Below are 72,089 nucleotides of genomic sequence, written 5' to 3' on the forward strand. Positions count from 1 at the left end.
ATAGGGCCCACTAATTTTTACTGTGCTTGCAGTAAAACAGACCACACAGGACTTCTCTTGTGGAATCTGGAAGTAATGCTTTAAAATCCTTACATGGCTCTGGCACCTGTAATGACTGAGGATGTTCAGGGATGTCTAAAGGAAAAGGTACTCAGCATTTTCTTATATACACAGTTAAAAATAATTTCTTGACTCTTAGCTACTGTGACCCAAAGGACAGCTTCAGGCCCAAACACCAGGGGTATTATTCTCTACTCACTTATTATCTACATTAGTTTTTTTTTTTTAATGTGACTCATCAATTACCCCTATATTAATACATCCTCCAGCCCTGATGATTGATATAAATGTTCCCCATCCATGATAACATAATTTACAGTACTAACTTCCTTTCATCTACAATTCTGCATAGGTTTTTTGACTCATAATAAGATCCCACATCACTTTAATTTTTCATATTGAATTCATTTCAAGAGCTGCACCCCGGGATCCCCTCACATGACATCTCATTTTCAGGACAATCTGTAAACACTATAGCAATCTGTAAGCCAACCTGATAGGAGGTTATGTTTGTAGAGACCCCAAGGAACTGCTACTGCTAAAGGGAGAATCTCTCTCACTGTGTTGCTGCCCCCACATTTGTGACAGCTCCTGCTAATGGCTGTGTTCTGACTGATGCTGGTACAAAGCTAACTCATATACAGTGGAAATCTTTCTTGGGTAGAGGCTTGGATAGTTGTACAACCTTTAATTCCCCAGGTACAAAGCAGGGATTGGGATGGGTATACAGAAGCAGAAACACCCCATTTTCCCCCTTCCCAGACCCCAAATCCCCACTGTCATTGGACTACCCAGCTGTGTCCCATGTTATGATGGAAATTTGACGGTAAAAAATTTACTGTGAGAGTCCCACAGATTCTGTGCATTTGCTACTTTTTTTCCTATAGCTCAACTCAAAACCTCCTAGTTTTAAAAACAGCCATGTCTTTACAGATTTTAATCCAGACCTAGGACCTATGTCATGGGAAACCCACTGAAATCACTGGGAAGCATGTATATATGACATATTTAAGTAGCCATGAAACAGTTAAACAGCAAAAGCCTGTGAAGGCAGCCAGTGAACAGCTTTTAATCAAAGGCTGCTGATGTCATGGGGCAGGGGGGGGGGTGGTGGGGAATGGGGGGAGGGAGGGTGGTGGTCGTTGATAGCAAAACACAAGAAGCAACAATAAAGTAAATGACTTCTAAGTGGTGGTGGAGACGATTTTTTAACTAGTGCTCATCCTGCAGCTTGTTCTATTTCCCACCCCTCAAAACCTCTTCCTTGCTATTACGAAGGTTAGATATTTTTGCCCAGGCAGCTATGAAATAACTAAACAAGTACCAAACCAGAAGATAATCACATTTCCAGCATTAGCATGAATCCATATAGTAAGAGATAGGAAGTAATTAGCTAAAGTCATGAAAATCAGTACACAAGGAGTTTGCACTTCAAATACTAAAACAAATAGTAATACAAAACTTCGTCGTGGCAGATTGAGAGACTAAGAATTTTCTATAATTTGTATATCAGCCCTGACACATATATATTGTGTCTATATTGGCAACTATAAAATGGAATACATCACCGAGAATCAATGGGACAGCAGGTGATTAAAAAAATAAAACAAAACAAAACACAAAAACAAAAACAAAAACAAAATAATGGCTGGACCTAAACCAGGTCAGAGATGTTTTCCTAGCATGTCTGCTGCTTCTCATGGATTTGGTGAGAAGAAATTGAGAGATAACACAAAAGTACAATATCTTTCCAAATATAACAGAGTTTGTTTTTATCTACAGGTCATATTTATATTCATGACTTAGTAAACACATCTATTTCATTCTATTATGAGCATTGAATTGCCTTAATTATTATAATCCTTACAAACAATCTTTATAAATACTTTGAATAGGGGTGCCAGGATGGCTTAGTCCGTCAAGTGTCCAACCTTGGCTCAGGTCATGATCTCACTGTTCGTGAGTTCGAGCCCCGCATCAGGCTCTGTGCTGACAGTTCAGAGCCTGGAGCCTGCTTCAGATTCTGTCTCTGCCTCTCTGCCCCTCCCTGCTCACTCTCTGTCTCTCTGTCCCTCTTTCTCTCTCAAATATAAAAAATAAAACATAAAATATTTTAAAATACTTTAACTCCATTTGATCATATTTAATTTTTTTAATTTTATTTAAATCCAAGTTAGCTAACATATAGTGTAATAATGGTTTCAGGAGTAGAATCTAGTGATTCATCAGTTACATATGACACCCAGTGCTCATCCCAACCAGTGCCCTCCTTAATGCGCATCACCCATTTAGCCCATCCCCACACCCAACTCCCCTCCAGCAACCCTCAGTTTGTTCTCTGTATTTAAGAGTCTCTTATGGTTTGCCTCGCTCTCTGTGTTTATCTTTTTTTTCCTTCCCTTCTCCTATGTTCATCTGTTTTGTTTCTTAAATGCGACATATGAGTGAAATCATATGATATTTATCTTTATCTGACTTATTTTGCTTAGTATAGTACACTCTAGTTCCATCCATGTTGTTGCAAATGGCAAGATTTCATGCTTTTTGATTGCTGAGTAATATTCCATTATATTACCACATCTTCTTTTTTTTTTTTAATTTTTTTTCAACATTTATTTATTTTTGGGACAGAGAGAGACAGAGCATGAACGGGGGAGGGGCAGAGAGAGAGGGAGACACGGAATCGGAAACAGGCTCCAGGCTCTGAGCCATCAGCCCAGAGCCCGACGCGGGGCTCGAACTCCCGGACCGCGAGATCGTGACCTGGCTGAAGTCGGACGCTTAACCGACTGCGCCACCCAGGTGCCCCCACATCTTCTTTATTCATCTGTCAGTCAATGGACATTTGGGCTTTTTCCATAATTTGACTATTGTAGATAGTGTTGCTATAAACATTGCATCATTTTAAAGAGAGTAAACTCTACTAAAATATCCCAAATTAGGTTTTCAATCAAGCTCTTTATATCCAGGTAACCATTTTAAACAAAATGATGTCTGATCCAGGTCTAGCTCTGTGTGAATATATCTTATAACTTTATGCAGAGGACATACTATTAGTTAACATATTACAAATGTGTGAGCTATGTTGTCTGACCAACCTGAATCTTCAAAATTGTCTATTTGAATTTAACGTGAAGAAATATGACATTATCTGCAGTCAAATGCTGTACCACTGAGCTTTGCCCCCAGAAATATGACAATATCTAAGTGTGTTGCTCTTATTGAGTGAGAGCTGCTAAGTTGTTAGTTGTAGAAACACAGCCCAAATGCAAAAGTTAATTTCCTCACCAACAGAAGGAGCCTTCTCTGAAAAGAAAATGCCTTCTCTACTTTAAAAAATTTTATGTAGAAATACTATCAAACTTACACTAATATTGCAAAAGTAGAACAAAGAACTTCTGTATTCACCTAGATTCAGTTTTACTGCATTTGCTACTTCCTCCCTCCCTCTCTCCTTCTCTCTTTCTCTCCTGAACTATTCGAGAATGAGTTGCACATACCACAACCCAATCTCATAGTACAATTACAAAGTCACAAAACTTAACATTGATGCAATACTATTTTCTAATACAGTAACCATGTTTATATTTCATCAGTTTCCTCAATAAATCCTTGTAGCAAATTTTTCTTTGATCCACATCCTAATATGGGATCATAATTTGCATTTGGTTGCATGTCTCTTTAGTCTGCTCCAATCTGAAAGAGGTCCTTGGCCATTCCTTATCTTTCCTGACACTGATACTTTTGAAGAGCACATACCACTTCTTATATGCATGACCCCTACATTTGGATTTATATGATGTTTCCTTGTTATCAAATTCAGATTGTGCACATTTTTTTTGCTGGATGTCAAAAGGCATAGTGACAATGTAAGTGACATTTCTAAGTGTATCACATTAGGAGGCACATAGCACTGGTTTAAGATGGTGCTAACCAGGTTTCTCCACTGATATGTGATGAGTCTCCACTGACTTTCTCCATTTATTTTTCAGTTCAACAACAGCTCTATCTCATTGTCCAAGGCACAAAGAATATATTATTAAGAATACTTCTCCTAGGGGCATCTGGGTGGCTCAGTAGTTTAAGTGTCCGACTTCAGTTCAGGTCATGATCTTGTAGTTCCTGAGTTAGAGGCCCACATCAGGCTCTTGGCTCTCAGCATAGAGCTGCTTCAAATCCTCTGTCTCTCTGTCTCTGTCTCTGTCTCTGTCTCTGTCTCTCTCTCTCTCCCTGACCCTCCCTCGCTCACACACTCTCTCTTTCTCCCCCAAAATAAATAAACATAAACAAAGAGAATACTCCTGTATCCAAACAGTAAAAAAGTTGAAATCATCCTTTATACTTTAATTAAAAACCATTCATGCTATGAACTGTTTTACCGGTGTATTTGTTTTTTTGTTTTTTTTTTTTAATTTTTTTTTTCAACGTTTATTTATTTTTGGGACAGAGAGAGACAGAGCATGAATGGGGGAGGGGCAGAGAGAGAGGGAGACACAGAATCGGAAACAGGCTCCAGGCTCTGAGCCATCAGCCCAGAGCCCGACGCGGGGCTCGAACTCCCGGACCGCGAGATCGTGACCTGGCTGAAGTCGGACGCTTAACCGACTGCGCCACCCAGGCGCCCCCCCGTGTATTTGTTTTAAAATATTTAATTTATAATAGAGAATTGAAAAACTTTGTTAAGAAAATTTCTGGCAGGGGCGCCTGGGTGGCGCAGTCGGTTAAGCGGCAGACTTCAGCTCAGGTCATGATCTCGTGATCTGTGAGTTCGAGCCCCGCGTCGGGCTCTGCGCTGACGGCTCAGAGCCTGGAGCCTGTTTCAGATTCTGTGTCTCTCTCTCTTTGACCCTCCCCTGTTCATGCTCTGTCTCTCTCTGTCTCAAAAATAAATAAACGTTAAAAAAATTTAAAAAAAAAAAGAAAAAAGAACATTTCTGGCATCAAAAATCAAGTAGAAGACGTAGGAAGAAGGGAGGAAGGAAGAAGGAAGAAGGAAGACTTCTCTCATGTCAGTCGTAATAAATGTCTGACTAATTCTAATGTACACATAACATTTTAGGGTCTTAAATATCCAGACTTTTGGTAAGAAAGAACAATGGCATTAGTAGCCATTTCACTTGCCCATTCCTTAATCCATTCTTTATTTCTTCTTTCTTTCTATCTTGCTTTCCTTTCTACCCATCATTCACTCCTTCCCTGGATAATCATTTAATCTACTCTTGTCTTCCTATGCTCCAAACTTGTAATGGTTACATGCCAAAAAGCAAAGATATTTCTCAAAAATCAGTGCCTCTCTTTCTCCTGTACTTCTACTCTTGACCCGACATACAATGACCGCCTTAGGAACTAGATAACTGCAAACACACACACACACACACACACACACACACACACACACACACTTACAAGTCATCTAATTCATTATTTCACTATTCACCTAAATTATTATAGTCAAATTTATGTGTGTATTTTCTGTTACAATTTAGAGGACTCTAGTGTAGCAGGATATCTGTTGCCAGTTAGAAGACTTCCAAAGAATCAGCTGAGAATCTCTTCATTCCTTGTTACTGGACAAACCTATTAACTTTCCAACCTCCCTTTATTCAACCAAGTCTATGAGTTCCATAATATTTCAGAGAAATTGGGTGAGATTGAGTAAAACATAATATGTGAAGGCCCACTATAAAGTGTAAAAAGCTAAACAAACATGACTATTGTTTTCATTATTCTTTTTAACACAAGATTTGTCTTCGAGTTTGTTTAAAGTCCCAATCTAATAGCCATGGTTATGCATTGGTTCTGAAGGTTAGAAGAAAAAGTGTCTCAACTGGAATAATAAAATTTCAAGATACTAAGAGTACATTGGGTTTCCTCTATGTATATCTTGGGATCCCTACAACTGAAAATGAAGATTTAGTTAGCTCAGTGATTCTATTTAAAGGAGAAGAGGAAGAATGAAATGGAGAAGAGCATTTTATATACCTGTGTCTATGTATCTATTTTCATGTATATTTATATCTATATATAAAGTTGGGGAGGAAGGGAAAGAAAGGGAGAGGGGGAGCACATCTTGGCTTTATTTACTAAGTCTCTCTCAAAGAAGAAGGAGGAGCAGGAGAGGGAGAAAAGAGGAGGAAGAGAAGGAGAAGGAGGAAGAGGAAGAAGAGGAAGAACTATAATATAGAATACCCCTTGGTCACACAGTTCTGACTAAAAACTCTGAGGACTTCTTATACAATGGACTCAACTCTTCAATAGTATACATGATGACCCAGTGTCTTTCAATGAATGTTAAGTGTTAAGTTGCTTGTTTTTCTTCCCAAAGAAAGAGCCAAATGCATTGCCTGTGCTTTGCTTTCCTTAATGCCACTATTGTGCAGGGATTCGCTCAGCAAGCTAGAGGAATAGCATGTGGATATTGAATACAAAGAGGCAGCAGGTTCCAAATGCAGCCTCTAAAAGATGAGGCTATCCCTGTACCCTGCATGGGACAGAATGAAACTGTGTTTTGTCCAAAATTAAAAAGCCTGACCTGCGGGTCCTTAGAGCAGAAAAAGATTTCCTATGAAGGTGACATCTGGATTCTCTCCCTGCTTCTGCTACTACTGCTGTTTTTACCACCATTTTCTATATTCTCATTTTTTTTTTGCTGCAAAATTTAAGTTTGAAGCTATTTTATCCAATCCTCTTGTACTAAATAGTTTGGATGAGGGAGAAGCTTATGATTTCCCAAGCAGATATATTTTTAAAGAGTTAAAAGGCACCACCATTTCTTCCAGAAATTTTAATAAGCATATAGAAATAGCCAGCTGGCTAATCCTGGGAATATCCCTCCTCCCTGTTCATTTTATAGAAAGATCCTGTGGTCAGGAAATATAAAGCTTTCAACACATTGACCACAGCTAGGATTATAGCCTCATATGGTAGAGCTTTTTCCCACTGTCTTTTTCTGGGTGTTGGCAACATCCCGCCAACTTCTCACAGGGTGTTGAAGTCACCTTCACCCCTCACTCACCGGGGAGAACTTCAAGATTGACTGCACTAATGAGGGCGTCTGGAATTGAGACATTACATGTAAATCCATCAGTATGATTAAACTTAGCATGCACACTGTGTGTGCTTGGTACTTTCAAAGAGGCTGGCTATTAAATGGCTTCATATTTTTATACCTTTTGGCACCCTCATAAAAGGACTTAAGGAAACAGAATTTTTCCTCCACTACTACAGATGGACTAAGGCAAATCTATACTAAGAAGCGATGAAATAATTTGAAACATCTCAGGTTCATTGATAAATCAAGTCATTAACTCTGAGAATATTTTTAAATGTATAAAAACATATTAATAAGGTTATACATGTATGTAAAGGCAGATACGCGGTAGAAAACTTATTACATTGCAAATAAAGTAAAACCTCATTAATTCAGACTCGCTTAAATCAGAATTTCTGATCTAACAAAGATCTGGCTGAGTGAAGTTTGTCTTTATCATATCAATAGAGAAAAGACTTGCTGAACAAATTGCTAGTGTAAATAAAGATTACAGAGAGAGTATATAAACTGTTTAAGAGAATACACTGTTTTCAGTATCCTCAAGCACTCGGGGAGCACCCATTTACATACAAATAATTGAGAGTATAATTACAAAGCAATCTTATATATTAATCAAAGTTAGCACTCTAAGGACTTCTAAAAGGAAGATTTAATTATTGCGGGTCCACTTCTATATACTTGAAAGAGGTAATACTGCATCCTTTTAAAATATTCTGTAGTTCAAACTTCTTACAAATGTATGCACATTTTTGTCCAGTTGATGTAAATTAGTAAGCTATTAAAATATATATCATGCTATTATACATATATGCTAGCTTTATTGATTTTGCATTTTAAATACTATGAAAAAGTATTTGTGCACTTCTGTTGCATGTATGGATACATGCTTACCTTAAGTATGGCAGTATGGAATGATAGAAAGAGCATGGAACTTACACTCTGCCACATTCCTGCAAGGTGAGCTTGGTTTCTCAACCTGAGCTTAAGTTTCCTACCTGTAAAACAAAGAGAGGTGTTTTAGTACCTATCTTACATCTCAGACTTGTTGCAAACCCAAATTAAATGTTGTTACTTAAATTAATGAAAATACCTCATAAATGAATCATTTGCATAAATGCAAATACAAATATTTTATCTACATAATTATACTTATCTTTGATTTAGAAGGAAATGTTGATGAGGCATACCATATTAAGGTATCCAGATATAAAGTTCAAATTCATTATTATCTGAAAAATATACTATGTCCTGGCTTGGAGCAAAACTACAGTAAAGGAAATTGACGCAAACACCTACTCATTCTATTTACCACCTACAGTGCAGCATTAGGGATTGAAACCATAGGTATTTTAGCAATTTGTAGAATTCTTTTAGATTTTAAAAATCTGAGGTTCATTATATAGGTAAGTGAAAATCTTACAGGTATACAGAGTTTAGGACACACAAGACGGGCCAATATAAAGAGAATATACAACAGTGTGCCTAAACTAAGAGCCTCTGCAGCCTGGCTCATCTACTGTAATGTAGCCAGGACCTAGCATAATGGCTAGCACATAGGAGGCACCCAACAATAACCTGCTGTACTAAGATGTCTCTTGGCCAGCTATCAGCTAATCCTAGAGAGATTCACAAATGTGGAATCAACATACTTGCCTTCAAGAACAAAAGACTGTAAATTTCACAAAGTAAAAGACCAGATCTATCTTGTTACTGATTTATCCTCAAATCCTACAACTTAATAACTGCCTAATAAAATCTATTGGATGATTTAGCAACTACTGTATACCATGTTTTATGTAAGTTGATTACATGGTCTTTACACTTAAAAACTATAATATAAGGTGGGCAGAGAGAAACTTTTATAATAAGACAATGTGGTAGGTGCCATATTTTGAGGAAAGTTCTCTGAGAACATAAAGCATTGATTTGTTATCCTAGTTGAACATTAGAATCACCTGGAGATCTTCTGAAGCAATGCCAGTATCTCAGATCAAATACATCAGGGGGTGGAGCTTGGACGTCAGTATTTTTAAAAACTCTCTCTAGGTGACTTTAATGTGCAGCCAGGGTCAACAACCATGGGAAGAGAAGCTGAAGACTATAACAGGAGGTAAAGGAGTTAGGAAAGAAATTTTTCTTAGATAAGGTGATATTTATACCAGGCCTGTTTATCCCTATGATCCATTGAGCCCAGAAAAACGCTAAGATTTCTTCTGTTTCCAAATTTCAAACAGGGTCTCCTCTTCAGGGACTATGAAGACCAGCTCCTCCCATACACTGCTTTTCCAGACCCTCTGAAGTTCTAAATGCCAAGGACCTAAAGGGGCATCAGTGAGTCTTAAGTGTCCTAAACACAATTCACTAGAGAGTAAGATTCAATATCTCAAGAAAGAAAAGGGAGAGGGGCGCCTGGGTGGCTTGGTCGGTTAAGCGACCGACTTCGGCTCAGGTCATGATCTCATGGTCGTGAGTTTGAGCCCCACGTCGGGCTCTGTGCTGACAGCTCAGAGCCTGGAGCCTGTTTCAGATTCTGTGTCTCCCTCTCTCTCTGCCCCTCCCCTGTTCATGCTCTGTCTCTCTCTGTCTCAAAAATAAATAAACAAAAAAAAAAAAAAAAAAGGGAGAACAGGAAACTTGTGATTCTCAAGTGGATGAATTGCCTGATATTGCCTAATTTGTTCACTTGGGGAGGCCTTTATATGTGGTCATACTCAAGGGTGTGTGGTTTTATGATTTAACAAGAGCTGGTATGATCTGAGAAGTCAAGGCATTAACTTTGTCATAAGTTTCAATCATGTTCACACTTACGTCACTTTCATTTAAAAGTGAACAACCGGTCCACCACATTAGGAAGGAAAACAATGTCTTCTTTATCTTATTATCCTGACCCTCCAATCCCAACTAAGTTGGAAGAACAATTTTCACCCTCTTCTTATAAATAATGGCAAAAATTGCAATACCAAAAGAACATCCATTGTAAGAGATGTGTTCTTCAAAATACCATATCTCAGTTGTATGGGATCAGAATGTTTTTAAGGCCTCTTCTTCAAAAGTACTAGAATACATGTAGAAAAAATTCAACAATCTCATCTAGAAAAAAAAAAAACAACAAAGTCCTAAGACCTCCTATACCAGAAAAATACTTTGGAACTAATTGTGGTTCCACCAGGAGCTACATACATAAGATTGGATGAGTCATTCTCTAAACATCTGTAAAATGAATTGTTCAGGTTGATGATGTTAAAAGAACTTTTTCCATGTTAACATCCTGTCCTACTTTAAATCCAACATATTAACAACAGTTCCCAAATGCATCCCAGGCAGGCAAGAGAATATCCTGAGGAAAGAAAAAGCCAAGCCTCCCCCTGGTGTTTTCAAACTTTGTTTACTGATTCTAATATTAAGAAAAAAAATCACTCGAAGTTTGACTCACCATCAACATCTTTGGATAGTCTTTTACGTGTCATCTTAGCACCATGGACTTTATGCATCTCAAGAAACTTTTTCCTACACAGCTATTGCTCATCTAAATGGAAAAGCCACACCCCCTGTGCTCTATTTCACTGCATAAGAATGGCTGTGTGTGGGTGAAGTGAAGGGGTTACTAGTCTACTATACCATACAAAAGTTACTATAATCATGACTGTTTTAGATCTCATCATGCTTTTCCAAAGACTATAAATCAATGAGTAAAGAGGATTACATGTATGACAGGACAGGTAGTAAGAAAGGCAGTCATACTTTTAAGCCACCACCAATGGATCCAACAAGTGCATTCAACTGTGCATTTACAGACCTAACAGAGCCTGAAAGAATTCTTGACCACTACTGCCTCTATAAGCTCAAAAAGGGTGCTTTTGAGGGAGCATAAACTCTTCCTTTCATCCCTATATATTTCATAGGCCCTTCTCCCATATGAACAAGAATTTAGATATCACCTATAGGATCTCTAAAACCCTTGCTATGTGATCTTCGTGGCCAGGTACTCATGGAACCAAAGTCTTGTCAAGGAACCAGTTGGACAGAAAAGGAATTTAATATGTGTTTGATCAGCATCACGAATTATATTATTAAACTAACCAGGGTATGAATCATGGCAGGTCCAAAGGAGAATTAAAATCACCCAAATCTTCCCCATAGCTGGGAAAGGCCACAAAGGACTTAACTGATTATAAGGTTAGAAATTACATTTTCAAGTTCCCATCTGGAGGCATGTTTGTTTCTTGCTGTGTAAGTTTGCTCCTGAGTTCTTCAATGGTCTGTTTTGAAAGGGTGAGGCTGACTGAAACCAATGCCTCTGTCTTAAGGACTTTAAAAAAAAAAAAAATCACTGAAAACAATGTAGGGATATAAATGTCTGTGCCCACAGCCAAGATAAAAAATGCAAAGTCTGGGCCACCTTGCCTTTAATTTTCTAACTGCTGTTTTGTAAGGCTGTGTCATGCTTCTCAGTTCAAACACGCTTTGGCTCTTTATTATTCATGGACCTTTTTCTCAGTCAGTGGTGTTGAATAATAAAACAGCCCAGGATCAAATGGGCCAATTCTCCACGCCTGACACCAACTGCTACTGTTCGCTGGGCTCTGCCAAGCGTTGCCTCTGATAATGAGTGGGATTTGGTTAAACAGTAAATTAATGAATAATGAAATATCCAGGTTGATCAGTTAGAGAGCACGCTTGCTTTGCCCTGGGCTAAATGCTTGGGGCAGAAATTACTCTCAAACGGCACTTGCCTGGCTGCTGGTCTGGATAACTATTTTACAGCCTATTGCTTGACAGAATGCTGGGGAGGGGTGAAACCAGTGGGGGAGAGAAAAGGAAGAAGGACGGAGTTATTAACAGCAAAAAAAAGAGAGAGGAAGAATAACCTAGTTATCACCTTGTAGGTTTCTAAACTGCATGTGTAAGAACAAAGTCACAAATACGATCTAGAGAAGCCAGAGTTCCAAAATTCCCAACACATGTTTAACATCAAGGAGAAATGGTGAATGAAAACAGTCTTCTGTGTGTGCCTATGCACATATGTGATTAAATGTAGAACAATTCAACCACAAACTCATGTTTCTGCGTACACATCAGAGTGATGATATGCAGAGAAGCCATGCAGGAAAACTCTACCCTCATTTTAAAGTTCCATGTTCCGGTTCTTAAATACACACCCTTTTACAAATTTTAGAACATTAAAAATGTTTCCAAATGATCTCCATTTAAAAAAAGTTTCACTGCAACTGAGCTTCCAGGAGACACGTATATGACATATAATATATAATAGTCTATATATAATATACTCTATAATATAGTCACTTTTGAACTTCAACTTCACCCAAGAGTTTTAAACTGTGATGTAGTTTCACGCATGGATGCTATAAAAGGTTTGCTCCTTCAAGATCAGATATATGTCTTTCATAGGAAGCAACCTTTAGATCATCAAAAACCCACAGCAGAATGCCAAGAGGACAGCTCATACAAAGAAAACCAACACCTGCTTTCACCGCTGACATCTGTTTGGAGATAAATTTCTCTAACTGATTATCTCTAGAATACCTTATTCTTTCAGAACTTTCTGACCCTGTCTAATGGCCTCAAGATTGGTGGATTTCACAGTTTTACACACCAAAAGCTAAAATGCTTTTCAACTAATTAACATGTGGCGGGTGTTTGTGTTCTGTCCAGTTGTTTGGGTTTGGCTTTATGCTAGTTTGTTCGTAGGTGGAAGAGAGAGAAGAGCCTTCACAAAAGGGGTGGGAGAGGGAGCATGTATACATTCAGGAACCTAACTGAACTGTGCTCACAACTGGAAGTAAACTCAGAACAAGGCTAGAGACAGGTGGACATTATTTTCTTTTCATGCTAAGTTGACAAACGATAGGATTATCTTTAAAAATTGCCCACAGGGGCACCTGGGTGCCTCAGTCAGTTAAGTGTCTAATTCTTGGTTTCGGCTCAGGTCATGATCTCTTGGCTTGTGGGTTCGAGCCCCGCATCGGGCCCTGCGCTGGCATTGTGGAGCCTGCTTGAGATTCTCTCTTTTCTCTCTCTCTGCCCCTCCCTGACTCACACTGTTTCTGTCTCTCTCAAAATAAATAAATAAACTTTAAAAATTTTTAAAAATAAAAAATAAATTGCCCACAGACTGAGAAACAAAGGAGAAATATTAATTACCTATAACTTCAGTTTCGGTAATTACTATGCTCACTTCCTCAGGGCCTATCGAGCAGTAAGGCCTAGTGGCTGATATTTCCCCTTGTTTTATCCTGCAAAACAGTGTCATAGACAAGGTTTTTACCTCTTCACACTGACAACCAAACCCCTCTCCCCCAAGAAAAAATAAAATGTTCTAATTGTCTTTATTACTTTCAGACATTGGCCGCCAAACACAGATGTTCACTATTGAGGATTAGAAGAAGGGTAAAAGGTCACAGAGACCCAGATCAGCTTGACCCTTCTTTGTATTAATTGGCCCCATTGTCTTGAAGGGGCCTTATTTTTTCTATTTTTTTTTTATTTTTGAGAGAGAGATCCCAAGTAGGGGAGTGGTAGAGAGACGGGGACAGAGGATCAGAAGCAGTCTCTGCTCTGACAGGAGAGAGTCCAATGCAAGGCTCAAACTGTGAGATCATGACCTGAGCTGAAGTCGGAGACTCAACTGACTGAGCCACCCAGGTGCCCCAAAGGCCCTTATTTTTTGAAAAAGAAAAGAATATTTACATTTAACATAAAAGTGAATGAATCACTCAGTGGGCCCATTTTGGTGATGGGGCTTGGGCCTGTGCCCCCTGCTTCTTAAAGACAACAAAAGGGTAAGTGTGTGAAGCAACACATTGAAAATAAATTGGCTTCTGCCTTAACTTTTGGAAGTGTCCTATCTTTAGGAATCTCTGACCAAAAAATTCTATCTTGAAAACAACATCCCTAAAACCTAAGACATGAGATTAAATCTTTCCAACACATGGGACTCTCATGGCAAAGAAAATTCACATTGGTAAATGTTGTTTTGTTTAGGCTGTTTTCTTTAGTCCAGTTCTTGGGAAATTCCCATATTGTAATAGTGTGTGTGTCTATAAATAGTCTTAACTGTAACCCACCCTACCCTCCCCCCACCCAAGAAAGGTCTCTCACCTAGTTTCCTTGCAGAATCATTTATAAAGTTAGCTAACATTTACACAAAATCCATCCTGGTCCAAGATTAATACTTTGACCTCAAAGCGCTGGCTGCTGATGATTCTTCTTCTGTTTCTCCTTCTCCTTCATTTTGGGGGTGGGGGGTTGTGGTAGTGGTGCTGATAGAACACTGAGGTTTGGATGAGTTTTATGCTTGTTTTCTTTGTCTTGACTGTGATTTTCCCAGCCATTTTGTATAACCCCTCCTGGCCCCTCTCCAAACCTAGAATGGTCGACATTTCAGCAGTAAAAACCACCGCTGTGTAGAAACTCTCTAAAATCCTATCCTTGGAAACTCAGATTAGGGTCGCACTTGCTTTTCCCACTTGAACAGCCACCAGCCCTTCTGTAATCAGGTGTTCCCAAGCTGCCCAGGCTCTAACTGAGCAGCTGGATGCCAGGTTCTAGCGCTCAGGACTCGATGGTTCACATAGTGAGCACTAGAACTCATTAGGTTGACTTGATCCTCCTTCACTTCAGTCTACATAGTATACAGGTCTGACCTGGGTCAAGTTTCCACCCCAGAAAGATTCTCAGGCCCAGTCTCCTTCCCAAAGAAGCTCCCCTTCCCATGTCTCTATACCCCACTGTTTTTGTGCCAGCTTTTCTCTGGTCATTTGATAAATTTCCCTACAAGAAGCAACATTTGACTGTTACAGAGGGCATACTGATCTCCCAAAAGTTTTCTACACTTATAAGCCGTGGCCATGCACACCCCCCCCCCCTTCCAGCTAAGTGCATTGGCTAATGACATCCGACAGCCACATCCTAGAAATGTTGGCTAATATCTCCACTAACAGGCACGTCCAGGACGTTAGCTGGTGGGTGAGTCACAGATGACTGCTGGAGCTGCCCTCCGTGCGGTCTGGGCAAGTCACGCTTTGCTAAGTCCATTGGCTATTGTACTGCTTTTTAAAATTTTTAAAGAGCATTTTTATGCAGAGGCCTCTCCCAGCAGCAGGTGTGACCCCTACTCGGGTCTGGACGCCTCTCGCCTGAATCAGTTCCAGAAGGATGCAGCCCTTCAGACAGCAGAGAAAAAGCGAAAAGAAGCAGGGTGGTGAGAACCAATAAGTTTCAAACAGGTGGGCAAAAATCGCCGCCTGACCTTGATAGCTTGTGACCAACGTGGAACGTATTGAACTTCTGTGACAAAACTGCTCCCTCCATATGAACGTAAACACACACACACACACACCGTTGCCCACACTGCAGCCGATTTTGGAAACTCGGTGCCTCGGTTCCAAAGGCTCACAGCAAAAACCTTTTCAAGCTTGTGCCCTGTCCCGGGCAGAAGCTGGGGCTGGAGTCGCACCCTGGGGCGCCGCGGCGCGTGCGCGTGCAACCGCGCGTGCGCGCTTCTTGACGCGCTGCCCTGCCACCGGGAGAGCGTGCCTAGACTCGGCCAGCCGCTCTGTGTGCGTGGGCTCGGCGGAGGCAGGAGAGGCGCACGCGTGGTACAGGCTTACGCAGACACCTTGCTGGGGTGTCAGTGTCACCGCGCTGGTGGTGCCCAGCCTCCACGTAGCTGTGCGCGGCTGCGTTCTGCAAACGTGCCTGAAAGGCGGTGGGAGTGTGCCAACTAGAGTGAGCTGGGGGAGGGCACGGAGGGATCCAAGCAAGAAAGTGGACCGGAGGAGACGTTTGACTGACCTCATCCTAAAGAAGCGACGGGGTTATTTATGAGCCCTGATTTAAAAGTAGTGGCTGCTAGGGAAGTGAAAAAGGAGCTCACCCCAAGCTATAAAAGAAGCTATAGTCTCAAGAATGCTGTTTATGACGATATAAATCAACGTGGAGCTTGTGATGGGAAATATGGAGAGCGTGAATTTGGGATAGAAACAAGGAAACAAAGTCAAGAAGGAAAAATGAGTTTTCGCCGTCCTTTTTCCACCCCACCCCCTCCGTCTCCATGCATTTCCTTCCTTCCCCGGGAGCCCACAATTCCAGCGAGGAAGCTGGGGCGGGCGGAGAAGCACACCCCATCGCGGGTCAAGTCAGCCTGAATCTTCCCCCAGTTTAAACGAGGCTCGTTAGATGGCGAGGGAATACATGTAAATAAACAACTTGGAAGATTTATGGGAAGGAGTTCAATTTTATAGGACTGTATTTATAGAGCCAGCGCTGGCTCACTTATAAATAGATTAATGGGAAGCTAAAATTAATGGACTTGTGAGCTGCGCGTTTAATTTCTGAGGCTTCTACATGACAGACAACCGCCCTCAAAGTCCAAGCATGGAAGGCAGCTTGCGTCGGGAGTCGTGAGCGGCCTCGGGAAGGGACACGTCCCTTCGGGCCAGCATCTCTCTAGTGGCTCTAAGCTCTGGCTGCCCCCGGGTCCCGGGGCAGGGACCCCACGGGGCTGTTATTTACAAACGAAGGAAAAGAATGTGGCCTCATAAAAAAGTAATCGTCTTCCTCCTAGCATTATTTTTAATCAGGGCCCTTAAGCCTCTAATACCGGCGGGCAGGTGGGCTTCTGGGGCACTCTAAGCCGCTCAAATGGGCTGGCTGCCTCCTGGCAGGCAGGGAGGAGTGGGGTGGACAGGGACACTTTCTCCAAGTTACCTAGGGTCCCCGTACTGGGCTTGTGGTCAGGATCCAGGACCTAGCGGTTCCAGCTGCGGCTTTCCATACTCCCTCCGCAGCTTGGTAAAACAGTAACAAAGGGAGTGGGAAGCTGTGACAAGGCCATTTTGTTAGACAAGGCCGTCTCAGGCTTCCTACTCCTTTCCTTCTCTTTCCAGTTCTTCCTTCCATGCCTTCTAATTCTTTTCTTGCATTTGAGACATTCAAGATCCTGGGTTTTACCTAGCAAAGATGATTGTCTGGGATACATACTCTCCTTGTCAAATGGTGGTAGGAAGGGGGGGCGGGGTTTGGAATTTACCTATAGGATAATAGATGGCAGGCAGGTCTGTTTCTCCAGAGTTGGAGGTAACACTTCTGTAGGAAAATTTGCTATAGGAAAGGGAAATTACTCACCACCCACTTTGTATAATCCCAGTGGCAACCAAGCTCTCGCTCTCCAAAAAGCAAATGAAAAGGAAACTCTGTAATATAGTTCGCCAGAGACAAATACATACACCTATTTTCATTATAGATAAATGGATTGCATGCCCTCTTAATCACATTTCCCTTGCAATTCTTTCCATCCTTCTACTTCCCTTCCTTTTTTTTTGGGGGGGGGTGGGGTCTTGATTTAGTCATTTATAGTTCTAGCCATGATACCCTCCCCACCTTTCTTTAGTTAATAAGGAAGGCAAGAAGTGGAAAATCTCACATAAAGCAGATCCATTGTCCCTTCTGTCTTTCCCTATAGGGAAGTCCAACTGGGAATGATTCACCTGAAAAACAGAAAATTGATATGGGAGGCATATTATTAATTAATTAACTGAGCACCAACTATATGCTAAGTACTCTTATAATCTGGAGTTACCAAGATTTGACTTTGCTGATTATCCTTAAATGTATATACACATTACTGTTTCTGCTTTTTGTAATTAAACTAGGCAATATTGATGTTGGAAAGGACCCTAGGAGACCCACATTTTTCAGATAAAGACCTTGAGGTCCAAAGAGAAACAGTGACTTGTCCAGACTGTGTAACATCTTGGATGACTTTACGTTCCTTGCCTGAGGGAAGACACCCTAGCCTTGGGATGAAATACAGATTGAGAAGATGTTTGATCACTGCAGCCCATTAGGGCTGGGCTGCAGCCCATTAACCCAAATGAGAAAAACTCTGGCTTCTCTAGGCAGCCTCTGAGCCCAAGGTAAGAACTAACTTCCTAAGACAACTATGCCTTTTTCCTCCTCTGGGTCAAAGGAGCTGTTCCTCATTTGTTTATGGAGGGCTTTGCACAGCTGGTGAGGTCAGGGTTGGGTTCAATCCTGAAATAAGACAGTTAACTCCTCCAAATCCCAAGGTGTCGGGTGCAGGAGCCCATACCTGGCCCTGTGGGCATCTCCTGCGCCATTTCCTCCAAGGAACACCATGCCAGAATGCTATCCCATTAGCAGTGGGAGGGGAGCATCATCTTTGACTTGTAACCAGAGCCCTTTAGTTACTGGGACACAGAGTGTTTTAGTTGCCTGGGAAGTAAATTTGACGCCTCATTTTTTAAAGGGCAAAATAAACCAAGAGATGCAGTTAACATGAGCTTTTATTGCAAATCTAGTTCGAAATAAGAGAGAAGAGTGTCAACTTGGAATTAAGAAAATAAAAAACACCTCCTAGTGAAAACAAAGTGTCAGTTTTTCTAAGAAGCAAAATTTATTGTATTTATGCTGTAACGAAAACATTGCCTGTGTTTCAAGTGAGAGGGGACAAAAAGAAAAAAAAATTCTTGGCTATACTTTTTCTGTCTGTAGAATTAAACAATGTCCATATTCAAGAAACTGAAGATGAAAACACAACAAAAACACAACAGTCTTTTTATTTGTGTAAATCAGATCAACACTGGACAATAAACCAATTTCTACCCATTACCATAACAGCTCGTCTATAAAGAACAGAAAAATTCAGATAGGATTCTACCTAGGGGCAAGCTATTTTTTTGGGTTTTTTTTTTTACTTTTTTTTTTAACCACCCATTCACAGAGGTATAGATTCACAGATAAATAATCCCAAACTACTTGCCATATTTACACATTCCCATTAAATTAAGCATAAATAAATATATACAAACTTAACATGGATACCCTCCAGAGCTCTTCTTCTGAAGAGCCAATAGATTGATATTTCTCGATTGTGTGGCAAAAACAATGTTAGTGAATTAGAGACCAACTCAACAGTGGAGTCAATTTTGGCGTTTAAAGAATAGTGTTCATTCCACCTTTTGAAAGAAAACAAAAATGAAATTTGATATTTCTTCTTACTCTTCTTTCTTTCTTTCTTTCTTTCTTTCTCTTTTTTACCCCGATAATTTAACATATATTGGCACAGGAGGGGAAACACTGTTTGGGCTCTTGAAGCAACATCAGATGGTTTAAGGTTATTATTTCCTTTCCACATAATGTATTACGCATACAGGATATCAGATGTGATGACAAATTCTCTATAAACACTCTAAGTAAGAAGGAGTTGCCCTTTTAAGTAAGGCTTTGTACCAGAGGAACAGTGTGTAGATAAGTCCGAGGCTTCAGGTTTTCCATTCAACCAAAGTTTTCATAGGATATGAAATAATTGCTTGAGAGAAAGTGGTTTCCTTGGCCAAAGAAAATAAAACAGCCAGGTCTTTGAAAGCCTCTTCGGTTCTTTATGTGGGGGTGGAGAAAGCTAAGGATGTGTGTGTGGAGCCAGAGAGAAGGAAAGAAAATGGAAGATAATTTTGGGGGTGGGGGTGGTGAGAGAAAGTTACTTTCCCAGTTTAGGGGAAAAATTAAAGATCGTTTTGATGGTGGAATACTTTCCTGGACAGCTCCCCCGCCGTTTTTTTGTTTTGTTTTGTTTTGTTTCTCCCCTGAGACCCATAATACCTGTAAGGGGAGGCCGGGTCGGACAGAGAATGGTCAGGCGACCTCTGGAACCTCCAAAGGAACTTTCAGAGTGGAAAGTGTGAAGGCAACGCTGCCACATCCTGACTCCTTTTTTCTATCTTTAGCTATGTTGGTTTGGGACTGAGCCTTTGGGAGGGGGGCACGCGGCTGTCTAAAGAGTGCAGGGGTGGAGGAAGAGCTGCAACTCACCTGTTTGGTTTGAAAACAAAGCTCAGAAGAGCTTGTTTTAAACGTTTCCCTTGACTTAAAAGACAAACTCTTGCGTTAATCCTACTGTTTATTGATTTATGGGCCCAAGGAAACCAAATCTTTTAATAACTCAATTATCAGATAAACGTAGCGGGCCTGGCTAACGAAAGCAAAGGGGTGGGGGTCGTACCTAAAAAGGAGAAGGGAGGGAGGGAGAGGGGGCGGTGAGCTCTCTCCACGCGGGGAGGTGGGCAGGGGAGGCGCGCAAGGGGCTCTACTTAGCGGGGGCGCGGAGGAACACACGAATGAGGGTGAAGGGTGTTGAAGGGGGCCTGCATAGCCAAATAGCACAATTCCTATCCCATCACCCGCCTTTAGAAGCCTGAGGAGGGGGAGAGTTTTCATCCTGGCAAAGGCGGGGGAAGCTTCCGATTCCCTGGACATTTCTAGGCCACTTGCCTCCGGGGAGCAAGTGCCCGGAGCGGCCGCTGGTAGCAAAGGGCAAAGGCAGCGCTGAGACCCCTCCCCGCCTGCTGCCCGCGTGGCGCCGCCCCATTACCTACTGGAGAATGGGGCTTTCTCGGTCGCCTTAGCCCTTAGGGTGAGACCGAGAGCGAAAAGGGCCCGCGCGGCCCGCGGCCCCTCCAGCGGCTGATTCTATGTCCTCAACACGACTGGGCGTCAGTGGCCCACACGCTCTCAGGACCTGCACAGTAAGAGCAAGGCGCGTCCATCGCGTCTCTCGAACGTCACACGCGTGGGGCGCGTTGCCCTGCAAGGAAAGGAGACGATGGTTTTCAGTGTGGTTTCTCCTGGCCTTTTGCAACCAGAATACATATAATGCAAGCGGCCAGGCCCTCGGACAAAGGCGCAGGCTTCTGAGCTGGGGAGAGATGGAATGTCTACACCCTCCATAGGGGTTAGTTCCCGGCCTTTGTATTTCACCCGGTCTGGGGCTGAGCCCTGCATACCCAGAAGTCCCCAAAGGAGCTAGCGGTAGTTGGGCTGGGGAGTGACAGTAACCGTTGCTTGGACCTTCCAGGTGACCTAAAACCTGCTCCCTAACTCCCTTCCCCATGAAAGTGTCAGCGCAAAGCTCTCAGCAGGTGCCTAAAGCCCAATCCTCCAACCTACCCCCCCCCCCCCACACACACACACAGGCCAAAGCCCTTTGGGGCGGCACAACTGAGAGTCCCAGAGGATTCTGTGAATCCTGAAGAACAGACATCTGGATCTTTAACTTCCAGGGATGTTGCAAAGGTCCTAAGGTCTACTTTGTATAAAGAGGTGCGTGTATCAACACTAAATTTAGACTACTGGGGGTGGATTTCCCCACTGCTTTTGGGAGAGTGGGGACAATAGGTTCCAGATTTATTTTCACGATAATGCCCAGATGAAGCCCAAGAAAGGAGCTGGGCTGCCAGAATGAGACACAGTAAATGCATGAAACTTTATCCACTGGGAATAATAGTCCCAGGGTATACAGACGGTAAAATTCAAAGCTGAAATACATCTCCTTTCACTTTGCATTAATTATTTTGCCATCATATGCCAAAACGAGTGCACGTCTTGGGGGGGGGGGCGGTGATGCCTCATTCAGAAAGCATCTTGTAGAAAACAATTGTTGCTGAAACACGGAAGCTTGCACCACCCTCTTGCCCAGGACCACTCGAAAAGCTGCTTCCTTACCCGCTAAAACAGCAATCACCAAAGAGCCCAAGGAAATGGACTCTATTTCAAAGGCAGGGCAATATTGCTAAAATATTGGACTCCACGAATCCTTACTTTTCTCCCCTAAAATTCATTTTCAGCTCCCCCCCTCCCCTGGAATTCCGTGTTGAGGTATCTGTTAGCAACTAGACTCAAAGCTGCTTCAATTTCTTATTGGCCACTTTCTAAATTATTCCCTTTGAGCTTCTTTAAAGAAGTGCACCTGCAGAATTCTGACACACAGGCTTTGATTAAAAAAGGATCGGATTTTTTTTTTTCTCTGTACCTTATAGGTTGTGTAGGAAGCCCAAGTCCTCTTTGAAGAAGCTCATAAACCATGCGGGCAAAGCTTTGGAAAACAGAAGAGAATGAAATGGTACATACCCCTCCGAAGGAATTACATACTAATCAACGTATTCATATTGTGCTTTTTTTTTTTTTACTATTGTTCTTAAAATTGGTAGATGACACAAACATAACAAATGCAAGATTCTCTGTATGCAGGTGCTGGCAAGGCTGGGAATTAGTAACATTTCTGAAAGGAACTGATGATGAGTCTGAATCAACTTATTGATCCGGATTTTCCTCAGCCGCAGGAGCCTCTCTGCTCGGCGGGCCCGCACAAGCGGCAGCCACCGCCGGCACCACGGCGGGCCTCCCGCCCCGCCCGCCCTCGCCCTCCCCGAAGGGTGCCAACGGGAGCTGGGCACCGGTGAGTTAACAACGCAGGGCGCAGGGCGGGGCGGGGGTAACCGAGGGGCAAACGCAAAGGGGCTAACCACACTCATGTTCATCCCGGAAAATTCCCGTGACAGCTTGAGGGAGGGAGGGCAACATAGAAAGGGTGGTTGGGAGAGGGGTGAGGTGAGGGGGAAGGGCGGGGACTGCGAGAGTTTCCTAAAAAAATATTAAAAATTAAAAAGTTCGTGCGTCTCAGTCAACCAACTCTCAAAGCACTGACACCAACAATGTTTCTCCGATTTTCTTCCAATAAGTTAGCGTTTTCTCATGTTTAGTCTTATGTTTATTTTTCCAAAGGGGGAAAATCATGGTTTTCTTTTATTATCAGTATTACTAAGCTCGAAAGAACCGAAGTGGAAAATCCGGACGTTTGTCTCCAAGTGTATCTTGAAATAGACACTGAGAACCGATATTGTTGCTCCGTTGTAAGCCTCAGTTTTTTTTTTAAGTTATTTAGCTCTTTTTTTAAAATTTGATTGTATGTGTATTCTACCTAATATAATTAATTCTTCCAAAGCCAATCCAACATTTTAAAGCTAAAATTAAATTTTTTTCTGTTTTCCTTTTGTATTTAAAACATTTTTCTTTCTTTCTTTCTTTCTTTTTTTTTTTTTTTTTTTTAATTTTCATTTCCTGTGTTTCTCCTCCTTGTCGCCAGTTTTACTACCTGGGCCTTCCCCAGACGTGTGCCTGTTAGTGGTGGTGTTGTTCAAGAACATCTTGTCCATGCCTTTGAGCGCCTCGGTGAGATAGTTCTGCAGGGCCGTGAGTGCGGCGCAAATGGCCGGGGCTCCGAAGCCGTGCGTGATGAGGCTGAAGTGCGTGAGGCAGCTCTGGATCCCCGGCTCCAGGATAGGGCTAGGTCTGCTGTTCCCGATTGGCGTCCGGTCCTGCGCCAGCAGATCCGTAAATTCTTTACAAAGTTGCCTGCAAAGAGGTGGGAGGGGAATGAAAAATCACTATCGGTGTCGTTGTCATTGGCATTAGAAAGGAGACGCGCACACTAGCCCAGAGGCGCCGGGTCACCATAGAGCCGGAGAGCGAGGCTAATGCGGACGATTCCGCTCTGTTTCCCTTCACGGCACTCTCCCTTCTAGAGCAGCTGGGACGAGAAGGAAAGCGGGGGTGGGGAAGTTATGCACCCCTTACAGCCCAAAGCCTTGCCTTTCTCCCCACATCCAGTCTTTCCTCCTTCATGCCAGGACCGCCTAAACCCTGCTTGGGAAATCCGCTAGGCTTTAGCGTTTGGTCTTTACTATTCAGCCATTTTTGGCTCTTACCTGGCAGATTTTTTTTTTTTTTAAGCCCTTTCCCCCTTCTCTCCTCTGCCTCTCTAACCTCTTGATGATCAGACTCAAAAAGCCCTGAAAGATTTAGGCCCCTAAACCACAAGCCCGTCCCTGGCACAGAAGCAGATTGCCAGAGACTTGCATGGCCCAGGGCAAGCAACTGTTTATTCCAGGACAGAATGCTGATTCCATTCAAAGCAAAAATCTGTTTACCTGCAGTATTTGGGAAGGAAGGTATTTTCCCCCCTTTCCCTTTCTTTTAAGTACAGGCTACTGAAAATCTTTGTACAACAGGATTGTTGTCAATATAAAAGGATTCCTACATTGTTTAAATAAAACCTACAGGTAGATGGGTAAGACACTGGGGAGGGTAGACTTTTATTTGTTGAAGGTTTTTATTTCCTCAGGGCAACTACAATTTAGAGGAAACTCTCAGCCTTAGAAATACTGTGTGCCTACGAATTGAGCTTATTTGAGAAATTTTTAATATAGGAGATGGACAAGAGGCTTAATATAGGATGGTTTTAGCCCAGAAGGTCCAATGGCATGGCATCCCAAAGGCCACGACCTTTCACAGACTGGCAAACTTCTCCTGTCAACCTGCTTCCACCAGTCCATGGGTCTATACAACTCCAGTCCCAGTCCCTCCCCACCCCCCACCCTCACCTCCAGTGTGGCCTGAGGCTTGGCAACACGTGGCCTGGCCAACAGGTAAACAAGGCAGTTACCCAGAGGCCCTTATCAGTGACCCTGGGGCATCCTTTGCCAGGGGGATTACTCTCAGGAAGAGTAATGGGTAAACAAGACAGAGACTACGTCCCCCACCCCCACCTGCAGCAGGTGAAAAGGTTTTAGTTTTAAGGCTGGTGGTTAGATAATACTGACCCTCTCTCTACTGGTTACTCCATTCAAAATGCACACCTACATCCTCACAACCAGGAAGAAATAGGTTACGGTGGTGCTGACGGTGCTGAAGTAAATAGGGCAGTTCTTAGGCACCTCAAAAGCACCTGTAGGGCTCAGATGCATGTATCCATGCCTCTACCCCATGATTCCAATTCAGAGGGCCTGGGGCTAGGTCCACAAGTAAATACCTTGGAAAAGCTCCCCAGATGATTCTGATACTCACCCCAGGTTAAGAAGTGCTGTCCTAAGTGAAGCCACAGGGCTTCAAGGAGTGATGGGGTGGAGGAAGTTACAAGGATTCCTTCGGGAAATAAGAGTTGGTGGGTGAAATCCTATCTAATTTATACACTTTAGTTTTATTTTCCCCCAAAGTACATTTACTCTTTTATAAAACACCAACAGGTCCCCCACCACCAGACAGCAGGGCAAGGGGTAGGAGGGCAACAGATCCATTATACTGCTAGCTGGTACATCAGAAGAAAAACTTTGAAAAACAGGACGAGAGCCAAGTTTTGATCATAGAAAGAGATGGTTAAAGTCTGTCCTTAAGTTTGTACTCATTACCAAAGTGCCAAAAAAGAAATTCTGAACTGGGGGGAACAAATGCTCAGAGTCAAACATTCTAAATCTTCAAAGCCCAAAGCAGGGTCTGTAAGCAATTAAAGTTCTGGGACATTAATATTTTTTGACCCTGCGGAAAGGGGCAATCAAATTCCAATCACGTCTCAAAAACATCTGGACAAATTTGAGCAAATGATTTTTCAGCCTTCCATATATTTCTTTAAATTACGCTGTCAACGGAACAAACTGCGTCCTCCAGCACTAAATAAATGAGCGCCGCTGTTTGGGCCGAGCCTTGGAGAGAAACGTGCGGACGCGCACAGCGCCGCCCACTGCAGGCCTGAGCCGGCCATAAAACACCAACAATATGACACCGAAGCCAAAGACAGGAGTAAATCAAATAAATAGAAAACCCACTGTAAAAGTTCAAATGAGCTCTAGACCTAAATTTAGCCAGAGATTTACTATTTTCCCCTCTGGAATTGTAGTAAATTTTACGTCTGTGGAAGATGCCAAACAGCAACGTTGGAAAGAGAATAATTAGAGCTGCGGGTGGAGATGGGTACATGTGGGTGACATATAGACATCCTGAGTGTGCCTATGACGGGAGATGTGAAACCAGGAAGAAATGTGCACCTAGGGATCCAGGGAAGATCTGGATCCAGGAAAGACCCAGAAAAGTCCTGCCTGGGATCCCCAGGGTTGGGGATAAGAACTGTAAAAAGCCTGGATTCATAATAATAAAGCCATTCTCCCCAAGAAACTTGGTAATAGAGGAGATCAAGACAAACCCACAGCCCTTAATCAACTTGCGCAGGGGGGGTGGAGCTGGGAGGGCATCCTAGTCAGCAATCCACAGGCTGCAAAAGCTACTTGGACCACTGAGTTGCTTCCCAGCCCCACAAATGAGGTCTGCATGGTCCTCCCAAGCGAGGGGAAGCAGCAGGGTGGGAGTCAGAGAGGAGGGCTGAGGGTCTGGGATACTCACTTTGTAGCGAGCAGCATATTCTTTCGGGAGTGCAGGTCACTGGGGTCCGTGTGCTGCCGGTTCAAATACTCAGAAACAGCTTTAGCAGGAAACTCTGTTTCGCAAATATACCCAAAATCCCGAGCTAAGTGAACAGCTTCTCCTGAAAAGACGAGAGTAGAGGTAATAATCAGCACCTAGTCCCTGATCATCTAGGACAGGAGACAGTCCCTGGTCAACTGTTGTTATTTATAGAAGAGGCCAGCTGTTGGGGGCAAAAGCAAGGGTGAGACTGATGCCCAGATAAAAAGGATTCTCAAGCCATAAAGCTGATGGAATAAACTTTGCTCCTGCTGCTCTTTCCAGCCTCTCTCTGACGATCCTTTTAGCCAAGTCGTAGCTAGACATCCCCTGAAAAGCTTTGGGTCTCCTACACACCATGCTTTCACTTAAGGGCAGATATGTTCAGGAGCCACCTTACAATTGCACCTAGACAGTTGGCTAGACATTCAAGCCAGATTTCCCCCTTCCCTTTTTAAAAAGCACCCATTATACCTGCTTTAAATAAAGTTTAAAAGTATTCCTATCTTTTGTGTTATCTTTTGTATTTCCTATAATTGCATTAGGAAAAAATATCTTATTAATAACAAATATATACAAACAATTCCACGTGTGAACATGTCCACATATATTAAAGAAACATATAAGGAATGAGTGTTTCTGTCCAACAATGAAATATGTATTCTTTGTCAGTTCCCTGATAGATTTCAGGTCTCTCCTCAGAGGTTCCTGTCATCATTCTCCTACTCAAGAACTTTCTACTGCAGAAAGATGACATAACAACTATAGAAAACCTGGACATCTGAGTCCTCAGCTTATGTGGAAGACCTTTCGAATAAAACACGAATAGCCCTTCATGCACAGCCTTAGATGTTCCAGGGAAGATCCTGAATATGGTAAAGAGATATGGTGAATTATCCCATAGCTATGTGATTTTTAAGGAGCATGACTTACTTTTAATCATCATTATCATAGTAACAACAAAAGACTTCAGGCATGGTGCTTACAACGATCCAGATCCATAAAACTGAAAATTGCCAACTAACTATTGTAACGTCAGTAGTTTTACAGTTTCCTTCCTTCTACACCCAAATTCAAGTCTTAGGCAGAGATAACCTTGACTGCTTTTTAAAATGAGGATTGTGATACTAACAAATCCCTGAAGGGCAAAAACTAAACCCCCCAGGCTGAGAATCAATGCTAATCAGTGTGATCTGGAAATTTGGTGACTGCTTCCCCAGAGGGTAAGTTTGGGCCAGGCAACTCTGCCTTAAAGATGGCAAAGTGCAATGCCTGTAAATGTGATGACTTTATGGTTGCTGCTTACATATTCTAAGATCTCCTCCAAAAACCAATTCCCCACAGGAGTGTCATAATATCACATCCATAAAAATAGAAAAAAAACCCAAGACCAACATGTTAGACTCTAGAGAAAATTCTATAACTTCCTTCATTAAGACCATCTGGCTGTATTTCCTATCCCTTCCCCGTCCCACAAATTAACTGCAGATCCTCTTGTTCTCAACTGTGTAGAAGTTCCTGTTTATTACATACCATAAATATCATCCCCAACCCCAAAATGATGAGCAAATTAGAATGTGCCTGTCATAATTATGGCTCTTTAATTCACAATTGATGAATCTACACTGAAGATCATACGTGACTCCCCTCCATATTTCCTCAGCACCACCCTGCACCCTGTTTTCTCCTAGGCGTCATTGGCCTTATTAAGCCATATTTCAATAATAATAATAAGTCCCAGGTAATCAGCAGGAGATAGAACCCTGGGAGTGGCATGAGTTTTAAAATAACCATTAGGGGTCAGGAGTGCAATAATAGTTTCCTTATGAAAAAAAGACAATGTGCTTTCTACTACTGACGATTCAGAGGTAGAACCTGGGAAGGAGAGGAATATAAAATGGATTGCTGCTTACAGAGTTACTCTTGCGAGAATTCATACAGAGGGAGTTTCACACACTGTCTCCTGCACATGGTGGTACAAGTGACCTCTGCACTGCCTTAGAGTCTGGACCTGAGCACTCTCCAGAGCTTAGGCACTCTTGCACATGTCCTTTGGCCTCTCTACAATTGCCAGTTACCTCTAAGTAAAAGGACCTTTGAACTTCTCTCAGGCAGCCTCTTGACATTCCACTCATAAGGGCACAACAATTGCAGTGATTTCCAGTTAATCATGAAACGTGTAAAATGTCAGCCTTCAGCCAACAGTTAAACTCAGCCACTTCGTGAAATGGCCACACGTCTTGCTTACCTTCCACCAGGGAGGTGAGTAACGTGACATTTGCTGCTTTGCGCCTGCCCGCGGGTAAATTCAAACCGATTTTTTCTAGCCTTTCTCGCAAAGATCTCCCCCCATTTTTCGATTTGGCTCTGAAATTGCAAGAATTAACATTCTGATTAACCTCAGAGTATTCCTGAAACAAAGTTTAGACTTAGCAATCTAAAGCCCAGTGGAGCTTGAAGAGGTTTTAACTTGAGGTTAGCACATTTTCCCCCTTTCCTTGTGGTTATTTGCTGATAGTCTGCTGAGGTTTGCTTAATTTCTGCAATACAGAGCATAAAAAAATTGAGTCTTTTTTTTTTTATCTCGTGAGAAAATAAAATGATACCAGATGGGAATAATTAGGATGTAGGTTGTGGGTCCAGAAAAGGTAGAAGTTGCACATGCAAACACACAAGCTCTTTCCTTGTAATGGAGCCAGTTGGTAAGCAGAAACTGGGCAAACGCTACCTTGCCGAAAAGAAGAAAAGAACTGGGTGGTTCAGAGAGAAGGCACTAGCTGAAACAGGTGGGCCTTTCGAGGAAGGAAGGGGTCAAGAATTGCTGTAAGATGGAGTTGGGTTAAAAGGGGAAGGAAGACTGAAACATGAAACCAACATGATGATGGTAATCGCAATAACAGTTAAACTAACACTTTAGGGAGTTTAGTTATGCGATAAGCACTGTATATTGATTATCTCACTTAATCTCATAGCAAGTTTTATACACACACACTCAATGCCCAGGGGGTGAATGAAAGAAACTTCCACACTCCAGGACTCAAAGGACTCACTTGGAGAGCACGGCAAAAGGATTCAAAGTGAGAAAAATCCATGAGTCACCCCCTTACTTCCTCCCTCTTCTCTCCCTGTATGTGCTAAAGTCTTGGCAAAAATACAAGAAAAAACCCAGTTACTCTGACCTCTCTGGTGGTACAGTTCACACAGCCACTTTTAGGAAAGAAAGGGACTTTCAACCCCCCAAATAGGCCAGCTTGAAAAGTTCGTCTCCTACAGCGTCACCTTCCTATCAGAGACACTACCAAAGTGTCCTCTGTCCAGGCACTGGCAGAGAATCTGGGGAGAGGCTTTAAAATCTTAAGATAAAAGCCACCTCTTCCTCCATTTTTCACAGGGAGTCCATGAAATGTCTTCCTCCAATATTGAGGACCATTTGAATGCCCCCACGGGATAACTGTTAATATTCCATTGTTATTATTGGCGGTGTTCTTACTGAAGACAAGAGGTCGCAAGTCTAGTGCAGAATTTTTCAAGCCGAGGGAACAATGCTTTGGTGGCTAGTGACCGATTTAGTCGGCCGCCAAACATACTTTAAAACAAAACAGAGAAGTATCACAGTACGTTACTGGTACAAAGTGGTTTATTCCATGAAACGTCTGTTTTAGATAAGTGTGTGTCGGTTCTGAGTTTCACTCAGGCTACAGAACGCCCTCGAAGTGTCCCGGGGCTGGGAAGGAGTCCCGCGCCAGGCACAGGGCAGGGAAAGTTGGAGGCTCCCGCCACCGATCGCAGCGGGAGGGCGAGGCGGCGCGCGCTGGCGGCGCGTGGGTCCCGGGGCGGCGGCGTTTGCGCGCGCTGCCCTCAGCACGTGGCGGCCGTAGCTCTCCGCACGCGCAGCTGGGGGGGGGGAGGGGGCCGCGCTCAGGACGCCCAGTTGCTAGGCAACTGCGCCGGGCTGTATGTTGGTTTCCGGGAGAGCCCTCTTCCTTCACCCCATAATAACCGATTTGGGGGTTTTACCTTCTGAGGACGCCGCCGAGGAGAGACGCATTGAGGCATTCGGGGGGCGAAAGCCGTCTCTGAACTTCTCCCACAGTTACTTTGTACTTTGAAGTTGAACTGAGCAGAGACAAACGGCCCGGGACCGAGCAAAATACCTCGCCGGTGTTGACGGACATGCCTCCCAGGAAGCCATCTTTATTCATCATCAGAGAAGTCACAGATTTGGGAGGAACCGGAACTAGGGAGAAAAAAAATATGCCATAAAGGTGACCGGGTTTCGATCCTGGTGACCGGCTGATAGAATGTGTCGGTGCGTGCGCAGGGGCGAGACCACAGGACAGGCGCCAAGTGGAAAGCTGGAGGAGGAAGTGTTTGTTCCAGTGGGGCTGCGGTGCGTTCAGAGCACTGTGTACAAACAAATGGAAAAGCCATCACTCCTCTGGAAACTTACCCCATGTGTGTAGCTATGAGTGCCCCCTTGCCACAGTCCCGCTTACTATACAAAATCAAAACAGACAGCCCAGAGTTTGAATTATGCTGTGAAACCCAGCAAATCCTATTCCACCATGTGCTAGCTTGTGACCTTAGATATCTCAGTGAACCTCTCTGAATCCTAGATTCCTCATCCATCCCCTAAGGATAATAATCATATTTGGTGCTGAAGCCTGGGAGTGATTACATTATCAATGATATAAAATGGTAATACCAATGTTCTGTATGAGAACCCCTCCCTCCTTTCTTATTGGACTCAAATCTATGGTCATCACTGGAGAGCATTGGAGAGTGGGCTCTTTCAGACACTGTGCTCAAGAACAGCCAAGTAATACCATTAAGCTTGGGCTCGAAAGAGCTGCTCATTTCTGTAAAAGTGGATCTCATTCTTTCCTACATCATAACAACATATTCATTTAGAAATGAACCCAAATGCTCCTCTCCAGTGAAAGCAATTCCACAGTGACATGAATTTTGTTTACAAATTAACTAAAGCACCGGCTGGTGATTGTTTGGAGCAGTTATGATTTACAACAGGTGCCCTGATCAATCAACCAATCACTCTAATTCATGTGAGCGGAGGTCTTGCCTTGCCCCAGTTGTTTCATTTCGGCAAGTAATTGATAACAAACCGCACTCAAGGTATGTTTTATGCAGAAGTTAATAAGAGCTGACAGCTGGTTGCCACTGCTACCCAGGCGCATTCAGTCTCTCCAGCCTGTATTTCTGTTTAATTGTGTTTCAGTGTCATCTGCACCTCAGGAAGAGGCGGGGCTCAGTAGAACCAAAGGGCTGGGAATGAGGAACAATGAATGGTCAATCTCCCAATTCCCGGGCAGTCTTGCTCCCTTGGACTTCTACACTGCTGAAGCTCATTTTCTTTCTGCAGGCTCTAGAAGCCACAGGGCAGGTGACTTTTCCTGGCTTGCCTTACACCTTAGCTTCTTCCGATGGGATATGAAGCCCCCAAATCTTCAAACAATATTTGTTGATCACCAGTTCAGGGGATTTATTGAAACATGCATCTGGCATGAAAAAGAAGGCTCCCATTCCTTCTCTTTAATAAAGATTATGTCTTATCCTATCATCCTGGTAGGGGAAGACATGCTCTTTCCACCATCCAGAGCCTAAAACTCTACATGTCAAACAAGTTGTACAACTTCTCTTGTATAGAATAACCAACAGTGAGTATTTTTGTAACAGCTTATTCTCTCTACTACAGATTCCAGCATTCAGACTTCCATGATTGTTTGGAGACTCCTGAAAGCCAGGTTGGTCCCAAATCTCTTATTTATTAGGAATTGCAGTTTGGCCCTTTACAAACATCTCATGGAAAAGGATTTTCCTAGGAGAATGGATGGAGGTCCTGGAGCATTTCCTTTTGCTACTCCTTAGATGTTTTAGTATTTCTGGATCTGCAGAGCTCAAGGCCCTGTCTCAGAACAGGTGAGTGATGTTAGGTAACAGAGTGGATCTTCTGCACTGTCCTGGTTGGGGGGGGGGCTACAGACCATGTTTTCTTCTTTCTGATTCCCCTCATCACATTCTCATATTCCCCTTTGAGAGTGAACCAATGAAAAGTCACAGTGTGAGTATTAATTACATTTGAGTAAAATACGGAGTTAAAGTCATTTAAAAGACAGTGATTTTGGTGAGAACACCCTGTCATTTAATTCCCTTACACAACATCCACATCTAATTTGATCTGTCTTATTCTTCACAGCACTCTTGATTTCCATATTTCAGATTTGTATTCAAGAACTATAAACAAATAATTTACGATCATGGGAATTAGCTTCAAGTAACCTTGGAGAAACTTTTCTCCAAAATATAGATATAATTTTGTAATTTTAACATGGTATGAACTATAGAAATAAGTTGTAAAAAAATCTCATCTTTGACATCAGCAATATTTTCATATTTAAATACTATTTGGAAATAATATTTTAACAGAAAATAAACCTCACTATAGAATATTTTAACAGAAGAAAAAACCTTACTAAGTTGAAAATAGTAAGTTCATTTCCCGTTTCCCATACTGAACAACCAATACCCCTTAGGATTGGAATTTTACCTGCTTCTCAGAGTCCCAGTTTTAGATGTCTCTAAAAGCCAAGCCTTTAGAGACACTTTATAACCTGCCCTCTAATTTCACTATTGTTAATTGCCTGATTTACCTGACAAGAGCCATTTCCTTTGGGGAATGTATAGTGTTCTCTTCCGTTCCATGGACTGTACCTTTCCTCAAATGCATTATCACCTAAATATCACCAATCCAGTCAGCTTCTGTCAACACATTGTCGTCCTCTTTTGTTGTTGTTCCCCCCGTCCCCCAAAGATGCAAGCCATTTGAGCAGATATGCTTCAGGTTATATTTCCATTTTCTAATTTATTTTTTTATGTTTATTTATTTTTGAGAGAGAGACAGAGTGGGAGTGGGAGAAGGGCAGAGAGAGAGGGAGACACAGAATCTGAAGCAGGCTCCAGGCTCTGAGCTGTCAGCATAGAGCCCAACACAGGGCTTGAACTCAGGAACCTTGAGATCATAACTTGAGCTGAAGTCGGACACTTAACCAACTGAACCACCCAGGTGCCCTTCCATTTTCTAATTTAAGTATAAATCATGTTCCTACCCTCTACTCTCTCATCTTCAGGTTCTAACCCTCTCCCACTCTGACCTTAATCTTGGTATCTTAGACTATACCCTACACATTTCTTGTCCTAACTTTCCTTTGAATCCCTAGCAGTGTTATCTAACTTCCCCTCCACTTTCACACCTGCTTAGCTCAGCTGACTAACCCCATATTTTATTCTCTTTGTCTTTTCCCTTCTGCTTTCCTCCAGCTTATCAATAAACCCAGAGAGCAACAGGACCCGGTTGATTTGTTAGTAATTATGAGCACACTGTTCCTGCTCATGGAACCCAGAGATGACTAAGATAGGTTTAAAGCGACAGCAGGAAATGGTAAGGAAATGGAGCATAGCAAAACTCAGCGTGAAGCTTTCAGTTCTTTACATGTTTACAATTTTCTGTGCATACATTAAAACTGGTTGTTGTTTTTTTTTCCTATTCAGTTCTCAGTTGCATATCATGGCCAACTTCTGCATGTAACATCCACAAAACTTGCTCCATTCCTTTTTTCCTGGCATTATATTAGGGAGAAGAAAAAAGATTTAAACCCAATCAGTATTTCATTAGAGTGACTGGAGTTTTATTTAAGGAGAGAGGAAGGAAAACTGATTACAGAAAATATTATTCATTAGTGGACTATAGAGAACCAAAGTGTTAATAGACTAGCTCTTAATGTGTATTTTTTAAACTTAACTATGAAACCGTAGCCTTGAGATCTCTGTGTTTGACTGCAAACAGACCCTTTGTGGGTCTGATCTGCTGGTGGGGAAGAAAGGAAGAAATGAACCCATCTAATGGATTCAAAGGTAAGTCCCTCTAAAAGGTACTCAGACTTAAATATGTAAGCTACACCAGGAAGCCAACAAGAGGTTGAATACTGCTTGAAATAAGTACTTCTTACCAGCAGAGTACCCTTTTCTTTTTATACTTGCATTGTCTCTCATCTACCTGAGGGCTAAATATTATTTCACATGGATATACAGCGCATCTATAAATGTGAGCACTGAAATCCTGGAAAGAAAAATAAAAGGATTCTCACAAAGAAAGCTGGCATATAAAGAACTACGAACATCCAGTGTTAGCATCCTTTAGGGGCAAAGTCTAAGAAGCTATAAACTTAATGGGTCCCATCACTTACTTGGTGTGTGGGACCTTGGGAAAGTCATTTATCTTCTCTTGATCTCAGTTCCCCCCTCCTCCCCACTGGGGGTGGAGGGTGGGAGTTGGAGAAGAGTGTCTGAGCTTTCCAACTTTGAAATTCTGTGAACTCTTGGGGCACCTGGATGGTTCAGTCAGTTAAGCATCTGACTTTGGCTCAGGTCGTGATCTCACGGGTTTGTGAGTTCGAGCCCCGCGTCAGGCTCTGTGCTAATAACTCAGAGCCTGGAGCTTGCTTCGGATTCTGTACCTCCCTCTCTCTCTGCCCTTCCCCTACTCACTCTCTCTCTCTCTCAAAAATAAATAAAAATTTTAAAAAATTCTGTGAACTCTGATTACTCCCTGGGTGGCTGGAATGTATCTCAGAGTCTTGAGTTGAATAAATACCTATTGGGATCCAAGTCAGCTCTGGAAATGTGAACCTCTTCCTTTGAGGGGAAACTCAAACCCTTTCAGAGGCTCTGACATAATTCTCGGTGCTTTTTTACCTTCTAGGTCAGAAGGAAGAATCCCAACATTGTAATTGAAATTGGCAATTTCTTCCTACCTCCCCCCCAAAGAAAATCCACACCAAATCAAAGTGTTTATATGGGGAAGGGGCCAGAACTAATGGGGAAAAAAGTGGGAAAGAACTGAGGTTGAACTGAAACTAACCAAACAGGATATCCCCAAGACCAATGAAAATGCCCCACAGTCACATTTGAACCTTGGACTCCAGCCACACTAGCCTTTCCAAGAAATCCCAGCATATTTTCTGCTCTCTAAGGTGTCAAACCTATTGCATTTTGGCCTCTGAATGCACCAAACACTTCTTCTTAAAGCCTAGGTGAGCCTTTTTTAGTTAGGCTATAGGATGGTGGCAGTGATCATTTATATTAGCTGGGCACCAACGCAGCCCCTCCCCGGCCCAGAATCCTAATCTTAATGGAACTGAGAGTTAAGAATGATTTTTTAATGTCTCGTTGGATTTTTAGACTGTTAATGTACCGAATCCTTCTCATTATTACTTTATTGATTGCTCATTGACCAGCCCCCTTCAAATCGTATTAACCACCCTCTGCCGGTTTAGATTAGGAGAGTTTAAAAAGCACCTTTCATTACTCCCTCCACTCCTGCCACGGAGTTGAGACTCGGCAGCTTAATGGGAGCTCTAATGGGGCAGCTAAGAGGAGAGGGGCCACGGTCCCTGCCGATTGCATTAATAGCTCAAAGGGGGCCAATACAGAAAATTAGCCGTAAACGAGCTCTGGAGATCTTCAAATGAAAGAGCCATTTATCACGCTGGCTACCTTCACTCCACTCGTTTGCTCTCTCTACTGGGAACAACTCATTTCCTCTTAACTAAATTACTTCAGAAATGTCAGCTAAGCCCAGATAGCAAACATAACAGGAGAGCTAGCCTATAATCTATGAGGTGATATCAACACGGGTGAAAAATTGGTTAAATTTTAGGAGAGAGTCCCTCCATAATTAGAGACAGTGAGAGACATAGAGACCTTTATCTTTTATGCTTAGGTCTTCTGGCTTCAGTATATATAATAGCAGAGACACCGAAACCTGGGCCAGTGGCTGCACTTTTATTAGTGAGGTAGACTTTTAAAAATCCCTCTACAAAAAATAAAAATTAAAGACCTCTCTAAAAACCCATTAGAAAATAAATTAAGCAACCGAGTCCCTTGCCCACTGTTGAGATGTAGAAAACTTAGTTCTGAAAACTGTCTCACCTCCTCTTTTATGAAATTAATCTCTGGGAGATATCCTTCATAAGGGTTGGGGAGGGGACAAAAATGAGAGACCAGAGGGCCAGGAAGAAGCAGGTAAATCCATACCCTTATTTTAAATGATTCACAGTTATCTAGAAAAGTAAATCAACCACTTATTTCTATTTTACCCATGACTCTCTACAGATAAATATATGATACTCAGATCTTTTCTTCATGTAATAAAGGAAATACCTGAAGTATTAAATAATGGAGTTGACCTAACACTTCATATTCATACCATGCCCCCTAAATCAATAAAGTGACTGGAGTGCCATTTAGATGTTTTAAGCTATACATTAAAAAAAAATAATAAAAAAGGCTTTAGAGGCCATAAAAAGTATTGCATGTTTTCGAACAGAACCAGCCACTTTAGTCAATATTCTCCTTATTCCTGGAGATACCCTTATATATAAATATTCATATTTTGCTGACAAACATATACTAGCCCTGAAACCAAAGCAGCCTACATCTAAGAATATTTTCAGGTCCATTTTGTTAAGCAAGCTAAATTCCAAATATTTTTATTGGCCTGCCTATTAATAACATTTCTGATTGGTCATCTGTTGGGCATGACCCACTGACAGCCCAAATGTTGTTTCTAGGATACAGAACCCTGAGATAAGGGGTTCTAGCCTCCGGTGAAAAGGGAGGGGGGGGCTAAAACAAAAAAGAAACAGAAAAGCCAATGGGGAAGTACCTCCCCACTCTCCCTGCCTTGCCCCCATCAACTAGCAGTTATCCAAAAGAGAAGACCCTAGAGGAAATGGTGAAAGTGAGCTGTCAGCACAGTTGCAAATCTAAGCACCAAGCCTGGGTGTCCGAGCAAACCGAAAAGCTGGCATTAAAAACTGAAATGACACTATCTAAAGAAGATAGGGAGAGATGTTTGGAGCAACACTCAAAATAAATAGTTTTGCCCCAAATCTCACCATTCTTCTTCAGGATATTACATTCCAAAGCCAAATGGCATTATTCAAGTACAGCTCCCCCCACCCCTGTCCCAGCTCCCATCCTTCACCTCCAAAGCCACTTTTTCTGTCTTTGTAAAGGAAGATAATTTAGAATACCCCACCCTGTTTGGAATCCTTACTTCACAACCCTTCTACTGTACCAGGCTTGATTTTGCATTCCTTTCCAAAGCACCTTTTCTTTAATTGTTTTTGTGACTGTCATGTGGTTCAAATTAATCATAACTGACGGAAGCTAGGGATTGTTGACATCAAATATAAGGACGGGCCTTCTCCAGAATCGATAAGAAAGGGTTACAGTAGTTAAAACTGTATTTCCAAATACCAGCTCTAGCGATAATTAAAGATTGCACTGTTTACACATTCAAGCTCCTAAATTGGTGGCATGTGAGTGACATTCGGGCCTTTCGGCAGCCACACTAATCGCCAAGCATTCTCTCAGTGACTGTCAGAAGAGAGGGGGAAAAATTAAGCAGCTGCAATACGCCCGAAATGAGTTATTGTAATTACATTTAATTAGTTTAATTAGTTAATTATTTTGCTTACAGCTGTACAAGAGACTGCAAACATTTGTTAATATCACATGCCCTTTAACAGTATGGGGTGATTCCACAGTCACACTAAATCATGAATGCATATGTAGGAAGATTTAGAAATGTGCATAGGCTGTCTCAACTTCTCGGGATGTGCATATTTAGCAACACATTTCGCAGGATTTTTAAAAAAAAATAATAAAGAACTCATAAAAGACAGAGAACTGGGAACAGAATTACCACACACAAAAATCAAACACAAAAACAAGAGAAGGACCTGTCTCAATGACTTAGGTTAGGTTTAGCTCAGCAAACTCCAGTCATAAATGAAATAATTATAGCACATTTTTGAAAGCAGTGTTTCCTAACCAGTTCCACACACGATGGTAGATCGGTTATTTAAGATGTATCTACAATTGCTGCCAAATGTACCATGAGAAAGTGGCAACAGTCTCTGTCCCTCTGTCTCTCTCATCTGGGTTTCTGTCTTTGCCCCTCCCCGTTTCCTTCTTCCCAACATGCCTTTTACACCCAGGCCTTTTACACCTTTGTCCTGTGATTGTGCACAAACATTTCTCTCTTATAAAAGAACGAATTCCCCCAAAGCGAAAACTCATAAAGACATGACTGCACAGGAAAACTTTGCTTACTTTTGGGAGGAATAATCCATACCTTTTTTTATGACAGACTGGTCCAATAGATTCATGCCGCTGTTATTGGCATCTTCAACTGACTGTGAATATAAAAACATCACTATTCAAATTGACTGGATATTAAAGAATTGCACACATAAATCATGTCATTCCAAACTGGAGTTTCTGTTATTTCCATTTATATTAATTCACAAAGGGAGGTTTTATTATTATCATTATTACCTCCAAATCAACATAGAAATGAAAGTCACCCAAATTATAAATTCTTCCAATGGAAGAGGAGGAAAAAGGAAACTGCGAGAGACATCTGGGATGCAGTATTGGTTTAGTTATTATATTAAACATAGATGTTACACAGACATATAAACTTTCATATTACTTGCTCTTATGAATTGTGAAAATTTGGCAACAGCTGAAAGATTTTCACCAATATAAGTACGGATAATTCCTGTTTTCAGTTCTATCCCAGCACATCTTAACCCCAGAGTCACTTTACAAATACATAATAGTTTACATTATGGGATTTTAATTAAAGTCTGAGCAATTTGGAATGGAATGCAAACAGCAACACATAGGAACACGTTTGCAAGCTGGCAGGACCGCACACACTCTTCAGTCCGTACACGTCCTTGTGTGCTATGAATTTCTTGCCGCCTGACAATCCCTCAGAGGAACCTGCACAGTTTGCTTCCCCTCCCAATCCTGCTGCTGCTACTTCCCAGCAAGAAGCACACCTGTTAGGGCCACAGTAACCACAGACACACAAAGAGCCCCCGATCCTCCCAGTGAGCACCTAGGTTCTGGCAAAGAGCATTTATCTTCTGTGCCACAGTCTGATCCTAAAGGGGAGTTTCAACCCTGGGTGTTGGCAGCACTTCTGAGGGGAAATGGCTGTTGGGATGAGTTTCTTACTGTCAGGATGCACAAATACAGAAGTTCTGGCTGTGCGTCCCAGGGCATCCAAAAGCACTGTATTCCCTCCTCTCCCCACCCCACCCCCCAAATGAAAAATAAATGCTAGGTCTTTCTGAAATGTACCGCTGCTTTCCTTGATTCTTAGAAACCTACGTTCGGACCAATCTGTCCCCCACTCGACAGAGAAGTAAAAAGCAAACGGCTTGGGAGTGAGGTTGTGTTTTCACAGCACCTCCCACCCACTCACACCTCATCCCCAGACAGGGTGTGTGTTCATCACAAGGAAGAGACTGTCTACCCCAAACAAGCAGCACATTAGACACGAGATGATCTAATCACGAGGAGCGGGGGAGGAGCATGTTAATTTGTTTCTTTACGTTTTTAAGAGTCACTCTTCAGTTGTCGGAAAGGTGAGGAAAATTGTTATTCCCCGTAAGACCCGTTTTCCATGTTGCAACATGCATGTCCATATTAAGAGACAGTAAAACGCTTTAACAAATACTTCATACAACTTGCTCAGAACTCCTCAGGACACCCCCACCTTGCACACCCGCGTGAGCGCGCGCGCACACACAAACGATTCACGCCTTGCCATGCTCACGTGTCTACACTGCGAGGCGTCCACTCAAGACCAAAATAGTCGTCGGTGACTGTGGGCGGGCAGGCCCCGGATCTCGGGGCCGGGACCCAGGGCGCCCCCACACCTCACCCTCATGCCGATACGTAAATATGTATATACGCCTCATCAGCGACGTGGGGTAGTTGTGGTAGTTAATGAGAAGGCTCTTGTCTGATTTTCTATCTAATTACGGCCGCCTGCTGGGTTTTTGTACAGGATATTCACGCAGCATGCTGGCGCTTAATCGTCACAGGGAGGATCGTAAAGATTTAATTAGGACTGCATGCGGAAGCGCAGAAAAACAACTCAGACTCGTAATTACTAGACTTCTTTAGTTAAAAGTGATACCAGGGGTTGCTTTAAGACACTGGTGTGTGTGTGTGTGTGTGTGTGTGTGTGTGTGTGTGTGGTGGGGTTTGACAACGTCCTTATATGCTTATACTCAGGGGTAGTAGAGGTGACCTGAGGTTAGGGAGCAAAGACTGGAAGAAGAAAAGAGGGGTTCACGACAACTAAACTCCAAAGTAGGTGTCATCTCACTCCATCTTTCTCTCTGATGCTGTTTTTCCGGAGTTTTTTTTTTTTTTTTAACAGTGCACACCCCCCAACACACATACACGCAAATGGGTGAAATGTAGCATACCCAGAGCCCAAACTGCGATTTGCTAGTTTAATAGCCCCTGTGAGTAAATTGAAATAGAAATTGACAGGGTTTTATAGTTTCATTTAAAAAATATTAGAAGCATTTGGTTAATTAGCTCCCCTCCTCTTCTCTCACGGTCGGTCGGGGCGGTGGCCCTCCGCGTGTGTCTGGGTCACACGACATACCCACAAACCAACCCTCGGCCAGGTGAGTACCCCTCGCGGTGAGGCCCTCTGGCCCAGCGGCGCCCTGGGGACCTGTCAGGTCCGCGGCTGGGAGGGGGCAGGGAGAGGGATCCGGAACACACACTAGGTCTTCGAGTTCGTACAAGTGACTGAGGTCCAGGCCGAGGCACCCTCTGGTCCCTTTTTAAAGACTGGTCAGGCGCAGCCAACCCAATCCGTAGCTGCAGGAAACGGTGAAATCCCCACCGGCTCGGGTAACTTCACCTCCCCCCTCTCCCCACCCCTACCCGCCCCCCCCGCCCCCCCCCAGCAACTCGGAGTGGATCCTCCGGGACGGAGCAGCTGAGGCGAAGCCCCTGCATTCGGGCCCGGTCCTAGGTACATCTCTCCCCCGTCTTTCTTTGTCACCTGCCCCCTGTCGTGTCAAGCGCATCCTTGCCTCAGAAGGCCTGTCATCGCCGCCGCGGAGACAGAGATCCTCCCCGCAGCCTGGGACAAGCGCAGGATGTATCCCCCGTGACCCCGTGCACTGAAGGTCGTCCAGAGAAAGTCCCGCGAGCCACCCCACCCCGCCAGATGACGGGTTTGGAAGCCTCTGGGGGAGGAACTGGGTAGAGGTGGGGAGCATGCGTGGGCCGGGGCCTGCACCTTCTCTCCTCTGGGCTCTCTGCACCTCCGCCGTCCTTGTTTCGACGCAACAACTCAGCCTGCCGCGCGACGCTTTGATGCGGGTGTTCTCCCCAATACACCCTGAACTGGTCCTGTGCTTCCCTCGTCCTTTGCATTTGACCAAACACTCAAAACCCCTCACGATTCTATCTTAAAAAAAAAAAAAAAAAACTAAACTAAAAAACTAAACTAAACTAAAACCAAACTAAACTGAGACCAAAGAAATCTATTCCCTGTTTTGAGAGAATTCCTGGGTTCGACTGACTGAGTCACTGGGCCTGCAGGGTGGTGGTGACACGGCCAGTGCGTTAGCATTGCCAACAGCAGTGGTGATGAGTTGGTCCACTTTCATTATCTAGCACTTTGAGCCATACTCAGAAAGGTTAATTTAAAAACTTGCCCCCTCCCAGACACATATTACCTCAATACATTTTTTAAAAAGCTATTAAATATTTCCTTCTTGTATGGTATTCTGAAATGAGCAGTATCTCCAGACAGGGATCATGAAGCTTGATTAAACCAACAAAACTATCGTTCATGTTACTATGGGTAAATCCAGCCACAAATCATGTGATCCCATTATTTTGGGAAATAATAAATAACTGAATTTCTTCTAAAACAATAAACCATCACAGGCTACACACAGGCAGCATTTGATGCTGTCACCACATTTTAACTGTCCGAAATAAATGTATATTTTCCCCAGTAAGGTAAAACAGAAGGACTTTTCCCTTTCCCATTTCATTTTCCTTTGCTTTAGAGGTACGTCTAAAACGATGCATAATATATACAACTATGCCAATGAGACCAAAGTGTCAAATACCTTTCAACCGTATTTATCCTTTCTGCAGACTATTTAAATTAGGGAGCAAAAGGAGACCTGCTCAGAATCACCCAGACAGTTTTTCGAAATCATTTCTTTGATGTTTCTTTGTTTAGTTTAACCAAGTATTCTCAACCAAATCAGGCTCCATTGTGTAGGTTGCAGATGGGTTAGGGAGTGGGTGGGGGGAGTGTTTTGAGCCTTTTGTTTTAAGAAACAAACACGTGATGCCTGTCTAACTGGGATGGTGGCTTTGGGGAGAGGAGAGTATTAATGGAGGGGAGAACTGAGGACGGATGTGGAGAATACTGCTCCATAGTCGTCTGATGCACCAAGAGGTGAAAACAATTCTCCAAAATGGTATGTGTCCTCTTGGACTCCCAAGCAGAATTATGGCTTTCTGGGTCACCCCCACCCCTACAATTATTCCATTTCTCCAGAGATGACTTTGGAACTCATTTATCTTCAAAAAGGGCTCAGCAGCTTATGGGACATTCAAAGTAGGACCTGGTTTGGATGATCATAGCACATGTTTTTCTGCCCCATGTGCTTAAAGAGGCCCTTGCACCTCTATGCTGAAGCCCCAGACTCTAAGCAGCCCAAGCTTTCACCTGCCTTGTCAGGGGCCAGGCCCACTCTGGAACGTGCATGGCGGGGGGGGGGGGGCAGTGGTGGTTGGGAGGGTACCTAGCTTGCCAGCACAAAGTACAAGAGAAAAAGGAAGTAGCTAAGGCAAGAGGAAAAACAACTAGCCTTGATTGTGATGACCCTAAACTATCAGCCCGTACATGCATCTCTTTCTCCTTCAAGATTTCATTTCTAGTGGTTCCAGCTTTCATAACTGGACCTCCAGAAATCGCCACTACATGCATAACACATAAACAGTTATATAAGTCGTGTCCAGCTAGCCCTGTTTTAAAGATGGAAACTCTCTCCCCCTACCAGGATGCAGAGTGTCCCTCCCCCACCCCTCCCATCTCCCGGGGCACTCACTATTTATTTATTGTCCTTCTCATTTGTTTGTTTGTGGTTACCTGGACGTCTTCCATTCCGGGATGGCCGAGGCCGTGCAGCGAGAGGCTGTCACCCATGCCCGCGTCCAGGCCGTGGTGCGCCGAATGCAGCAGCACGTCTGGCCGGCGGACCGAGTGGTAGTCCCTCCGGGGGTCGAGGCCCGAGAGCTGGGGCAAGGCGGCCCGAGGCTGGGGCAGGAGAGAGCCGGCTTCTGAACCCACTTCTTGCCGCTGCCGTTGCCCCCAGGGATGCTGCTGGGGCTGGTGCAGTGGGTTCAGGGAGTAGGGGTCGTTGACGTGGGAGTAGGGGTCCTGGCTCTGGTGGTAGGGGAGCGGCTGGTAGGGAGGCGGGAAGTAGGGCGGCTGGAAGTCTGACGACGGGGTGTGGGACAGCGGCGGGGCGCTGGAGTAAGGTCCTTGAGACACCGAGCCCAGCTGTGAGAGCCTGGAACTGTGGCTCGGGACGCCATCGTGCCGGTCCTGGGAGCGGAGAGAAGGAGAGAGAGACAGAAGCAGAGAGACAGAGAGAGAGAGAGAGAGAGACAGAAAGAGAGAGAGAGAGAGAGAGAAAGAAAAAAAAATACAAGCGACTAATGGAGAAGCCCCGCTTCTGTACATTCTTCCCAGGACAGGGGAAGCAAGAGTCTGAAACTTATACTCCCAGGTTGACTCAGAGGGCACATGATTTCAGCAATTCCAAACGCGAGGCTTTGAGGGGAAAAGTGGGTAGAATCACCACCCACTTAACCAACATCTGAGCCTTCTGTTGGGAGTGCAAAGCAGGCAAAAGGGGTAAGGGTCAAGTAACTGAATGTATGGGGGGAATTCTAAATTCCTTAATTAAAAATATAGGAGCCTCCCGTACAGTGTTTCCTCTTCTGGGTGTTTTAAACTATCTTTTCTAACTCTTCCAGAGGTGCAAAGCATAACAAATAAAACTTCATACTGTTTGCTCTGCTGCTGCTCCTGTTCCAAACCAACTTCTGCCTTCACTGGCAACCCAGCCAGCTGACCAAGTGCTCCCCACACAACCTGATAATTCCAGGAGCTCTGAGAAATCTGCCTACTCTGAGTTCCCAGTCACCCCTCCCTCCCCAAGAGGAATTAAATGATTTAAATACTGTTTGATTGAAATGGATCTCATTTGAAATTACATCCTGAACCCACGTTCCTTTAAGTTGAGTCGTGGTTCGAAGGAGTTATTTCTATGGTTGCTTTTCTGTATCTAATGCTATGATACTCCAGGGTGTGAAAATTAAGGACCTGGGGAGGGAAAAACAAGTAAAAGCCCAGACAACTTACTGTTGGTTCTGTCTGGAGTGGCAAACTGAGTGGAAGGAGAAGGGGGAGGTGTGTGTGTGAGAGGGGTGTTTAAGTTTCTCCCTGTCCTTTGTGGAAGTGCCTTGGTAAAGTCCCCGTGATTCTTTTTTGGAGAAATTGTCACCTAAATTTCCAAACTGCAGTGGCAAATAAAAAGTTTTTCTCTGCGGCCTCCCCCCTCCCCAGCTGACTCATGGAGCTCAGACGGAGAACACACAATGCAGAGAGAAGCAGCTGCAGCCTCCTCCAATTATGGTGCTAAATTACCAAGCCAAAGGCGCTCAAAGGAAGACAGAGACAGAGAGAGTGAGACGCACGCACAGAGACGGAGAGACAGAGAGACAGTGAGAGGGGGGAGCATGCAATTCTGGTACAACGTGAATCCAAACTCACCATGGATGAATAGGTGTGGACTAACATCTGGAAAAAAAAGCCTGGTTACTGCTCAAAATCAAACAGTGATTTAAAAAAAAAAAATCAAGGAGTCCAGCAGAGAAACGAGCTGGACACAGGAGCTGAGCTTGAGGGGTTTCCAGGACAAGCCATCAAAAAAAAAAAAAAAATCCCCCCCCCCACCCCCAAACAAGATTGGCGATGCCTGTCACACACAGACAGAGCTGTTCATCGGGTCTCTTGCTGTCTTTTTGGCCTCTTTTCTTCTGCCGCTCTTCGGGGCTCCAGATACAGTCCTCTTCCACCCGAAGCTGGGCTCAGACTGCTCCAGCGCCCCTTCCTCCCTCCGCTTGCCTACACCGCCTCATAATAATTGATATTCATGACTATTAATATTACACGAGTACTTTAAAGGGAGAATGGAGGACAAATGGAGCGTGAAGCAGCAGCGAGCGCAGAGCTCCCCTACTATTGTAAATGACGTTCATTCAGTGGAGAATTACTAGATGTAATCAGACGAGGGGGCTGGCAAAGGCAGACTGGGGAAAAAGTTTAGCAGGAAAGAGGCAGAACTTCAATTAACTGAGCCGGGGACACGCGTAAGGCAGCCCCTGCTACTTTGGACAAGGCAGTAAGGGAGAGCATCGCTGGGGGCTTATACAGAACGTAGGTGTCCTTGTTCCTGGAGAGGGACTTTCCTAATGGGAAGAACTGATCGCCCTAGGTGCTTTGTGTGCAGATTAGAAAAACAAAATAGAAAGGCGTTGCCTCATCATTTGGAGGGGAGAGAAAAGTAAACCGGTGGGCCTGGTTGTTTACAAGTGACGTTTGCAGATTTGCACTGAATATTGGAGATTATGCTGATTTATTAAAGGACTGGAGAGAGAGAGGGCTTTTTTTTCATCCCTTGTGTGACCAGTCCCTTTTCACTGCTCAGTCTGTGATTTTTACCTCAATTTAAAATATATGCAATCAATCTCCAAGTACACTAAATGTATCCTTTCCAGGCAAAGCCAGGGGCAACAGAAAACCTTCTGGGATGTTTCAGGAACCCGTTCAACTGGCCTGACTGCCATTTCTGTTAAAGTTCAACCTTCCTCCGGACTTAAAAAGGTTCCTTCCACAGGGCTGCTGGTTCTCCTATAGTTTTGATCAGAAAATTTAGCCAGATAAGGGTACCTGCAATATTCTCTCTCCTCCCTCTCTTTCCCTCGCTCTCATTTCCCCTCTCTTCTCTCTCTTCCCTCCTCCTTCCCATTTTGGTCTCCTCTCTCTACCCCTCTTGCACTCCACTCCTCCCTCTTCCTCTTTCCCTCTATTCTTTCTGCTCTCTCTCTCTCCTATCTCATTTAGCCAGTTTACTTTTCGTAAGCAAAGAACAAGTTTTATCCTGCTTACTTTTGGGAACCCACTGAAATCCCTCTATGTATATTCCGAGCTGTTCACACACACCATGACCCCATCTCCGTGAGTGTCATGCTCACTTCGGGCGCTCACATTCTTTAAGATAGTTCTAGCGCCTTCGACTTTACCATTACCCCGCCTGTTAAAGAAAGAAAAGGAGGCCGAACCGAAACAAGCCCCACCAGGCGGAGGCGCGGCTCTTCGTTACAGTCGATACACCGCCACAAAGGGGAAAGGAAAACCCTCATCATCTCTCTGTCTCTCTGTCTCTGTCTCTGTCTCTCTCTCTCTCTCTCTCTGTCTCTCTCTCTCTCTCTCACACACACACACACACACACACACACACACACACACACACACTCTTAGGGTTCCGGCCCGGCCGGAGCTGGGGGCACTGGCTGCCTGCGGGACGGGACGCGGCGGCCGGGCGGCGGTGGGGCCGCGGAGCCCCAGTCCGCGGGGGTGAGGCTGGGCCCGCGGCGTCAGTCGGGGCTTAGCGGCCGCTTCTGTGCGCGGCCGGTTCCCTGTATCCGCCAGGCGCCTCCCGGCCGGGCTTTCCAGAATCTTCCCGGAGTGCCGGGGTCGCATTTTCTCCCCCACCGGCTCGGGGCACCTCTGTGCGTCCCACCGCGACCTTTCCGTACGACCGAGCGAGCGCTCCTTGGCGCCGGTCGCCCAGGACTTGGCTTCCCGTCCTCCTCCTCTCTCCAACTTTTCCGCTTTACGGTCTCGGTCGCCCGGCTCGCCAGCTTCCCCCTGCCCCCTTCCCTAACTCTGCGGCGCCCTCCCTCCAAGCGCTTCTTCCCGTCCTCCCTCCCTCGACGTCTCCTCGAGTCTGCGCTGCCCTCTTCCCCACGGCTCCCAAGTCGGGGTCTGCGAGGCCATTCCGCTCGGAGCGGAGCTCCGCGGGCCTTCGCCGCCGTCCCCTCCCCGTCCCGCCGCGCGCGCCGCGCGCCCCGCCCGGCCGCCCGGCTGCCTCGCCCGCCAGCCCCGGAGCCGCCCCGCCGCCGCGTCAGCCGGCGCCGGAGGCCGACCAGGGCAGCGGCGAGCGCGGCCCCGGCCCCGCCGGGCTCCGGGCAACTTCCCCCGCCCCAGAAGAGTTGCGCCAACCCCAGCGCTGGAGAGCCGTGCGCGCTCAACAAGGGCAGAACACTGCGTTAAAAATACCCCCAAACGGGGTGTTGGACGCACTGACTCTCAAAAAAGCAAAACACAAGGAAAAAGATTTTTCAAAAAAGAAAAAAAAAGGTCTGCTAGGACTCCTTAGCTTCTGCTCTATCGACACCCATCTAGCTATCTACCTCCCTCCTTCTAATTTTCCGTCCTCTACTTGGATCCGTTTGTTATCGATTTCAGAAATATTATTGAAAATAAAAATTAAAAGCCCGAGTCTGTTACAAATGAGGCTTGAACATCTAATTCTCTCCTACACTCAAACCCAGGAGAGCCTCTGCCTTGATCAGTCTCTATTTTCTCTGCCCACATCGTGTAGCACCACATTCCCCATCAAAGCCTAAGGGGGGGGGGCGAAGAAGAAGGAAAGAAAAATAAAAGAAAAAAAAAAAGAACGAAAAGAGAGAAATTTCCTAACTTTAAAGCAGCCAGATTTCAACCTTAAAGTCCCTTTTTCCGAATAGTGAAGTCTCTCCCCCAGCCAGCTTTTCTAAAAGTTAGAGAAAGCTGAGAAAACCGACCGGAAATCTACGACTAAATAGCTGAAAAATATATATCAGTTGGGGTGTCAAGAAGCTCAAATTCTGTATCTGCAAAGCTCTAAGATGCATCTGGGGTGTCGGCTCACCTCATAGATATCCTCGTACTTGACATTCTCCACGAGCTTCCAGAGCATGATGGCAGCCTGGTCTCTAGGAGGTGAGTGCATTCATGTGAGGAGCAGATGTCTGGCTTCTCAGGACTCCGCTGTCTGTAATGATCCATCTATAATTGGAAATGGGGGATACACACCAAATCCGACGCTCCTCTCCCATCGCAACTTATATCTGTTGTCTCAAACAATAGGCTGGAGAAGTAAGCCTCAGCAGAGGGAAAAACATTATTACACACACAGGAGTTAGATGCAACCCACAGACATATATATTATAAAAATCATAAACACGTATTTACACCCAGACACCCACATTGAGTTATATAAGCACCCCTGGGTCACGCAGAGTCTACAGACTCTAAACGTGCATTTAAAGGAGAGATAGGCGTGCAGTGTGATTAATAGAAACATACACATTTAAAAACCTCTATATGGAAAATGATGAATCATTGTAGCCACTGACTAAAGTCTTTACAATTCATAATGAGAAACCAGGGGACCAGCAGTCCCCCATTTTCTATGTAGATTTTAAAAGGGGGACCATTACTGAGATTTTTAAACACAAAAGCTCCTATTCATGTGTGTTCAGCAGGAGGGTATTTTGAAAGCTGGATTTGGGGATTTTTTAGGGCAATTTCTCTGTATTGATGTCTACAAACTTTTTTTTTTAAACTGTATCTCTGTCCGAATAGAACCAAAAAAGCCAGCTCACCACAGTGACCATTTCTAATATTTTTTTGGTCATTTTGTCCTACATGTTTGGAAGCTTAAATACTGTATGAACACCTCAATCTGTCTTGTTTGTCATTTTAAGGGTTATTTGTGTGCATTTTCAACGAATTCCATGTGCCATTCTTTTCTTGGCTAGAGTCTCCACATTATGAAGTTTTGTTTTTTTTTCAGATGTTGGGAACAACACATGCAGACATTCACACAATCTTAATTTCGAGCCTTCTTTGTAGGGACATAGGACATTATATCTGCATCTGTTGTCTGTAACTTTTAAGTGGTTTTAATCATGGACAGTCAACAAATGGTCACCTGAACCTTTGGAAGATTTAAGCAGGATGTTCTTAAAAGAAATAGTGAAAAATATTTTAGTATGTATGGATTTTGTTTGTTTTTGTTCTGAGTGTTTTTTTTTTCCTTAGTGAGGTGAATTGTCTAGTTTTTTTTTCCAGAAGGAAAACATAAACAACAACAATAACAAAGTTAACCAAACCTTGAAAACGGGAGCCCTAAAAAGGCACAAGGTTTGCGAATTTCATCCCGAAGCGAATACTCACCTCATTCCTTTTTCCCACCCCCTCTATTTTTCTACTCCCTCTGAGGGTACGGAAGGATTCCCACAGCCAGAAGGGAAATCCAGTGGAGGATCCCTGCCCCCGGGCAGAAAATAAATGACAGGAGGGAATGAGGAGGGACGGGGCAATTTGGGGTGGAAGTTATTAAACCTGATAAGAGTGAATCTGCAAAGGGCGATTGTCTGTAAATCTCACGACTGCTGAGCGCTACCGTGTGCGCGCGGGGAAGGACGCTCTTCCAGGAGAGGGCTCCGGACAACCGCGGTGGATTCGATAAAAACCAAGGACAAGGTCCATACAATCCAGACCCAACAATTCTGCAGGTTTTAAATTTAATTTCTTAACGATAAGTCAAATGAAAGGAACACCAAAAAAAGGTGCTTCAGAAAGAACTTCAGGAAATAAACCCTTTCTTCATTTCCAGTTGTAATTTTCATGTTTGGTCTTTCCTTTTCTCCCTCCTTCCTTTCCTCCCTCCCTCCCTCCCTCCTCTCTTCCTTCCACCCTGTTACTCTTCCTTCCGTCCCTCCTTCCTTCTTCTTTTCCTCTACTTTAAATATTAACACCTTAAACCATACAAAATCTATACCGATTTCCCGCTGGGAGCATGAGCCAAGATTTTCTTCTTTGCCCCCAGAGCTGGTTTGGACATGGGAAGGCATTCTTTCTAATTTTATTGTGTGGTACTTGAAACAGGTTTGACCATTCCTTCCCACACTTTCCATAACTAAAATCAGTCCCAGATCAATATTTTGCAAGACAAATATTATAGATTTGGAAATTCAGGTGCTTTAGACACAAATTTATTAATGAGAATAATTGTCTTCTTCCTTCAAGTCAATAACTCCATTATCCATTTAAGTCTAAAGATCATTTCAACCCAAATAGAAAGCATTTGAAAAAAATCTTAATTTTTTCCTCTGAAACCTTTTAAATATTTTTTTGGTATGTCATTGATTAGTCTAAAGTAAATAAACTCTATAGCTTAAAACAAAACAAAACAAAAACCCAAGAAAGATACTTTACATGCAAAACTACTAAAAATATATGTTAGTGTATTTCATAGCCTTATATATGTCTAATTTCAACATTTGCATATGTAATTTTATTTTATGCTAATATTAGATATTTTTAAGATTAGGAACATCTTTAAATATTTGGTTAAAATTTATATAAATTCTTTAGGAAAACTGAAAGAAACCAAATCTGGTTTATTAAGAATGAAGCATAAATTTAATAAATAATAAAGAATGAAGCATAAATATAAAGGGATGCGCAAAGAAGTACATAACGATAATTAAAACCCGAGTCAATTTTTCAACATGGGCATTATTCAAAAAATCCTAGAAATTGCAAGGGAAATTTTTCCTTCGGAGTCTTCCGTAGGTCATCGAACGGGCAACAGCGCCCTCTGTCGGGATTTTATACAAGCAAATCCTGCGCGGCGGCTCGATTTCTTTTTTAGCGATTTCTTTCCATTCTTGAAAACCTGTTATCGCTTAAAGCATTTTTAAAGTTCAACTCTTAATATATCTACTAATTTTTGAAACCACTGTTTCAGGATCTAAAAAGTTCAAACGTCTCAAAAAATGTACAACTGAAAGCTCGATCACTGCTGAGACAATTTTCCTTACTTGAGCTTGCTTTTCTTGCTCTTAACTGTTGCATTTCGCTTTAACTTCCAGTCACATGGTGTAGGAAAAGATCTCCTTTTAATAAATGCAAAACAAAGCAAACGTAAAAGCAAAACACTCTGTTTTGGAATGGGAGATAAACGAGTAAAATATGCATTTTCATCATTTCACTTTTCATTTCGTCTTGCCTTATGCCTATATTTCTTTTTCAGGGCGCGCACACGCTCGCTTAGGTAAAAAGCTTGCTGGAGACATCCAAAATAGCTACATTCGTATTTTACCCTTTCACTTATATTTATTTCCGTTTATAACAGCGGAAAGGACAGTTAATAACGCCCTCCTCTTCTCAGCCTCAAACGGAGGGAGTATTATCCATAAATGTAGGAGGCGCTAAGGGAAAGCTAATGCACCTAGGATAGAGCCCTCTGCTGGCGGTTTTCGGAGTAGGTTTAAAACTTTTTTTTTTTAATGTTGTTACCTAAAAACATCATTATATTAAATCAAGATCAACTATTAGTACTCTCATATTTTCTTTTTTCTAAAAACATAATTATGTATTATCTAATTTTCATAGACTTCCTTCGTTCCCTTATTCCTCACCTTGGCACCTACAGTTTAAGGTTCATAAACTATCTCCCTTTGCAGCTGCCTGATGGGCTACTTTTTCTTTTACACATTACATGGGCTGCCTGGGTTTCCTTTATTTTTATCTTCCGCAAACACAAAAAATAATAAAATGGAAAAAGCAAAGACGTAGAATTAGGATTATTGTTTCAAGTCAAGACGCTGACCCTTCTCATTCTAGGTGGTGGGGCCTTGCATAAGCTCCCTGTTGGAAAGTGGAGGTGGGAATCCCAATTCAGGTCTTCAACTATGTCCTCAGCACTTTCCTAACAGCACCATGATGCTGTCTTCCTTCCTTCCAACATTCCTTCTGAAATTAAGAAGACTTTATTTTTGGATTAAGTTTTTGCAGTTATTCTTGTCCTGGATTTACAAACAAGCAAAGGAAGAGAAAAGGGAGCATTGACTTACTCTGACATACCAGATTCTACCCCCACTTATTACCCATCAGAACCATTATTGTCCACTGAGTGGATTAATAAGACATGACAGTTGCACTGTTCATTAGTGACAGTCTGACTCTATTTTTCTAACATGTTTCTAGAAGTTTTTTCATGATCATATTCTTTCAAGAATCTTGCTTTTCTGTGTATGTATATATATTATATATATACATATATATAATATATATATATTTTATATATATATATATATATATATATTTTGAGAGGAAGAGAGTCAGAAGGTGAGTGAAGAAGGGGCAGAGAGATAGGGAGACACAGAATCTGGAGCAGGCTCCAGGCTCTGAGCTGTCAGCACAGAGCCCCACTCGGGGCTCAAACTCACAAACCATGAGATCATGACCTGAGCTGAAGTCAGACGCTTAGCCGACTGAGCCACCCAGGTGACCTTGATCATATATTTTAACATCGATTTGGAAAAATTACTGTCAAATGTGTGAAAACACAATTCAAGCACCTGCCTTTGGTTTATAGGACTTGGATACCACATAGGTTTCCATGATCTGAGTATGAGGAAACAAAATCGGAGGAGCTAATTCTTCCATAAGTGTTTTAAAAAATTAAATGAGGATGAACTTATCTGTAGATTGACTTTTCATGATCATACAGACTGAGGTAAGCGTTGGAAAGGAAATAGCATTTCTTATTTTAATCATAGTAGTAAGTCAGCGGTGCTCTTATGAATTTGTAAAGCGATATTTAGTTGAAATCACTTGTAAGGATGGAAATAACTGTGGCTGTGGAAACTCCTACTTTCTCGTGGACTTTTGAGGAGTAGTAGTAAATTCATCACATATTTTAGATGTTCTGAGTTTCTTTGGTTTTTCTGTATAATTGTGGGGGTATGAAGTTGCTGAGGGGACAGTTTTCAAATGTCTATCTCCTGGAGATAAAGAGGTTAAGAAATGGAAGGTGGGGAGTGGGGCGGGGGGGGGGGGTTGGGGGTTGGAGTAAATGATGCAAATAGACACAGCACAGTTGTTCCCAATACCAATGGATATTTCATATACAAAATGTGAGAGGTGCGCGCTTTTGCTGGCGTGACTAATGCAGGAGGACAGGTATTTCCATCATTGTGGACATTTTTCATATTATTGCTTTAAGAAGGAGCAATCTCAAAGGGTGAGAACACTAAACAATTTGGTTTCAAAATGCAACCAATAGACCAATACATATCTGTGAGTAAAAATTTGCAAATAAAGACGTGGAAAGATGTAGAGCAGAAATATAACCTTTAAAGCATGAATAAACACATACAATGTATAACATCAGGGCTGAAATGTCTCTTAAGTACAAGGGACATTTGGGAGAAATTAACATTACCGTGGAACTACTTCCTAAAATTCACATTTATGCATTTTGATAAAAATAGAAAATGATATTCATTTTATGACTTTTTATTTCCTTAACATAAGATGCTTCTTCCACTTACCATGTCACCTTGGGCATGTCCTTTGACCTTTCCAGATCTCAGTTTTCTTATCTATGAAATGAGACAAATTTATAGGGTGATATTCAAATTTCTTCTTTAGAAATGGACTTTATGAGATTTATGAAAGCATCTAATAGTAATCAATGAAAAGTTTAAAATGAAAGTGATCCTTTTCTTTAAGTTTATTCATTTATTTATTTTGAGAGATAGAGTGTGAGTGGGGGGGGAAGGGAGAGAGAGAATCCCAGGCAGGCTCTGCGATGTCAGCGAAGAGCCCAATGCGGGGCTCGAATTCATGAACTGCGAGATCATGACCTGAATTGAAATCAAGAGTGGGGCGCTTAACCAACTAAACCACCCATGTGCTCCAAAATTGTTCCTTTTTTTAACACATTACAGCAAAATCTCAACTCTCTAGATCTATACGTGGAGATAGAGAGTTAAGAGTTAGAGAGTTAAGAGAATTGACCCAGATCTTTTGATAAAAACTAATTACACACATATACACTCACACACAGTTTTTAGGAATATCATCTGAGAAGAGAGAAAACAAAGAAAGGATAAGAATACAGCTCTAGGGAAGAGGATATAATTTTAATAGTACCTAACAGGCACTTTGAAAGAGGTCAAGCAACTAAGTCTAGAGGAATTACATCCTAATGTACAAAAAGAGTTTGTGGTTTTGATCTTGAAATTATGGTCACTAACCTTTAATAAAATATGCAAAAGGGAAGCAATGCCTAATAGCAGAGGCTGGAAAGCACTTAATTTTTCAGAAAGAGGGGAAAGGGTGGGAACCAGAAACCACAGGTGGAGACTCATACTATGTGTGCCCAGAGAAATGATAGTTTGGGTTGTCAGAGTGGTTAGTCATGTACTCTGGAAGGGAAAAAGGAAATCCCTAGGAACCAAGATAGATTCAGGAAGAACAGATCATTCCATGTGTTCCCATTTCCTTTGGTTATAGGTTTACTAGAGTATCAGGGACATAAGGTATCTGGAGCTCACATAGACATTTCAAAAATTTCTCATTAGCTCCTGAGTTGAGTGATGCCATGGTATTTGAAAGCAGTTTGTCTTTTGACTAAGGACATGAGGTTCGGAGTGGGACAGATGTGTGTGAATTCCAGATCTGCCCCTTACTCTCTTGGGTAGTAGGAAAATTACTTAACCTCCCTCAGTCTCAATTTCCTTATATGAAACATCTGAAACATACTTCCATATATGAGACTTATTAATTATATGAAACATGTACATAGCAATAACCATTGCCTGGAGGTGGTCATGATGACTAAATGAGATAATACGTATAAAATATTTATCACAGCTTCCAGAATAAGGAGACCACTTGGTATGTTCTATCTACTGTTACCATCACAGATTTATAGCTGTTTGAATAATTCTTTCCAAAGTGGTTGATTGATTAATTGAAATCATTTGAGGCAGCTGTTTCAATGAGTCTTTGTCCTTAATCTTATTCTAATATTTAAAAATATATATATTGGTGCATTGGAAGAAGAAATAGAAGACATGTTTGTTATTTTTCAGGTGTTAAACATGGTGGAGAATAGTCAATACATTTGACTACAGGATAAGGAATAAAAAATATTTTGACAGGCTAATAATATGGAGCTAATCCCCAAATCTGTAATTTTAATGAACGTAAAAGTGGCAAAAATGTAAGTGTAAAGTGGAAAATCAGAAACTGACAGAGGAAGGTAAGAAAATTGCCATAGTTTTCCACTGCTCAGGGTCCTTATGGTTTCCAGAGCACAATAATCACATCAGAATTCTATCCAACAACTTATTGAGAGTGATAAACACAGATAGTGAGTGCTCCCAGGTTGCATTAGTAAAGTTCACGTGTTCGGTTCTGGAGAAGTTGCAATCCCACAGCCCTATATCCTGGTCAAACTGCATTTCAGGCATTGGATTCAACTCAAGTGCCTGGCTTTGAGATTGGCACTGGTAAATCAAAAGGTCTCTAAAAGAAAGCAATCAGATTCTAAAAAGTCCTGGAAGCTAGGTCATAGGACAAGGAGTTGAGCAAACTGGGACAGTCCTCTTAGAACAGAGAAGACATAAGGATGCAAACTTTATATTCCAGTATTTGGGATTGGTCTTGAGGAAGAGGGGGTAGACAGAGGGGAAAGGAGAAAGTTGGTATTTGTCTTGTTCACTGCTATACAGCCAGCACATAGCAAAGTGGCTGGCCCAAATGTGCTCAGAGCATTTTAGGTGAAATAATTCTCTTCCTCTAATGATACAGGACAAAGATCAGCAGAGAGATGTTACTCCAGGAGGCTGATTTAACTCAGCGTGAGAAAAAAAAAAAATTCTAAAAATTGGAAGTACTTGACAAAGCAGCTTTGATTGTGTTGAACTGACAGTCCCTGCAGGATTTGGACAGAGCCTGGATGACCTCTGTCAGGGATGGGGTAGTGCTGGGCAGGAGGTCTGCCTGTATAGCACTGGGCGGGAGGTCCATTACAAGGCCACAATCTTGTGATTCTACTCCATGTGCTCAGCTTGATACTGTGTTTCAAATTTAGCAGATTAATAATTGTAAAGGACTGGCATTGAGAGATATATGTGGAAGATCCCATTATTTCTGCATCTGTATAAGTATTATCTGATTGGGGAATTGTACACATTTACTGAGCCCATGTTTCCATGTACTGCATATGTTATCTGATTTCTATTAGTAGAAATAACATCACAGTAATGATACTCAATAGCCTTATTGGTCTGTCAGTCTCTGTTTTGCTTCCGTCATTATCACTTTTTCCTCATATTTAATAGAGTTTCTGTGGGTGGCTTGATAGAATGAAAAAAAAGAAATTTATTTATTTAGAGTATGGATGAAGGGCCTTTTAGGCTTTCATTTGCAATCACTTTTTAGAAACATTTGTTTGATCCCTAAAAGAAATAAACCCTTTGTGGAAGATTTATCCAATGATCACACTCCAAGCCAGACTCCCTTTGAGCAATTTTCAAAAATCTTTAAACTATTATAGCTTTGTTGCTCTAAACAATGTACAGTAACTTTTACTTCTGGGTTCGTTTGTATAAACAAATCGTTTGCTCTCCATATTATAGTTACACTGAGTCATCTTAACTCATGGAAATGTATATTAAAAGAATAAATAATTTAAAAACAGCAATAACAACAAAAAAATCTTTAGGTGATTTAATAAACACGTGACACATAGAAAAATAATCCTTTCCAAAATTTCTCCTAACTGTAGGGAAATGTGAAGATTCTTCACAAAACTTTCACTATTATTTACAAAGAAATTATGAAATATGTTCTTTTCCTGCTGTATGGTTAATTATTTTTATTAACTCCACTGTTACGACCTAAACAAAATGCAAAAAAAATATTTTAAGGCCTAACTAAGAATGGGCAGTTTTTAATCCCTTTTCTCTCACTGATTTCCTTTAGAATTTTGGTCAGTACATGAAAGATGGACTTTTCAGCGTGAAAACTACCGGAAAGCTTCCAGGGAATTGAAATGGGGACTAGAGTTAGGTCATATTTGCAGTTTCTGGAGTCATATGATGCTTTTCTGGGGCTAATTCTTTCAACAAATATGTCTTAAGTACCTATTTTCTTTGTAATGCATTACATAGATCTAAAGATAAATCAGAGAAGGAACTTGCTTAGAATTAGTAAAGAAAATGAAATGGGATGGATGAGAATTTTTGATCTCAACTATGAAACTATATACATTAATTGGTATTTTGTTTCTAAGTTAAAGTTTCTAAGTAACTTATCACATTCTACCTAGTATTTAGATGTCCTATTTTTGACAAATTTTACTTTTTTTTTCTTTTGTTTAGGAGTCTTGTTTTATTTTATTTATTTATTTACATTTTTTTAACATTTATTTATTTTTGAGAGAGAGAGAGACAGAGCATGATTTGGGGGTGGGCAGAGAGAGGGAGACACAGAATCGGAAGCAGGCTCCAGACTCTGAGCTGTCAGCACAGAGCCCGACGCGGGGCTCGAACTCACGGACCGTGAGATCATGACCTGAGCTGAAGTCGGATGCTCAACCGACTGAGCCACCCAGGCACCCCAGACTTTTGTTTTGTTTTATTTTATTTTATTTTATTTTATTTTATTTTATTTTATTTTATTTTTAATTTTTTAATGTTAATTCTTTTTTAAAAAAATTTTTTAAGGTTTATTCATTTTTCAGAGACAGAGCATGAGCAGGGGAGGGGCAGAGAGAGGGAGACACAGAATCGGAAGCAGGCTCCAGACTCTGAGCTGTCAGCATAGAGCCCAACGCAGGGTTTGAACCCACAAACTTCAAGATCATGACCTGAGCCGAAGTTGGACGCCTAACCGATTGAGTCACCCAGGCACCCCTTGTTTTATTTTCACTAAAAATCACAATTAGTGATTAATAAGTGAAGTGTGTGTGTGTGTGTGTGTGTGTCTGTGTCTGTGTGAGTGAGGGAGGGGGGGAGGGAGAGTCTATTTGTTCCCTATCAGGTGCTAAGACCCAGACTCTTCCATTTTTTAATAGGAGAAACTTCCATATTCTGCCAGTGGTGACTTTGGCCTATAAAGTTTCATCCTGAGTGTTCCCAGGTCTTGATTTATGCACTTACCAGTGGAAGCCTATCTTTAGGACCACATCTCTATCACCCTCATAGCTTTTGGCCCTTGGCCCTTAGAAAACAAAGAGCATTAGAATGTGTACCCATAAGGAGGCAAGTCTTGGTCTGCACACCAATATATTATCTGGCTTTGGCTGGTCTTTTTATCTCTTTGGGTCTCAGAATCCAGGAGTGAGATTCTGTGACTGAGTGTGCTGGCATGTTGAATGACAGCTCATGGAGAGATCTGGATTAGGCAGTGGTTAATCAGATACTTGGAGATGCTAAAAAAAAAAAAAAAATGTTTTAGGACTTACGGCTTTATCTGGCAGAAACCCTTCTGGTTTTCACAAATCTGTAATGCAAGTCTGACCACTGTTTATTCTTAACCTGGTATCTTGGGGGAAATGGCTTTTTTTTTTTCTTTTTGAATCAGTGAGCTTGATGGTATTTTTGCAAATACTTTTCATTTCAGATCTAGTCATGAGAACAGCCCCAGAAACTGGGAAACACAATTTTAGAGAACATGATGATAATGAAAAGTAGCCTTTTTTTACCCAAGTGATTCCAATTAGAAACTGACTTTGGCTATAGAGACCGGTCTAAGGCCTTCCAAGCCATATTAGATCTGAAGGGTAGGAGCATAGCAGCTCTAGCATTTTGAAACCAGGGTGTTTCAAAAATTTTCTCTGAACATTTGGTGAGTTCAGTTATTGTTTCCAGCCAGTGTTTAATTTTTTTTTTCTTCAACAGAGGAAGGGAGCCATTGCTTTTGGAATGATTATTATATTAATAAATTCTAGTAACACCAGCTTACATTTGAGAATAAATGCAGGTTTTCCTATGTGAAATGGTCACATTACAGACAAATTAAATTAGCAATCTGTGGATTTAACTGGGCAGAAAGACTCAAAGGAGCACCATCATTAACTTTGCCCTTTTATGTTTATTTTCTTCAGACTGATTAGATACTACATACTTGAGGACTGACAATAATGTTTTAGTTTCTCTTATGAGCCATTCTACTCTTAAAATCTCTTCACTGTGATCAAAGTACAGCTCCCTTCTTTCTGGTAACCTAATATTACTAAATAATAGCTGCCATCTATTGAAACCTCACACTGTCCCATGCCTTAAGCTAAGCACATTTAAGTCTTTGAGCTAACTTAATCTTCCCAAGGCCCATGAGAAAGGCATTATTTCTCTAGTTTTTCAGATGAGGAAACTAAAGCCCAAAGAGATTAAGCAACTTTCCCAAGTTGTCATAAAACGGGTAAATGACAGAAACAGGATTTGAGTCTAACTTTGACTTCAGGACTGTCCCTTTAGCCTGACAGCTAAAGGGTGTTCATCAAGGCCCAGCGTCAGTTTTCTCTGACTTGCCCGGGGCCAGTGGTTTAGATAATTGCAAAACTAAATCACACGTATTGGAGACAGAAAAGAGAAAGGAGAAGAAAAAAAGGAGGAGAAAAAAGAAATCAAATAGAGAAAATGAAAGAAACATGAATGGAGAAAGAAAGTAAGAAAATGGACAGAAAGGAAAGAAAACAGATACAGCATGTGGTAGGCTGTTGGCTTCCTGTCTGCGCCATGATCCTCAATGTGGGGGTAGGCTTCATCCCCAGGAGACATTGGGAAACATAGGGAGATGTTATTTACTTACTTATTCATTTATTTATTTAACTTAAATTCAAGTTAGTTAACATACAGTGTAGAACTGGTTTCCAGAGTAGAACCAAGTGACTCATTACTTACATATAACACCTAGTGTTCATCCCAGCAAGTGCCTTTCATCCTTAATGCCTTTCAGCCATTTAACCGGTCCCTCCAACCACCCCCTCCTTCAGCAACCCTCAGTTTGTTCTCAGTGTTTATGGTTTGCCTTATGGTTTGCCTCCCTCTCTTTTCTTTTTTTCTTATTTTTCCTTCTCTTATGGTTTGCCTCCCTCTCTTTTCTTTTTTTCTTATTTTTCCTTCTCTTCCCCTATGTTCATCTGGTTTGTTTCTTAAATTCCACATATGAGTCAAATCATGCGATATTTGTCTTTCTCTGATGGACTTATTCACTTAACATAATACTCTAGTTCCAGGGGCGCCTGGGTGGCTCAGTCGGCTGGGCGTCCGACTTTGGCTCAGGTCATGATCTCGCAGTTTGTGGGTTCGAGCCCCGCGTTGGGCTCTGTGCTGACAGCTCAGGGCCTGGAGCCTGTTTCAGATTCTGTGTCTCCCTCTCTCTCTGACCCACCCCATTCATGCTCTATCTCTCTCTCTCTCAAAAATAAATAAACATTAAAAAAAAAAGACTGGGATCATAATACTCTAGTTCCATTTGTGTTGTTGCAAATGACAAGATTTCCTTCTTTTTAATCACTGACTACTATTCCATTGTATACATATACCACATCTTCTTCATGCATTCATCAGTCGATGGACATTTGGGTTCTTTCCATAATTTGGCTATTGTTGACAGAGCTGCTATAAACATTGGGGTGTATGTGCCCTTTGAATCAGCATTTTTGTATCCTTTGGATAGATACCTAGTAGTGCAATTGCTGAGTCATAAGGTAGTTCTATTTTTAATTTTTGAGGAACCTCCATACTGTTTTAGAGACATTTTTTTTTTAATTTTTTTTTTCAGCGTTTATTTATTTTGGGGACAGAGAGAGACAGAGCATGAACGGGGGAGGGGCAGAGAGAGAGGGAGACACAGAATCGGAAACAGGCTCCAGGCTCTGAGCCATCAGCCCAGAGCCTGACGTGGGGCTCGAACTCACGGACCGCGAGATCGTGACCTGGCTGAAGTCGGACGCTTAACCGACTGCGCCACCCAGGCGCCCCTAGAGACATTTTTTAATTGTCACAATGCAGGGTATGGGGTGCCGGTGCTCTAGTGGGTAGAGACCAGGAATGCTGCTAAACATTAAACAATGCATAGGACAGCTTCCAGAACAAAGACCTAGCAAAATGCCAATAGTGCTGAGGTTGAGAAACCCTGCCCTAGAGTTTCATGGTCCAATCATTAAGATGGGACATTTTAATTCTCTAAATGATCTTTAATCATAATCTTCAAACAATCCTGGGGTACACAAAAACGTGAGAGAAGCCTTAGTATTGTTAATCTTATTTCCCTGGAGGTCCAAGAAAGAAAATTCTATAATGTAGTTTTAGAGCAATATATTTTATATCTTTATAATGTTATGTAATATAAATTGCAATTCAGCTAAATTCACTCAACTCTAAGGAAGCAGAACTGGATTGAACAGTGTTCTACGTGTTCTTTGTGAGGACTTTAGAAGCCTAGCATTAGAACTGGGAGGAACATAGGAGCATTATGCCTGGCCCATCATTTTACAGAGGAGGAAGTTAGGGCTCAGAAAGGTGAATCACTTGCCTAAGGTCATAAGTGGCTGGGCTGGGACAAAACTCTAGTCCTTCTACCTTCCAATTCTTAGTTCTTCCCCTCCACCGAATTTGCTCCTGCAATTCATTAACACTCACTGTGGAAATGGCTGAAGCATCTTTCCCTTTAGTTCCCCAGGTCTGTTAGTAAGGAGAATGCAAGGACACGAACACATCCCTAACACACACACATTAACATTTACAGACTCTCATGAAATTTTTGTGATGATTGATAAAACATTTGCTCTTTCTTCTGAGGAATATAATAATAATAATAAAGTCCTGTACTGTTTTTGATTGAACAAGATTACAGTTTTGCAGTGATGGTAGTTTGTTAAGTTTTATAATTCACACTAATTGACAAAAACACTACTAATTCACTGCTGTTCTTCATTTAATGCAGTCTTCAAATGCATGTAACTTCCTTACAGTGTAACTTAACCATGGGAGAATGGAGCTTAAAATCTAGGGGTGCCTGGGTGGCTCAGTCAGTTAAGCGTGTGACTTCAGCTCAGGTCATGATCTCGCAGTTCGTGAGTTTGAGCCCTGCATCAGATTCTGTGCTAAAAGCTCGGAGCCTGGAGCCTGCTTCAGATTCTGTGTCTCCCTCTCTCTCTGCCCCTCCCCAACTTGTGCTCTATCCCTCTCTCTCTCTCAAAAATAAATAAACACACACACAAAAATTAGATCTAATACATGAATGAACTGTGCACTGATACACAAATATTTGTTTGTTGCCTGTTACTTGCCTTCACACTTAGGTAGTGATGATGGCTAATACTTATCAGGTGCTTCTCTGTGCCAGGCAAAGTTCTAAATGTATGTATTATATGTGTTGTCTCACATCTTGCACTAGCCACTATACAATCTGGAGATGAGAAGACATTGCAGTAGGATTCCCCTGTCCTTTGGGAATATGTATTTAATTAGGGAAGCAATACATATGAGGATGAAACCCACTTATATATGTAAGCACTTGACCCAGTCTAAAAGGAAAATTGATAGGAGAGAAGGCAAGTACTAGTCACAATATGATCTTAATCAGAGAGGATTGCTGGGAAAAGGTGGATGCAAAGCTAAAACCTAAGGGAGGCAGCGGAGAAGAAAAAACAAAAAGAGGGACACAGGAGGAATGTGTGCTAGACATTGTGAAAGCATTGTGAAGCATAAAGAAACCCCCTCCAAACTGCAAGCCTGAGAAACCAAGCTAATGATATTAGAATGTGCATTTGATAGATTGATATTTTTTTATGGTTGTACTTGAAGGTGGAGTTCTAAAGCTAATGAAATGACTCAAGGTGACTTGGATTCAAGCTGACCTCCCTGAACGTGAGACCTGAAGCTTTTGTGTGCAAGGCCAGAGGGAAGCTGGCCAGAGCTAGGAGAGCTTCTGAATAGAAAGGCTCCAGATCTTTGGGGATGCAGACATAAATGGAGTTTTCTTAATAGGATTATGCTATGGAGTCAATCCACACCTCCAAAGTGCATCTAATAATTTGTTTCTTCATCTAGCCAACAATCTCACTCAATGGGAGTAAAAAAAAAAAAAAAGCCACTATTCAATTATCTAGGGCACCAGAAATGTGCATGGGATGATGGTGTAATTGGCTTACTGATGTTGTTGAATATTTTTGTTCTGCAGAGTAACTCACTCAAATATTATATACAGTGAATTGACTTAAAAAAAAAGAGCAGTAATAACACTACCTTTGTTTTAATAACACTACTTAATTAGTTTAAAACAACGTTTCAGGGAAATCGTAGCAAAATACTAAAGCCTAGGTATGAAATTTCATTATGTGGTTCATTAAAAATATGTTTAAAACACAATAATGGGAGGGAAGGAGACTACCTGAAGTTGACCTAATATGAGAGGGGTCTGGTTATCATCTCGTTCTGTAGGGAAAACAGCAGGAGTGGCAAAGTTAAGGGACAATCCTGAGCCCATGCTGTGAGTGAGAAGCATCATTTGGGTCATTAGGGAGGAGACCATTCTATTTTGAAAGTAAATCTGGCTCTATTTTTACTTACTGATTTATGTTTGCTTTTACCTCTTTGATTTTTTTTTCCCAGTGGTTCTCATTTGCCCCATTCCCTAGATCATTACTCATGTAATCTTTAAAAGGAAGTTATTAGAAGCTGTTGACATTCTCTGTCCACAGGATTTGAAGTCAGGAAAAAATTATATTAAAAATCATATTTAAAAAGTTCTGTATAAAAGGACTTTATAATTAAAATCAGACATTGCAGATTAACTCCTGATATAAAATGAAAGAAACAAAATGAATGAAATATGGTGAAGGAAGATAAATAACAAATGCTGATAAAGAAAACATGTTTCTTTTCATTTCCATGTAGCTTGGGTTTCAAGAGGCATGAAACTTCATATGTCTCTGAAAATTTGAATTTTGGCACACTTTGCTATTAGACAATGGGAAAAAGATAGCTTTCCTTCTCGATGCAAATAATAGCAATATTATACTTGGGCACTCGTGGGAAAAAGAGACAGAAACTTCATTTTAACAAATACTTTAAGATCTTTTTAAAATATTTTGATCCGAGTAAGAAGCCTAAACCAACTTCAGGAGTTGGTTCAAAAATAACACACTGAGCAATATTCTGTCTTTCTAATTCTGAAACATTGGATGGGAACTAAATTTTCCCTTCAACTTCCCAGATTCTGTATCTACATATTTATATACAAAGAAATAGTGAGGACATAATTGGTTGGATACAAAGGGTGGAGGACATTTTGGAAGCTCGGAAACCCATATGTGAACATGAGTGAAAAGACATACTTGGCATTCTTTTTGTAGCACTCACCCTTCTTTTGCAAGTGATCTAGATCTTAAAGCAAAGAAGGTAGTTCAACTCAGTATTTGTGACATAATTTCACATGGTTCATCATGCAATTACAACAGAGACAAGGGAAGCATGGAAAAGAAGTCATTTTGCTTCAATGGTTTTGGCATATTACAAGAAATAAAAGAATGACATTAGATTTAGCTAATGCATTTTTCGAAGGAATAGCACAGAAATTATGTGTTCTCATTGCATCATATCAGAAAGCAAATGATGTCAATCTGTGCTATGACTGGTGATATTAATGTTGATTGTTTGGCTCAAATGGTGTCTGCTGGGTATCTCTGCTGTAAGTCATGCTTTTTCACTTATGAGGGGGGAACACTGGACAAAATTTAGAGCCATACTACAAAACAATTGCTAATATCATAAAAGAAAGACTGAGGACCTATTCCATAGTAAAAGAGATTAAAGAGATATGACCACTGAATGCAATGTGAGATCTGATACTTTTCTTTTAGTATAAAAGACGTTGTCAGTGTAATTGCCAAAATCTAAATAAGGTGTAGAATTTAAATAGTATTCTATCAGCACTAAGTTCCTGATTTTGAGAACTGTGTTGTGGCTATATAAAACAATGTCTTTGAATTTAGGTAATACACACTGGGACAAAGCATTATGTATGCAATTTATTATCAAATGGATATATATATAATACATGGATATCTATCTATCTATCGATCTATCTATCCATCTCTCTAGCACATGAAGTACAGTGTTAATATTTGAAAAATATGAGTAAAGTATACACATTAACACACACTTTAGCAATCTATAAGGCAGAAGAAAAGGCCCAGTTTTGGTAGGTGGTCCTTGTTTTGAATTCTTATCTAATCATAGGAAAAATACATAGACATCTTGTTCTTTACTCAATGATCACTCTCATTATTTTTCACTGTGTTCTATTCCCATTGGTAAAGACTTTTTCAGACTTTCAAATGCAGCTACTTTATAGTCTTGGTGAGCTCAGTTTTTCTAGGAATAAACCTAACTGAAAGGCTATCTTTCGCAGGCTCAACTGATCATAGAGTCATATGATTAGTGAACCATTAGCACAGTGTGGTGTGACACCTCAGGAAGGGTGCTCAAAGATAGCTGACTTTCAGCCAAGGAGGGCACATTTAGTCTTTTCGCTCTCCCCCATCCCTCTTGCCTGCAGGGTGGGTAGGATGGCAGTCATCTTGGACCATGAATTGAATTGGGGCTCAGATGGTGGAGGAGAAGGATAGAAGGAGCCTGGCCATTGATGATCAGAATTACCACACCAACTCTGAACTGCTTACCTCTGAATTTCTTTTATATGAGAGAAACAAAATTTTATCTCACATAAGCCATTGATATTTTGGATTTTCTATCAAATCCTTTACCAACTGATGGACCACATTACTCTGAGATTATCAAGAAGATAATTTCTCCAGGCACGTACTATATTAAGATATCAAACCTATGTTAATAATATTTTCTGTAGGCTTTCAAATTTGGAATGCCTTATAGAAAGAGTGTATGCTGAAGACTAAGTTATTGTTCTTTAACTTTAGTGGAGGAAGATTGAGTTAAAACTTTTGCTTTACCTTTTGGATCTGCCCATGTAGGCACAGGTAGAGGACCCAGAGGTGTAGTGATGATGGCTTTCTTCTGGTATGTAGGTAGTACATATGTTTCTCCTCTTATCCCAAGGCTTTAGAACCTCATTAGATCTGGAAAATGAAGACTTCTGATCAATGGGAGAGGCTGACAATGTCAGGACAGGCCTGTTCTTTTTTTTTCCCAATGTTTATTTATTTTTGAGACACGGAGACAAAGTGCGAGTGGGGGTGGGCAGAGAGAGAGGGAGACACAGAATCTGAAGCAGTCTCCAGGCTCCAAGCTGTCAACACAGAGCCTGATGTGGGGCTCAAACTCATGAACAGTGAGATCATGACCTGAGCTGAAGTTGGACGTTTAACCTTCTGAGCCACCCAGGCACCCCAAAGGTATTTTAAAAAAGCAATCACTTAGTAGGAAAGAAAGCTGGGAGGCTAAAAGAAGTGAAATAATTAATAGAAAATAAATTGGAAAATAGTAATTAGTACTTGTTTCCTGGATCTTCCTCTTCCATTAGGTAACACATGTTCGAATGCTAGCTCCATGAGTGCAGGGAGATTAGTTTGTTTCATGTGCTGATAGATCCCCAGTGCCTACAAGAGTCTCTGGAACACAGTAGGTCCTCAATAAACATTTATTGATTAACTGAGTGGGGGCCTTTGAGCCTAGACAAAAATTTGGCTCATTATTAAAAAGGACCATGGACATATCTTCAAGGAGGTGCTAGAAGAAGTTTAGTCTATTTGACAGTGAGAAGCAAATAGAAAAGGAAGGTGTAATTTATAATAAAGAAAACTAGGCATAAGTATCTATTAAGCACCTATGTCTTTTGTGTTCTTAGCTGATTTAATGAGGCCTCAATAAATAACTAATAATTTATTTTAAGAAGTGAAGAATTCTGTATAAATGTGACTTTATCTCTCTATAAATTTGTATAATCACATGACAGGTTTGCTTGAAGTGCTGCGAACTGATAATGCAGGAATGGGGACCAGATGATTTTACCTATTAACCATCCACAAACATCACACCTATATTAATAACATCCTTATTGATAGATGATGGGAATCTTGGAATTATTTACAAGGGTAGGAATTTAGAGTATTTTTACAAATAGAGATATTGGAGTGCTTGGGTGGCTCAGTCAAACGTCTGGTTCTTGATTTTGGCTCAGGTCATGATCTCATGGTTCTTGGAGATGAAGGCCTGCATGGGGCTCTGTGTTGAGTATGGAGCCTGCTTGGGATTCTTCTCTCCTTCTCTCTCTGCCCCTCCCCACTCATGCTGCTCTCTCTCTCTCTCTCTCTCTCTCTCTCTCTCTCTTGCTGTCTCTCTGTCTCTCTCTCCATCTCTGTCTCTGTCTCTCTCCCTCTCAAAATAAATGGATAAATTTTTTAAAAATAAAAAAAATAGAGATATCACATGCAGCTGGAATGTCTTGATTAGTATCATGGAAATTAACCTGAAGTTAAATGGAAACCCCTCAAATTTTCCCAACTTAGAGTCGTAAAAGCCTATTTCACCAGAGGGTTTATAAATGAACCATATAATATGTGGCTCACAAGTAAGGTATTAGTAACAACACCTTCCTGAGCAGCAGACACATGAGGAAAGATCTGAAGATTAATGTTTTGATCCTTTGGAGGAACCACATCAAATGGTGGAGGCAACCAAGGAGTGAAAATATTCTGTATAGGAGGAGACATTATGGGATGGTTACTGGAGTAACCAGGGCTGGAGACTTGATGCCAGGAAACAACAGATATCTCTCCTAATACCACAGAAACTGCAGGGAGCACACCTGTGTTGCCCAAGAGTGCTCTGTGAGTCAATGGCAACTAATATATCTGTACTGTGGGCTCTGGATCTTACATGACTTCTAAATAAGCACTTGTGAGAATAAATGGATTCTCACTTGTTCAATGCATTTGGGACATGTAGGGGTTTTTTTGTTTTTTGTTTTTTTGTTTTTTTGTTTGTTTGTTTTGAGAGAGAGAGGGCACAAGTGAGCAAAGGGGCAGAGAGAGAGAGAGAAGTGGAACCCACCCAGGGCTTGTGTTTTACCTGAAACAGGACTTGTGCTCACCCGATGCAGGGTTTGGGTTCACCCAAGGTGGGGCTTGAGCTCACCTGATGTGGGACTTGAAGTCTTGAACTGTGAGGTCATGACCTGAGCCAAAGTCAGATGCTTAACAAATGAGCCACCCAGGGGTCTGGGACGTGTAGATTCTTACGATAAATAATTAGTAGGATTAGAGTGAACTTTCCCAGTCTAAGAGAATCATTGGATTGTCCTATTAGTTAAGAGGTGAGTGCTGGAAGTAGAAAAGTGTGATCTTCTGGTTGCATACAGAATTTCAGGTAGGGGAAGGAGATACCATCTTAGGGCTGTGTTGAACCATCTTGGTCACAGACAGGTGAGGGGAAAAGAAGAGACAGGGATGTCATGGCACATGTGAAGTGTAGGGAATTTGTCTCTCCCTTCCCAATGCTCCATGGGGACTCCATCTTCTCTCAGCTTGTCACATTCTCATGGACCTCCACCACCCTCTCAATTAACCCTCCCATTTCTTGCTCCCCATCTTTTTGTTGGGTTGGATTCTCCGGCAGTGTTTGAGCTACTTGAGGGAGATTGGTGTGCTTTTATATGCTTCTTTCTGTCTTCTGATCCATTTTCTCAGCAGACTGCCCAGAGAGGAGTCCTTGAAACCCCCTAACCCTACAAAGTCCTGAGATGGCCTCATTCTATGTGATTAACTCACCCCAAACTGCCTAGTGGTTTCCATGGAGATTTTGCCAGTGTTGGAAATGAATTATGATATTGAATCTAAATACGTTGCAATAAATTAAGAAAAGTGATTAAAACCAACAGTCCTTAGCACACACTCATACTCATTCATAAATACTGCTCTGAAAGTTATAGGGGTTTTCTAGCTTACACAGTTCTGATTTTTACCAAGGAAAGAAAAGGCAAAAAGGAGAGAAAGAAAGAGAGGGTTAAGGAGAGAGATATTATAGTGGATGGGGGTGGAGGGATGGTGGGAGAAGAGAAGAAAATTAGGAAATCAAAACAGACCCAGTCCTGGGGATGCAGGCATCAGAGGTGAACTTTGCTGCCCTCCCCGTTCTAACCTTAGTTCCCTATTCTAAGATAGTAGTTTTCAAACATGACAGTGCTTTAATGGGGAGCGCACTGTTAATACTCAGGTTCACCCCTGAACGTCATGATTATGTAAATCTGGAGTAGCACCTAGGGATTTTCTTTTTAACAAAGACTTCAGAACATTCAGATTCAGGCTGTCCTTTGAAAGCTGTAGGAGGGTCCGTGTGTGTGTGTGTGTGTGTGTGTGTGTGTGAAAGAGGGAGAGAGAAAGAAAGAGAGAGAGGGAGACAGAGAAAGATTATTTTAAATAAATGTGACCATACTGGAAATTCAGGGCTAAGTTATTTTGACAAAATAGGAAGGATGTCCAAATCAAAGGAGGGAAGATGTACTGTAATTCTTTTTCTTTTTCTTTTTTAAGCTTATTTATTTATTTATTTTGAGAGAGAGATAACAATCGTGAAGTGAGGACGGGCAGAGAGAGAGAGAGAGAGAGAGAGAATCTCAAGCAAGCTCCACACTAACAGTACGGAGCCCAGTGTGGGGCTTGAACCCACGAATCTCGAGATCATGACCTGAGCTGCAACCAAGAGTCGGACGCTCAATGGACTGAGCCACCCAGACGCCCCGGTAATTATTTTTCTGTTGACGTCTGTGATGTGAGTAGATGTAGGGTCTGAGGTTACAAAAACCGCAGGCTAGGCTTCCTCATAAAACTTTCAGAAAGTGGGGCCATTCAGACAACAAGCTATATTAGGAGAAAACAGAGTGATAGAAATAACCCGCCAATCTGACAATGAGGAGTTCTCGCTCCAACTTTGGTGCTGCTTGGGGCAAATTTTCTAAGTTCTCTAGATCATTATTCTTACCTCTAAAGTGAGTCTGGGAAAGAGGGTCATTTGATTCTTTTCTAGCACTGAATTCTTCAGGAAGACTCTGCAGTGTTCTTACTGAGTGATCCATCACTATTAAAAACTGGCTGTCAGGTTAGTCCATAAGCACCAAGTTGTTAAAAGACAAAATACCAGCAACGATTTTACTCAGCATCAACCTGGTACCAGGATCACTGCATCACCCTTAATGTGTATTTTCCTCATTCTTCCCCAAATCCAGCAACCTGGGTTTCTTTACTATCATTTTATAAATGAGGAAAATATGACTCAGGGAAAAGAGGTGGCACAATGTAGGTCTTGAGAGCAAGGATTCTAGAACCTTGAGCCCTGGTCTTCAATCCTGACTCCACCACCTATTAACTCAGTGACTTAAGTATGTAAAAGTTACTTAACACTCTCTGTGCCTTAGTTTCCTCATTTGTGAATGGGGATTATAATCTTGCTTCCCTCAGGGGGCTCTTATTCATGGTACATACTATTCAAGTATTTGTTTTAACAGTTATTAAATGTTTTGTTAGAGCTGAGATTCAAACCCACACTTGTCTGAATCTGAAACCCATTCTGGTTTCTCGCCTAGGGATTGGAATAACACGGACATGCCACTGTCCAAGCCCAAACACAGCCCCAGTGAGTCAAGATGCATGATTCAAAAGTGAATGTCAACAGTAGCTCGCAAGGGAATGTACAACATGACCCCAAACTAGGACTGATTAAAATTTTAAGCCATTATGTTTCAAATAAACCTTCTGGAAACTTTGAATTAAATCCATGGCTCAGATAAAATTATGGGATTAAATCTAACAACCGTATTTTAAGAAAATTCTCACATACACACAAACACAGTGTTTGTCACCCTTGGTATGCTTGTAATGTTGGAGTAAAAATTTTAGAGGTGGGTGAACTAAGGCACAAAACCATGCATTTATTTACTGAATGTTCTGTTAAGTGCTCTCTAGGACTTTACATTCCAGTAGGGCTCATAAGTAAATAAAGAAATGTATTAAAAATTATGATATTTTGATAAGGTCTTTACCCATTCATTTATTTATTACTTGACACCAATTTTCCTGTGTTCTAAACTAGATCTTTTCCCTTTACAGAGAATCTGCAGTTTATCAGTTATCTGGACATTGTTTAGAATCATCTCCTTCTGCATTCCCTACCCATCAAATGCTTATCATTTTAAGTGTTATCCCAGTTTTATTTTGCTGGTTTGTAGAAGTTTAGTCTAGTTCTGTAAAGAGGCCTAATACGGTTGCAGTACATAGATACTCAGGATTGTCTCTCAAAATATTCTACCTATCTTTCTATAATCTATATCAGTTGAAACAATGGCTGGCAGGTGATAAATAATTTGTTGTTATATGAAATAGAGAGCAGCCATTTCTTCCACCGGCTCTAGCAATCTAGTTGACGGGTAATAACTCCCCTCATCTTCCAGCAGAGGGCAGTAGAATACGCTCTCTAGCTTGTCAAGGCCTTGGGAGCTACTGCCGATATTTTAAAAGGAAGCACTGTGTTCAGATAAATTTGAAGAGTGAGAATTTTTGCTGAAAACAGATTTATAGGAAAAGTGGGGGTTATAAATCTGAATAAAAAATTATTTCTCATTGTAACTTTCTTCTTCTTTAGGGAATTGGCCATTGGTACGTTGTTCAAAAGCATTCAGCACCACAAAATTCTGTACTTTTCAAGTATTTTTGTTAATTATCTTCTATATTCAAACAATATTTTATCTGTATTATATTTCCTTGTGAAATAGATTATAGGGAATATAAACCTACCCCTAGAGTTACTAGTTTATTTAATAAGGTAAAGCTGCCTTACAGTTACTAAAATATTTAGTCAGATAAGTTCATTCATTCATTTATTTATCAGTTTACTTATTAGTTATTTAAGAAACTTTAAAAAATATCTTTAAAAATGTTTTCAGGCAGAGGTCATTTTCTAGAGCCCC

At 42.0% G+C, this 72,089-nt stretch overlaps 1 protein-coding gene across 2 annotated transcripts; it reads right to left on the reverse strand.

The window, feature by feature from the left end:
- Positions 1–23,040: 23,040 nt before the first annotated feature.
- On the reverse strand, positions 23,041–48,282 carry TFAP2B (transcription factor AP-2 beta). 2 transcript variants are annotated; one of them, XM_047102869.1, is made up of 7 exons: positions 48,202–48,282; positions 43,305–43,763; positions 38,436–38,496; positions 30,236–30,455; positions 28,467–28,585; positions 26,159–26,300; positions 23,041–23,341 (listed from the first exon to the last, which is right to left on the reverse strand). In XM_047102869.1, exons 1-7 carry the CDS (start codon positions 48,280–48,282, stop codon positions 23,041–23,043), a joined length of 1,383 nt encoding a protein of 460 aa, XP_046958825.1. The 2 variants fall into 2 exon arrangements, with proteins under 2 accessions (XP_046958825.1, XP_046958826.1); XM_047102870.1 differs by lacking the exon at positions 48,202–48,282 and adding an exon at positions 44,997–45,023.
- Between the last annotated feature and the right edge of the window lie 23,807 nt (positions 48,283–72,089).

The sequence above is a fragment of the Lynx rufus genome, unplaced genomic scaffold, assembly GCF_022079265.1.
Source record: "Lynx rufus isolate CCGP_SWC_20201006 ecotype Redwood Valley unplaced genomic scaffold, mLynRuf1.p SCAF_6, whole genome shotgun sequence".
Classification (NCBI taxonomy): Eukaryota; Metazoa; Chordata; class Mammalia; order Carnivora; family Felidae; genus Lynx; species Lynx rufus.

Coding starts and splice junctions, on each gene's coding strand:
- TFAP2B (XM_047102869.1), bottom strand. CDS start 48,282: ATGCACTCACCTCCTAGAGACCAGGCTGCCATCATGCTCTGGAAGCTC. Junction 26,301..28,466: donor ACTCACCTCCCTGGTGGAAG/GTAAGCAAGACG, acceptor TCGTCTTTTCAG/GAGAAGCTGTTCACTTAGCT. Junction 23,342..26,158: donor AATATGCTGCTCGCTACAAA/GTGAGTATCCCA, acceptor ACCTCTTTGCAG/GCAACTTTGTAAAGAATTTA.